We start from the raw sequence: 72,089 nt of genomic DNA, 5'->3' as shown, positions 1-72,089 counted from the left end.
TAAAATGTTAAATGAAAATTACATGTTATATTTTTTAGATGCAAAAACAATAAATAAAACAAAATAAAATATACACATGTGCACCAAGTGCTCTCGCATAATAGTGTTTGATTATAGAGCACTAATGATTAACTGAAACATCAAACATTGAAACATGTTGATGGCAAAATAATAAAAAGTTAAACAAAAATCAATCTAATTACTTGCCTAACAATGTCTAAGGTAATATCTTAAACTATTCCCATGCATGATTATACAATTCTAAGCTATTCTCCCATGCTGTCCAAAAAACAATGAGTAATTCATGGGACACTTGTCTTTCTCACGTATTCCTCATATTTGCTTATAACAGCTAACGTATTCAGCATGTTTTCTTAGGTTTTGTAATATGTACTTAATTCCGTTCTCAATATCATCTGTTTGTCTGTAGCTTTCACCACCATAGCTCTTATAACTGGTAAAAGACAGCAAAATACTACAGAAAATATAGTAAATCCAATTGCTGCACAAAATCCTATCTTAATTGGCCATGAAGTTCATGATACAAAGAAGTCCAGCCATGTTCCAATTTCTTTGTCTTAGCCATCATTGGCTGTTATTTCGTTTCTTAAGTTTCTCAATTTTTCCATAGCTTTTGTGAACGACCCATCAGGGGCAGTGTTCTTTGAAATGTATGTACAACAGTCCTCTCCAAACATTACGCATACGCCTCCTTTTTCTGCTAAAAGCCAATTCAGTGCTTATCTATTTTGCCAGGCCATTTAACTTGTTGGTGCCAAGCAGTGTTGGTCTTAAATTCTTATCCCCACATGTTCAAAAATAATCTGCTTTTCATATGGTAAAATGATTTGATTTGCTTATGTTTGATTCTCACAATTTGACATACCTATGATTTTTAAATTGTCAGTTATTGTGGCTGAGGCAAACCTGTTATTCAAATATCTTGCTGTTCGTTTTTCAGCAAACATTTCTGTATTAAGATGCCAAATCGTTACACAATTTCCTGGGAACATGCCCATCTGTGCCTCATTAGATTTACTTATTACTTATTTTATTCAACATTTATTTATCCAGAAATCATTTAATTGAAATTAAGAATCTTTTACAATCGCATGTGGTACACAAATGGTTAAGTTTCTTTTTCTGCAATTTGTCGCCAATATGATTGGTTTTGCTAGTTGTTTACCTCTATAAGGATAGCTAAGTATAGTTTAATATTATGACAACCGATTGTTTCGTATTCATTTATTATACACATATTTTATATGCATTATTCCAAATTGATCTAAAAATGATTTATTGTTTAAAGTCAAACGGCACTCAAATTTAGTGACCCAATCTATTATGCAAGACTATATTATACACTCTCAACAAATCGGATGATGATTCAATCAACATTTGGACACTTTTGCCTGACTGGACAGCAAATTCAAAGACAGCAGGTCTTGGAGCTGTGAGGCGAAAGAATAACGGATAGCACTCACTTTATCAACAAAAATGTAGTAAATTTCTCACAGAGCTCAGCTGACAGCTCCCTTAAAAACTGAAAATTTGGATTAATCACTGAATCTATTGTTAAAAATTAAAATCCTAGATCTATGAAAGCATAGAGATCAGGTCAAAAAAATATTTTATATTAGAAATTTGATAAAAAAGTCTTGACGTGAAACATGACGTGCCAATATTTAACAAACCCTTTATCACATAATGAATTAGATCAAATTTACTCACTGTAAAATGTGTCCATTTACCATATTAGATTAATCATAAATTGCAGTGGGTTATTGTCTTTCAACCTCTGTCAGTTCCCCACAGCATGTGTCAGTTTGGTGATGTCCACTTGACAGTTGTTAAGCTGATTGATAGTAAAGCTGACTCAGGAACAATTGGTCATGCAACCGTTCCAAAAATGTCCTTCATAAGAGCCTCTTAAATAACATAATGGCATTAGTCTCCCTGTTTAATACAGTGTCAAGTTTTTAATTTTGTTGGTTTACATATGATGGTTCATTAAAGAGAGAATTAGAAGGCGTACCTCTCAGATACATAATAGGTGTTTGATTATTATTTAGACCATAATGATTACTAAATATGGGCTGTGGAAATTATTTGTAAAAATAAAAACAAAATGTTCTCTTCCTTTGCCTATGTTTGTGTTCAAATCCAACCCATTATTATTAAAGGTACTCTTTAAATATCTAATTTTATCCTAATATATAGTAGTTATACTTCAAAGATCATACAACTAGATCAACTAATTCAAAGATCATTATCATTAGTGAAGCCCATAATTCATTTTAGACTTAATATTAATCATATTAAGCGTTATCCATTAATTATACTATAATCTTATGATAATAAATGTGAACCATCTTTCTTGTTGGCCACATATAAATGAAAAGGTTTCGAATAATCTAGATTTGCTTAGTGCTGGAGCCCACTGCAACTCTCTTTTTCTTAAATTCTCAGCTTCCTCTCGCTCTTCCTGTGTTGTAAAACACAGTGTACAATAAATTCTAAAAATTCTTTATGTGGTTTACAGTTCAGTCCTAATACGTCTTCCAGTTTGACTTTTAATGGCGGTGGCAGGGTGTCAATAATGGCATCTCTGAAGAGTGTTGCCATAACCGGGTCTTCTTCAGGGTTTTTCTCCAGCTCTTGTTTCCATCTTTTTCATTGTCGTTGCACGTAGATGGCTTGATTCCCTTTATCTGTCATCTGATCTCCCTTCAATGCTTTTGATCTATGCTGGTTGGTTATTCTCTTCTTAGGGCTTGCCACATGTCCTGTCTGTGTTAGTCAAAGAGCTCTGCTTCTGACTTTGGGGAGTCAATTGCTCGATTCAGTCTTAAGTCCTTCAGCAATTCATTTAGTTTAGATGCACCCAGGCATTTAGCTAGCAAAGCTTTAATGTGTCCCAGAGCTAGTAATTTCCCAGTCGTCTCTTCTTCCAGGACCCATATCCATCTTCCAGCTCCCTCATTTAGATCTGGTAATCGTGCGATCAATCCATCCAAGTCCAGTGTGGCCCAAGGCACATAATGTGGTTGTCGATTTTTTAACAAGATCTCTTTTGATTGGTTGTTTTAGCAAAGGTTGCTGATGCTGACTTTCTCAGTCTCCCTTCTCTGAGCCATGCTGGCTGTGGCTGTTTCTTATCAATGTCTTCTAAACAGATGTTTTCAGACATCCATTTGTATTCTCTCCTTGGGCAACCTTCTATTATTCTTGCTTCTTCCTGTTGTTTGGTCACCAGATGTCTCCCTCTGCTGGCGTCTGGTATTTCTTTTCTTCTATTCTGTCATGACGTTTCGTCAATGTAACTTGAGATACGTCTATTCTTCAGACTGGGCAGGGTTGCATTATCTTCCATGGACCCCCCTCCGACATGACATCTGGCACCTTGCTGTATCTTAGATTTTTTCTTCTCAGTGCTGTGGATGTTTTGTCCGGCTCTCGAGCTGTTTGTTCATATCTCTGTCTTCTAGCCGCCTCTAATTCTGCAGATACCCCAGCATAAATTGATTTATAGACGGGTGTAGCATTCCACTCTGCTTTCCCTCTCTGGTGGTACTCTGGTGTGATGAAAGAGTACTCCTGCCTACTCTCAGCGAATGTGTCTTTTAGAAGTTTATCATCCCTCGACTCCTCTCTTTCTCCCCCTTGGAGGTCCAGCTCTCATGTAAACTTAAATTCATTCTTTGACCAAAGGCATTTGATTATTCAGCTCATTTTCTTCCACAATCAATATCAACTGGCTCCTGGATAATTCATATGAGGGTGGACTCATAGCCTTCCTCAATTTTTCGCTTACTTTTTCCTCATCCTCTTTCAGGAGCTCCCTTGTTTTCTTCATGTTCTTTAAAAAATTAATTCCTTCCTTCCTAAACTTATTCAATTCATTGTTCCCTTCTTATCTTATCTTCTCTCTTCATGCTTTGTCCCTTGGTTTATGATTTCTTATCAACCCTTCCATTTCGTCACACACTGTCATATCAAACAATCCACTTTCTGGCCATGAAGTTCTTAATTTTTTTGTTCTTTCTGTACATTTCTTAGAAATTTCTCCAATCAGTTCTCTGCTCACAGGATATCTTGTTCCTAGTATCTCTACGGGTGTGGAGGCCATTCTCAATGTATTATCTTCACTTATTCTGTTATAGTGGGGCTCCTCTTTGTTGTATTGTGACCTATGGCCCTAGGTTTTCTGGTGTTATCTACACAATCAGCTTCTTCAGTGTAACGGCCTGAAACTGCAGTGGCTCTATTTCTCTCTGCTCGTTGGTTGTAAACAATATCTTACTTTCCCAATTCATGTATCTTGTTTCTGCATAAACCTGTATTTCTGGGTGACTAATTAATCTGTAGTTTCTCCCTCCACCTCTTTGATAACCTTGTTTTACTCCTTGCAATAAATAGGGTTCCACCAGGTTGTGGATTGGGATTTGTATGATCAATGAGACACACTGTAACGCAGTGTCTAGATTGCCAAAGCTATTAATTTAATGGAAGCAAACTCCTTTTAAGTAGTTTCTCAATATCCCTACTTTACAACACCTGCCTACTATACCTCTCCAATTCACATATGGCCACTCCAATTTGTTCAATTTGTTCTAAATTTGGAACTTCCACTAATTCGTTCAAGAAATATTTTTTCTTTTCTTCTGTCAGTGGCTTCTTAATGCCTGCTAAGTCCCTATAAAATGATTCTATCCAGAAGTGATCACTAACTCCCTTTGTCTCAGTCAATATTCTGGCTACTCTTACTCTCTCAAAATATGATTGTAAGGTTTCCTTATCCAGCAGTTCAATTCCTGCCATACGTCTTTAAAACATCAATAGAACATGGAAATGATTCACATTTCACAATCCAGCAATGCTTTTCACTTTTTACTCAATGTAAAACAGCTTTTCACTCAATGCAAAACAGTTTTTTCACAGCAGCACTCTGGTCTCATACGCTCACAGCACGCAGAATACCCACAAACTCCAGAGGCCCTTCTGCTGTCTAATAAATCACTCCTCAAAGATTCCAGCACACACACACTCAGGCCTTATGGTCTGAGATTTTGATTTTTTCTGGGTATATTCTACCCAGTGGTGTAGTCTAGCTTTTTGTAGTGAGTATACTGTGCTTTTTTCCCCTCCCAGCCTCATACGCACCCATCCCAGAGCAACACCTGATGGCACCACCAAACTCACTAATGCATAAAGTATGCATCTACATGTAATTGAGAGCATTATTAAAGACTGCTTATGTGTCATCAACATTCCAATTTATTATAAACAACAAAAGACAGTCAGCTGATAAAACCTGTGCTCCAGGTACCATAGTATCATCATTCTTAAAGGTATAGTTCACCCAAAAATGAAAATTGTTATAATTTCCTCACCCTCAAGTTGTCCCAAAACTGTATGAGTTTCTTTCTTCTGTTTAACGCAAAAGAAGATATTTTGAAAAATGTTTACAATAAGCTTTCGAGGATTGTTTAGTTGCGATTAGCAGTGAAGTTGGAGCTCGTAATATCGTGTCCGCTTCCAGGATGAATAAAGCGGTTGTAGTTCCCTTTCTGTCGGTCTCTCGACGTTGTGTCGAGAACGACAGATGGGGTTCGCCCTTGAGAACCAATCAACTCTGACTACTATAGAAAAGGCCAATGAAATTTGGCGAATGCAATTTGCATGCCGGGCTCCGCCCCCGGAAATCCGGTATAAAAGGAGGCCGGCGTGCAGCATTCACTTACCTTTTGTTCTTCAGAGCCATCGCTCATGAGTACAACTCAGGATTCAATCCTCTACAACTACACGCTGGTGCTACGACGTGTTACAGCGGATCGTCCCTTCCTGCAGCGACCTTCCCCTGGGCGTCTCGGCGGTTCCGGAGGTGTTAGAGATTTTTTCTAAAAGTCCTTTTCAGGACTGACTGAGCATTCTCCAGCGCGGCATGTCCCGCTGTTCTCTTGGGTGCGGCACCCTCATCGAGGAGGGGGATGGACACGATCGCTGCATTAGGTGTCTGGGCGTCCAGCACACTGAAGCAGCGTTCGTTGACACATCTGCCTGCACTGCGGGCAGATTGTCATTCAGAAGTTGCGGTCACGGGTGGCTGTCTTCCTACGGGAACCAGCCACCATTTCGTCTGCTACCCGGGCTGTGACATCTGTGGCTACGGCCCCGATGACCACCCACGTTAGCAGCGTTAGTGATACGGGGAACTCTGCGAACGTAAACCCGCCAGCCAAGTGCTCACGGGCCGATCGCACCCCGATTCGCTCTTCTGAACGTTCCCCAACCGGCGGTGGCATACCGTCCGGATCCTCACGCACACACTCGGAAACGATGTGTGACGTAGATGAGATGTCGCTCGCAGCATCGGAGGGAGACTGGCATCCGACTCTGCCGAATCCAAACTCCACCCCCAGCGGTCGAGTTCAGGAGGAAGCAGAAGTGATGTCATCCGTGCTAACCCGGGGATACGTGGTTCCCGAGGTCGGTGCGCGGTGCAAACCGCGCCCACCCCGGGTGCCATGTTTTTCCCGGAGGTGCATGAGGAGCTGTGTAAAACTTGGAACGCTCCACTCACGGACCGTTCCAGTGAAACCAGCTCCGGCTCCCTTACTTCCCTCGATGGTGAGGCAGCCAAGGACTGCGTCGAGATCCCCCGGGTGGAACGTCCGCCTGCGGTGCACCTGTGCCGCGGACGGCTACCACCTGGGGGGGGATCGACCACTCCTACCGTCCAAAGCACGTAAGACTTCGGCATCACTGGTGTCGAAAGCTTGCGAGGTTGCGGGCCAGGCTGCCTCCTCTCTCTATGCCTTGGCCATCCTGCAGGTCCGCCAGGCCAGGGCGTTGAGAGGGCTCCACGAGGGTAAGGCCGACCCGGGTATAATGCAGGATCTCCGTGCCACCGCTGACAGCGCTCTACGGGCGACTAAGGCGGCGGCACGGGCCCTGGGTCGGACGATGTCCACGGTAGTGGTCCAGGAGAGACACCCCCGGCTATACCTTGTGCAGAAGAGTGACAGCAAGGAAGTCCGCTTTCTTGATGCACTCATCTCGCAGGGTGGGTTGTTGGTAACACCGTCGAGGACTGCGCTCAGCAGTTTTTTGACGGCGAAGCAGACAGTGGCAATTAACCACATTTTTTTCACGCCGCGACTCGGCCGCCTACAGGCCTCCGAGATCTCACGTGACGTCTGCTTCCCTGCAACCCAGGACCCTTTCGACATCGGCTCCGGTTCCTGTGCCCCCACAGGCGGCACCCCGGAAGCAGAGGTCGAGGGGGAAACCTCCACCCCGTCAGCAACCTCCTCGCGAGAAGGGACACTGACGGGAAGACCCCAGGGAGAACAACATCGGGCCCGAACCTTCACAGCCACGGCTCTGATCGGTCGGTACGGGACGACTCCTGCCTCGTCACCAAAGCCGGGCCCTTGTTAGGGCTTGGCGCCCACTTACTCACTGAGTTTTCTGTTCTCCCCGGGTTTACTTGCAGCCGATCGCACACTCCACTGGACTGTGCTCGGCGAACCGACCTCACACCCTGGCGAGGCGTGAGGTCGTACACATACGACAGCCGTCACCACTCTCAAACCGACAGTGCGTGCCGTTGTCCCGCCAGGCAGGTAAGCAGGCGGAGCAAAAACCTTCCCTCCGGGGACTCCCCGCGACATGGTTAGCTCTGCCAGCCGACGAACCACCCCCCGTGGGAATGATGAAGCAGACCGTCCCCTTGGTCACCCTGTCACAGTCCCTGGGAGCTCGAGAGCTGCCCACACTGTCTCGCTGGCTAATGAGGGCGGTCCGTCTTGGTTACTCGATCCAGTTCGCCAGAGACTCACCCAAGTTTCGGGGCATCATCTCTCCCTCTGTCAGAGGCAGGGACGCCTCCGTACTTCGGGTAGAGGTCACCACCCTTCTGGCAAAACAGGCATCGAGTTCGTCCCTCAAAACCAAGATGTTCAGTGGGTCACCACCCGCACTTCATCGTTCCCAAGAAAGACGGCGGGTTGCCCCCAAAGGCTGCGTACCCTGAACAGAGCACCTTCACAAGCTGCCATTCAGGGTGCTCTCACAGAGGCGCGTCCTGACATCTATGAGGTGTCAGGATTGGTTCGTGGCAATCGACCTGAAGGACGCTTACTTTCATGTCTCGATCCTCCTCGACACCGGCCGTTCCCACGGTTCGCGTGCGAGAGGCGGGCATATCAGTACAGAGTCCTCCCTTTCGGTCTGTCCCTGACCGCCCTTTCTCCCTGAGAGGAGGAAGGCGAGCGGGTACTAAACTATCTCAGCGACTGGCCTATCTTGGCACACTCGCGAGATCTGTTATGTACACAAAGGGACCTGGTGCTCCGGCACCTAGGTCGATTGGGACTCCAGGTCAACCAAGAGAGGGGCAAGCTCTCCCCAGTGCAGAGCATCCTCTTTCTCGGTATGGAACTCAACTCTGTCACCATGTCGGCACACCTGTCCGCAGTTGTGCCCAACCAGTGTTGAACTGTCTGAAATGAACATTTTAGGCAGACAGCGGTCCCCCTGAAACAATTCAGAGGCTCCTGGGACACATGGCGTCCTCGCGGGCTAATACCCCTCGAGTTGATGCACATGACACCGCTCCAACACTGGTTTCAGAGTCGAGTTCCGAGGAGAGCGTGGCACACCGGCAGCAGGCGCATGGTGATGCCGCCCTGCTGCCGACGCACCATAACCCCTAGTCTTTATGACTTTTTCGACGGACTCAGGTCCCTCTGAGCAGGTTATGAGGCAGGTCGTGGTGACGACTGAAGTCTCCCTGCAGGGGTGCGGTGTAGTGTGCAACGGGCACGCAGGTGGGGTGTTGGACGAACCCCCGCCTGCGCTGGCATATCAATTGCCAAGAGTTGTGGGCTATGCTACTTGCACTGAGCAGGCTACGGCCTCTCGTGCGAGACATACACGTGCTGTTCCGAGGACAGCACTATAGCTGTAGCGAATACAGATCGTCAGGGTGGCGTTCGCACACAGCAGCTAAACACAACTTGCTCGACGCCTCCTCCGGTGGAGTCAACAGGTGACTCGTTCCCTGCAGGCCACACACCCCGGGCAAACTGAACTAGACAGCCGACGTGCTTTCTCGCCAGTTTATGCCTCGTGGAGAGTGGCGACTCCACCCCCGTGCAGTCCAGCTCATTTGGAGGCTGTTCGGGTAGGCCCAGGTAAAACCTGTTCACCTCCCGTAACACCACCATTTGCCCGCTTGATAGTCCCTGCCCTCGGCACGGATATCCTTGCGCACAGCTGGCCGCGGGATGGGCGGAAGCACACCTTCCCCCCCGGAGCCTTCTTGTACAGACTCTGTGCAAGGTCAGGGAGCAGGAGCACCAAGTGTTATTGGTCACACCACACCGGTCTAACCGCACTTGGCCTCAGAGCCGATGCTCTGGACAGCGACTCCCCCTGAACCATTCCCCTGACAGAGGACCTGCTCTCTCAGGGGAAGGACACGTTCTGGCATCCCAGATCAGACCTCTGGAACACCCATGTCTGGTCTCTAGACGGGACGAGAAGATCCTAAGATGGCTACTCCCCCTATACGGCTGAGACCATCACCCAGGCTAGGGCCCCATCTACTAGGCGGTTACACGCCTCTAGACGGTGCCTCTTCTCGTCCTGGTGTCTTTCTCAACGAGAAAGACCCACTGAGGTGCTTGATCAGGATTGTGTTCCCCTCCTCACGAGACTGGAGACTAACATCTCCCTTCCACACTGAAAGTGTATGTAGTCGCTATTGCCACTCATCACGACTCAGTCGGTGGAAAGTTTCTAGGGCAACACGACCTGGTCACCAGGTTCCTAAGCAGCGAGAGGGCGGAATCCGCCTCATCTCCGCTCCATACCCTCTTGGGACCCTAAGTGGTCCTGGGGAGCCTCAGGGCCCCCCAAAGAGCCCCTCGGAGGTTCCGATCTTCCTCATAGAGTAAGACGGCCCTCCTGACGGCGCTCACTTCCTTCAAGAGGGTAGGGGACCACAGAGCATCCTCCGTGTCCCTGGATTGCCTTAAACTCGGCCCTGGAAACTCTCACGTTATCTTGAGACCCAGGCCCGGGTGCGTGCCCAAGAAGTTCCCACTACTCCCTCCGGGGCCAAGTGGTGAACTTGCAGGCGCTCCCCATAGGGGAGGAAGACCCAACCCGATTAGTGTTGTGTCCAGTACGTACTGGACCGCACGCAGAGCTCTGAAGCTCTGACCAGCTCCGTGTCTGTTGGAGGACAGCAGAAGGGGAAGGCTGTCTCCAAACAGAGGCTGGCGCACTGGGTCGTGGACGCCGTTACGACGGCATTCCGATCTCAGAATCTCCCATGCCCATTGGCAGTGAGGGCTCACTCCACACGGAGTTTAGCCACCTCCTGGACACTGGCAGAAGCGCCTCTCTAGCAGACATCTGTAGAGCTGCGGGTTGGGCTATGCCCAAACACCTTCGCAAGGGTTAACAACCTTCGCGTAAACCCGGTGTCAGCCCACGTCCTGCGTGGCGACATGTAGGACTGGCATCCGGGGGGGCGTATGCCTGCGAAAGCACCTTTCCACCCTCTAACAGGTTGGGTCAGTGTGCTATTTACCTTTTCTTCTTACCCGAACACATCGCTAAGAAACTGGTACCTCACCAGCCTCCCTTCTTACCCAGACACTGGTTAAGAATAGGCATTCCATCCATCACCAAACAAGCACCCCCTGGGGGCTGGCTGGGCAGAGCAGCCTTCCCCCTTAGGCCGGGATACCATGTGAGCTATCACAGATAGCTCTAACCGGACCTAGTGCTACCGGACGTCTGTAACACCCCCTCCGTGGGCTGTTCCGTCTGATGTATCCTCATGAGAATGGTTCCCACTCCTGGTAACCCATGAGCTTCCCCAGGTGGGCCTCCACCTCGCGGTTAACTACTCAGTCCGCACGTTCCATGCGTTCTCCTCCAAGGACGAGACCATACCTATATCCACCATATTCCTCCCCACGGGTAGGAGGTGGCCTCTGTAGCGCTTCTCTGATTAAGAGTCGCGCTTACCCGGTGTAAACTGATCTGGACGGCCTCTCGCCTATAGAGAGCTAAGGCCCCGTCCGTGAAAGTTACCGGTCAGGGCTGTACCCATCTTTCTCCAAGAAAGCTCTGGAACCCCCCGACCACCACACTGGAAGGTTACAGTCTCACGAAAGCTTCGAGATGACACGCCCAGGCTTGTTACCGTCGCTTCGCTAGAGATTGTGACGCGATACAGCGTTGTGGCGTTTTCCATAGGCAACCCCATCTGTCGTTCTCGACACAACGTCGAGAGACCGACAGAAAGGGAACGTCTTGGTTACGTATGTAACCTCAGTTCCCTGATGGAGGGAACGAGACGTTGTGTCCCTTATGCCACGAACACGTATCGTATTCTGCTGCAGTTTGAGAGGTCTCAGGCTCTTCAGAACAAAGGTAAGTGAATGCTGCACGCCGGCCTCCTTTTATACCGGATTTCCGGGGGCGGAGCCCGGCATGCAAATTGCATTCGCCAAATTTCATTGGCCTTTTCTATAGTAGTCAGAGTTGATTGGTTCTCAAGGGCGAACCCCATCTGTCGTTCTCGACACAACGTCTCGTTCCCTCCATCAGGGAACTGAGGTTACATACGTAACCAAGACGTTTTCTTGAAAGAAGTTTCTTTTGTTCAGCATTTAGTCGAGTTTGGGTTGACCATAAGAGATACTTTTCTACCAGTTTTGCCGATGTCGAATCCTTCTAAGAAGGTTATACTTTCAAATGTACCTCCATTCATCACCAATGAGTCACTCGAGCGGTTGTTGGCACGCTATGGGAAATTAGTTGCGCCGATTAAAATGATTCCTCTTGGACTAAAAAATCCAGAATTAAAGCATGTATTGTCGTTTAGACGCCAGACTTTCATGATCTTGAATGCTGAAATTCAATCATTGAATACATCAGCGAAAACTAATCTGATGGGGAAAGACTATACCATTTACATCAGTTCTGAATCATTGAGGTGTTTTACGTGTGTGAAGTATGGTCATACATAACTGTCATGCCCAGAGAATAATGAGGCTGATAATAAAAATGTGACTGAACCTAATTCTTCAGTAGAATAACAACCTCTTGTGTTAACAGCAAATGAAAGTGACTGTAATGATGGTGACAGGATTGATCAGAATGTTGAAGCGCCTTCTATATCTACAGTCGAAGAGTCTGTCATTGATCACGTGACAAGTAAGCATGTTGATGACAGTAATCCTATGACTGAGAATACCGACATGAATGTTGTTCATGTGATTCAGAGTGAAGAGGGCATTAGTTGTATAGAGACTTATGAAATCTGTGAATCTAACAGACTTGTAGATGTCGCTGAAATAGCGGAGCCTGGGGGTGAATCAGTGGATTCGCAGGCATCAGGACTCTGTCTGTCACAGAGTGAAGAGGGACTGATGATGGAAGCAAGTGAAGCTCAGTCCATGGATTCTGAAAGTGAACTTTCTGACATAGCAGAGTCTCAAGAAAGACCTGCTGTAAATGATCAAAGTTTCAAATCAAAGCGTTCCTATACAATTAAGCAAATAAATGAATTTCTTGACAGTACCTTCAATCAAAGAAAACCAAAACTTGAAAGGTACTTTCCAGATCTCGAACTCTTTCTTGAATCTTGTGCAACTGTCATGAGAAAAGCAACCCTGGAAGAGCTTGATCAGCCCAAACGCTATAGACTTAAGAAATACATGAGCTTGGTTAAAAAGAAAATCAAGCACTTGATATAAAGAATAATTACAGAGACAAGATTGCAATGTTTGTCTTTATTTTTATTATGACATTTATAAATATTGGATCCTTTAATATCAATGGTTGTCGGCATACTGTGAAGAGATGTGCTCTGACTAATTATCTGCGAATGAAGAAAGCAGATGTTATCTTGCTTCAAGAGACTCATTCGGATGCTCAGAATCAGACACAATGGATGTGTGATTGGAAGGGGAATATTGTAATGAGTCATGGCAAGTGCTGGTGTTGCTATATTTTTTTCTCCATGTATAAATGATCAACCAGTTATGTATGAGATAGTACCTGGTCGACTTATAAGAGCTGATGTTAACAATAAGGTGTTAATAAGTTTTCCTTTTTTTTCTGTATACGCTCCAAATGTTGGTCGAGAGCGCATTATATATTTTAGAAAGTTGTCTGATGCTCTCTCACAGTGTCCTCAGGAGAATATTGTTGTAGTAGGAGGAGATTTTAACTGTACATTAGATCCTGGCATAGATAGAAACCATGAAGAACCTCATCCAAGTTCTGCTGAAACTTTAAAAAATATTATTAATTATCATGATTTTGTTGACTTATGGAGAGAGAATCATCCAGGGGTTAAACAATACAGCTGGTTAAAAACAAACTCAAATTCTCTGTCTGGAGCAAGACTTGACCGGTTTTATGTTACAAAAGATAATAGAGATAGATTTTATAACAGTTCAATAGTCCCCTCCTTTTTATCTGATCATCATTATATTTCTGTTGTTGTATCTGTACTGTCTTCTAAAAATCACAAATCACACTGGCACTTTAATAATAGATTATTACAGGATCACTCTTTTATTCACTCTTTTACCCTTTTCTGGCAATCTTGGAGAGAGGAGAAGCGTATTTTTCCTGTATTGAGTAAGCGGTGGGACATTGGCAAAGTGCAAATTAAGTTGTTTTGCCAGCAATATACTGCTTCTAATACTAGAGCCCTTAAAGAAAAAATGAAGTCACTGGAAGAAGACATCCATAGGCAAAGTCGTAATGGGGAATGTACAGACTCTATTGAGAGAAAGAAACTAATACTCAAGACACTGTTGGAGGAGCATGGAAAAACTGCTTTTTTAAGGTCAAGGTTTTCTCAGCTGAATGACATGGATACTCCCTCTGCATTTTTCATTGGTCTTGAAAAAAAACCAAGAGAACATAAAGTATTTTTCAAACTGAATCTGCCTGGGCGAGGAGTGACAACTGACCAACAGGAAATCCGTACTCATGCTCTTTCCTTTTATGAGGACCTCTACTGTACTGAAGAATGTGATGAAACAGCCATTGAAGAAGTTTTGTGTGACCTACCACAACTATCAGGAGAAGATTGTAAAGAGAATTTGATTTCCATTGATGAACTTTCTTCGGCCGTTCAGGAATTAAATCCTGGAAAGTCACCGGGATTAGAAGGGCTTTCATCTGAATTTTATCGTTCCTTTTGGAAACTGGTTGGAGAGGACTTTTATGCAGTTTTTCTTGAAAGTGTCAAACAAGGGACACTTCCATTGAGTTGCCGGAGGGCTATTTTAACATTGATCCCTAAAAATGGAGATCTTGCCTTACTTAAGAACTGGCGACCTGTCTCCTTAATTTGTGTCGATTTCAAGATTTTGCCTAAACAATGTCTAATAGACTTTAAAAATGCATGGGAAGTGTAATACACGAGGACCAGTCTTTTTGTGTCCCAAAACGCACAATTTTTGATAATCTCTTTTTGGTGAGAGATTTTATCACACTTGCAAAAAAACACAATTTGGATATTGGTTTTCTGTCCCTTGATCAAGAAAAAGCATTTGACAGGGTGGACCATCAGTATTTGTTTAAAACTTTGGAGGCTTTTGGTTTTGGTCCATATTTTGTTTCATTAGTCAGGTTGCTTTACAATAATATTTATAGTCTGTTAAGGATTAATGGGTCTTTAACTAGACCTTTTCCGGTTTCAAGGGGGATAAGACAAGGTTGTCCTTTGTCTGGGCTTCTGTATTCAATTGCTATTGAACCTCTGTTAGTTATGCTAAGAAAGGAGCTTAGTGGTATTGGTGTGACAGGATTCCCAGAAATAAGCCCAGTTAAATTTACTGCTTATGCGGATGATGTAACTGTCATAATCAAGAATAATGAGGATGTTACTAAACTTATTTCTTGTTTGAACAAGTTCCAGGAAGCGACATCTGCTAGAATAAACTGGGATAAATGTGAATCCTTTTTGTTGGGAGATTGGGAGGATTTAGGGGCACCTTGTTTACCAAATCAATGTCGATGGAATCGGGATGGATTTAAATTACTAGGAGTTTACTTTGGGACGGATAAATACTCTGAAAAGAACTAGGAGGGACTAGCAAAACCGAGTGATTGGTAGATTAAATAAATGGAAATGGCTTCTTCCACAACTTTCTTTTAGGGGTAGAGTTTTGATTATAAATAATCTGGCCGCCTCAATGCTATGGCATAGAGTAACCGTATTAAACCCCACTAAAGAATTGCTTACTACAATTCAAAAAGCTTTTGTAAAATTATTTTGGAATGGACATCATTGGCTCATTCCTGTGATTCTTTACCTTCCTGTGGCAGAAGGTGGTCAAGGATTAATACATATTGAATCTAAAATATCAGCAATGAGACTAAAAACATTGCAATGACTTTTGTATTGCTCTAATCCGCCACAGTGGATTGTAATTGGCACATCTATATTGGCAGATCTGGGCGGAATAGCTCTTGACAAACAGTTGGTTTTAGTTGAAAATCCATTTGAGGAAAAGGTACATAAATTTACATCCAATTTTTATACTTCAGTTATTAAATCCTGGAAATGGTTAAATTTGTTAAGAAGAGATGATGAGAACTATGGAATTTTAGAACCCTTGTTTTTTAATCCCATTTTAAAATTGTCATCCGACTTGTCCTGTTTCATCTCCATTTTTCTAAAGGCTGGTGTGAGTAAAATAATGGATTTAATTGATGTAACCTTGTCTCAGTGGCGTTCTGTGCAATCAATTGCTGCACAGGTTCAAATAAAATCTCTGAGAACTGTGGAGAATGTAATCAAACGTATCAAAGATGGTATTCCCTCTGTAATAATATCTAGCGTTGATACAGGCTTTGTAAATGGTTTTACATCTCCAAATTTCCCAGAATTAACGGTGATACCTAGAGTTGAAGGGGTTGGGAGTGAGTTAAATCTTACTACTTTATTGAAGGGATATGGAGAATAGGTTTTTCATGATATGGGGAAGAAAAATCTTTATTGTATCTGTGTCAAATCTGTACATGCTGGCCAATTGCAGGGGCGGACAGATACTAAATGGAGAGATAAGCTCTCTATATGTGAAGGGGTTTATCCATCTTGGAGAGTTCTTTATAAACCTCCTATATCAAAAAATGTGGTGATCTTCAGTGGCGAATTATTCATTGTGCTATAGCATCTAATAGTATTGTGTCAAAGTTCAATGAAATTGTGTTATTATGTCCTTTTTGTAACGCAAATGATACTGTTTTCCATATGTTTCTTGAATGTTCTAGTCTTGATTATTTGTTTGTAATACTTGGAAACTTGATTACAAAATTGGGCTTTGTTTTCGATAAATTTGTGTTCGTCTTAGGACATAAATATAGAAGATCATGGCAGCAACAATCTGTTCTTGCCAATTTTTTAAATGGTCAAGCAAAGTTGGGTATTTTGAAATCCCATCAATGCAAAAATGAAGGAAAGGATACTGATATGGTAGCCGTGTTTTAAATCATTGGTAGAATATAGAGTGAAAATTGAATATACATACTTACGACATATTGATAATGTTGAATTATTTGAATGGAGATGGTGTACGAGAGAAGCATTAGTGATTGTTAATGAACATGGAAGTTTAGTTTTTAATTGGTGAAGTATTTCGTTTGATTTTTTTGACAAATTATTTTTGAAGGATTCAAAATACACTACAGATTTGAGAAACAAAACAGATACACCCATTCCAGTTGACTTTCTGCAAATCATAGTTTTCCAGAAAATTCACAGATTTGAACATATATATTGAGTCAAAACTAAACACAAAATAAATAAAGATAGATAGATATGAACTCGAACATCAGGGAGCAGTACAGTTTACAGACAAATAGGCATGATTACCATGATTGAAATATCCAAAGTAGTCGATGGTGACATTCATTACAATTTTCCACAAATTCTTTCCATCTGTTCCAAAAAAGCTCCCCCATTTGCCTTTTTAATTTTAAAGAAAATGTAATACTTTTTATCCTATATATTTCAGTTACAATTGCTTTCCAATCTTCTATTGTGGGTGAAGTAGGTAGAAGCCATTTGTGCGTTATTGCCTTTTTATTGCAACCAGGAGTATTTTCCATATGTAGGAACAATTGGTTTTGTGTAAATCTAAGTTACCCATATAAAGAACACAAAATTGGAAAGGAATTTTGATCTTCAATGTCATGTCTAATGTTCTGTGTACGTATTTCAAAAATGTATGGATAACTGGACGCTCCCAGAATATTTGATAATGATTTGCTGTTTCTGAATTGTATAGTCTCCAACAACCTGATCCCTTTTTTCTGTAACTCTTTTGAGCTGGTGAATTAAAAAAACATATTACATTTCCAGGCAAACAGTCTCCATTAGTGGAAGCCTGTGGTTTCCCTTTGGATCATGTTTCCTTCTTTCTCCCTCTTAATTCTAACATAAGAGGTTGATCCTGGTCTATGGTTTTGAAGGTAATGATAAAGTTTAGAAACTACCTTATTAATGGCAGTGGCATAATATGCTGACAAAAGTTACTTAACAAAGTCATTTTGTTTCCTTTCTTATTCACTGTTGAGTTGAAGTGGTGTCTTATCTGGAAGTATCTGTATAAGTCATGATTAATTAACTCAAACCGGTTCTTAAAATCCTCAAAACATTTTTTATTTTTATTTTATTATACAAAATAGTATTGCTTGTGAAAGAGTAATAAGATGTGCCCCCTTTTTTGAACCATATCTTAAATGCTCTAGTATTTGGAATAAACTCTGTATCATAGGCATACCACCTCACTATTTTCAAACTGTCTTTCAGTTCTCATTTCTTTATTACCATTGCCCATATTTCCTAAGTAGTGTTAATCCATGCATGTTCTTTAATCATATGAGTCCGTATTAGGTTATCTACTGCTTGAATACTTCAGGGTAGAGAGACAATTCTATTTGTTTCGATCTAAAGATATAGTAGGATTGCACCAGCAAATCGCAGGTCTGAATGGGAGTCTTTTAGGGAGGGAAGAGCTAACCCGCCCTTTTATTTAGGTATCTGGAGTGTTTTATAACGAATTCCAGATTTTTTACCTTGCCAAATGAACCTTTTAATCTATTTGTCCCAATCTTTAAATTGTTCTTCTGGAATTTTTACTGGTAGTGTCTGAAAAATATATAAAAGCCTTGGGAGCATATTTCATTTAATAATATCCAGTCTCTCCCCTAGGTTTAAAAAAGGGATAACACTCCACCTCTGGATATCTTTTTGAAGCTTACTATTTAAATGTTGATAATTTTCTTCCATCAGAGTACCAACTTTTGCCAGACATATTCCCGAGTATTTTATTACTTCTGCAGTATAATTTATGCTTTATTTTGCCCTTATTTCTTCTGATGGAGAAAAATTGTAACAGATGACCTGTGTCTTTGGCACATTTTTGACACCCTGAAAATGTGCCAAATGTACCTAATGTAGACATAAGATTCTTAAATGATACTGCCGGGTCTCTAAAATATATCAAAACATCATCTGCAAATAACGCTATTTTATGTTCCTCTTCACCCATCATTATTCCATTTATATTATGATTCTGGCATATCCACTGACTAAGGGGTTCAATGTAAAGAGCGAATAGAAGGGGTGAGAGAGGGCACCCCTGTCTTGTGCCTCTCTCCAAATTACAAAAATTAGATAAACTACCATTAACTTTAATTCTTGTACGGGGTCTTGAATAGATTAACTTTATGGCTTTAACAATGTTTTCATGAAACCTCAAATTTTCTTAGTACATCATGACCATCTCACAGAATCAAAGACTTTTTCAGCGTCTAGGCTCACTATCATTACTGCAAGTTTGCACTCTTGAATATGTATCATTATATGCAATGTGCGTCTAACATTATCCTGTGTTTGTCTCTGTTGGATGAAACTTGTCTGATCATTTAGTATCAATTCCGGAAGTAAATTTTCAATTCTCCTGGTCAATATTGCAGAATATAATTTACAGTCCACATGCAGGACAGAAGCAGGTCTGTAGGAACCACAATCTTGTTTGTCTTTGTCTTCCTTTGGTATGGGAGATCTAATCACAACATTCCATGAAATGGTAATCTCTTTTCCTTTGAATGCAACATTACAGGCTGGAAGAAGAATAGGGACAAGCTGTTCCTTAAATTTCTTGTACCATTCCGCCATGTACTCATCTGTAACCGGTGATTTATTCTGTTTTAATTTACTAATCTCTTTTAGAAATTCTTCTGAAGTTATATGCTCAATTAAACTTTCATTTTGTTGTTCAGTTAGTTTAGGTAGCTTTATATAACTTAAAAATGACTTAATATCTATTCCTGGTCTATATATATTTTCTGTGCATAATTCCTTATAAAAAAATGTCTAATTGTTCATGAATTTCTTTTAACCTTTTTTTGTTTTAGGTTCTCTAAAATTATAAATTGTATTATCAACTTGTTGTTTACGGAGCCTATAAGCAAGACGTTTTATTGACTTGCTCCCAGCTTCAGAATAATGTGCTTTAAAAATGTATGATTCTTTTCAAGTTCTACATTATGTATCTCTGCTATTTCTTCCTATGCTTTTCGTTTCTCTTGTATTAGACCAGGTCTGTGAGCTTGTATACTCTTATGTACCCCTTCCAGCTCTTTCAGTTTAAGCTGTTATTTAGCAACTTCTCTTGTCTTAGTTTCTTGACTAATGCTGGTTCTGCAATTATTTTTCCTCTCAAAACTGCATTGCAAGCATCCCAAAAAACGGCGAAGGTACATCACCATTATCATTCTCTTCTACGCAATGTTTAATTTCAGTTTTCATTCGTTCTATAAATTGCCTGCTATTCAAGATACTAGAATTACTAGAACATAATGTATTTATTTTAATTTTATTTAGGCTTACTGAGCCCTATACTGGTGCATGATCAGACAGGTCCATTGATCCAATACTGCATTTTTTATCTTGTGTCTATCTTTTCTAAAAATGAACAAATAATCTATTGTCGAATAATTTGAGTGTGCATGTGAGTAATAAGTATAATCACGTTCTTTAGGATATAATCCCTCAAAAGATCGATAATTCCCACATCTCATAATAGTGCTGTAAATTTATTTTCTATAGAAGTAATTCAACTCAACTCAACTTTATTTATATAGCGCTTTTTACAATTTTCATTGTTACAAAGCAGCTGTACATGAGACACATTGAATACAAGTATGAATTCTAAAGCAGCCCCCCCCCCGGCCAGGCAGATAGTGCAAAACAATATGCAAACGGTGGTGAGGAACCTAAAACTCCCATTGAGAAAAAAACCCTCAGGGGAACCCAGGCCCAACCAGGGGATTCCAGTTCCCCTCTGGCAAAAGCTGCTGCCCCTGCACAAGCTTAACAGTGCTTGCACAACAAGGCTTAATAAAAATATAAAAATTAAGGATTTAAGATTATCATTAACAATCTAATAGCATTTGAAATGTTGTAGGAAAAACAAAGTTGTCGCGTCCTTTATCCAGCTCTATCCTCTTAGCTTTTGTCAGGTCACCGCTTCCCATTCTCAGCTCTGCCATCAGGTCTGGCCATAAACTGCATCCTGCGGTAACCTTGGAACAAAGAGACAAGACTGGCTGAGAGTAGAGTACTGTTCTGCACTCTTTGATGCAACAAGTACATCATTTGTTGTTGGATGTGTTCCTGGTTCCGGTTGATCTAAATAATGCAGCCTAAATCCTTTGAGGATTAATATTATGGATGTGTAGTGTATGCAAGATTAAAAAGATGAGTCTTTAGGTCTAGATTTAAAATGACAGATTGTGTCTGCTTCCCGGACCATGCAGGGAAGAATATTCCAAAGTTTAGGCGCTAGATAAGAAAAGGATCTACAACCTGCACTTGATTTTGAAATTCTAGGTATTACCAACTGACAGGCCGCCTGAGAGCGTAATGTACGTGGAGGTCTGTAATACAATAGAAGTTCATTCAAATACTGCGGCGCTAGACCATGTAGGGCTTTATAGGTAATAAGCAAGATCTTAAAGTTAATGCGATGCTTTATAGGTAACCAGTGCAAGGTTGACAGAACCGGGGTTATATGCTCATACTTTTTTGTACGTGTAAGAACTTGAGCTGCCGCGTTTTGAACCAGTTGCAGTTTTTGTAATAGGCCCGCAGGGCAACCACCTAGAAGTGCATTACAGTAATCTAGTCTTGATGTCATGAATGCATGAATTAATTTCTCTGCATCTGACAGTGACAGCATATGACGTAATTTGGATATATTCTTAAAATGGAAAAATGCAATTTTACAGGTGTTGGCGACATGGCTTTCAAATGACAGAGTACTGTCGAATACAACGCCAAGATTCTTAGCTGATGACGAGGATTTTATTTGGCATCCGTCAATCATTAAGCAGTATTCTTGGTTGTTACGCATAGCAGTTTTTGGTCCAATAAGTAACACTTCTGTTTTGTCCGAGTTTAGTAGTAAAAAATTGTTACTCATCCACATTTTTAAGTCAACTATGCAATCCTTTATTCGATGGAACTGCTGGGTTTCATGAGGCTTCGAGGAAATATAAAGTTGAGTATCATCAGCATAACAGTGAAAGCTAATTCCGTGTCGCTTTATTATATCTCCTAGAGGTAGCATGTATAATGCGAAGAGCAGAGGCCCCAAGACTGAGCAGTGTGGTACACCGTACTGGACTTGTGATTTGCGGGACACCTCATTGTTTATTGCTACAAATTGAAAACGGTCGGATATATAAGACTTAAACCATTTTAATGCTATTCCGTTAATGCCGACGTAATTTTCGAGTCTATGTAGAAGTATGCTATGGTCAATGGTGTCAAATGCAGCACTGTGGTCTAGCAGCACCAATAATGAAATACAGCCACGGTCAGATGCTAAAAGCAGATAATTTGTAACTCTGATCAAAGCAGTCTCTGTACTGTGACATGCTCGAAATCCAGACTGGAATTCATCATTAATGTCATTCCTTTGGAGGAAGGAGCATAATTGAGTTGAAACTACTTTTTCCAGAACTTTAGATATAAAAGGTAAATTCGATATAGGCCTGTAATTCCCTAGTTCTTTAGGGTCAAGTTTTTTTTTTTTTTAAAAGAGACCTTATAACAGCCACCTTAAATGCTTTAGGCACATGTCCTAATGTCAGAGATGAGTTAATAATACTGAGAAGAGTATAAGATGTGAGATGGTGGTCTGGTGGTTTAAACCACTGAACTGGTAAATCAAAGGTTGCTGATTCGATCCCAGCAGCCACCACCAGTGTGTCCTTGAGCAAGACACTTTACTCCATGTTGCTCCAGGGGGATTGTCCCTGTAATAAGTGCACTGTAAATCGCTTTGGATGAAAGCGTCTGCCAAATGACTAAATTAAATTAAAATTAAAATTAAATTAAATTAAGAGGATCTATAATTTCTGGGAGCATTTCTTTCAGTAGTTTTGTAGGTATAGGGTCTAGCATGCATGTTGTTGATTTAGATGATCTAATGATTTTAGACAGTTCATCGTGATCTACTGTAGAAAATAATTGCAATTTCTCCTTAGGGGTGCTGTAGTTAGTTTGTTCAGCGGATTTCACTACAGGTTGCATTGTTATAATTTTTCTCTTATATCTTGGATTTTACTCGTGAAGTAGTTCATAAATTCATCACTGTTATGCTGATAATCAGAATCTGACGTCGATGACGACTTATTTTTTATTATTTTAGCCACGGTGTTAAATAAAAACCTAGGGTTGTGATGGTTTTCTTCTATTAGTAATGAAAAGTAGGCGGATCTAGACGTTTTTATGGCATTCCTGTAATTTCGAGTACTATCCTTCCATGCTATAAGAAATACCTCTAAATTAGTTTTCTTAAAGTTGCGCTCCATTTTCCGGGATGCTTTTTTTACAGTCTGAGTGTGTTCATTATACCACGGTGTTGGGCTGCTATTTTTAATTTAAACGCAGAGGAGCAACTGTGTCTAATATTTCCGAGAAAGTAGAGTTTAAATTTTCAATAGTAGTGTCAAAATCGTCAACGTTTTTACTCATGCTAGATATTTTAGACCATTCAGGCAGATTATCGAGAAACGCATCTTTGGTAGTTGATGTAATCGTTCTACCATATTTGTAACAATAAGTTTGATTTGCAGCCGTAGGCCATTGAAGCAAACATAATATCAGATAATGATCCGAAATGTCTTCACTCTGCTGAACGATTTTAACATCGTCCACATTTATACCATAAGAAAGTATTAAATCTAAAGTATGATTACGAAGGTGAGTGGGTCCTGACACCCACCTGGCATCTGTATCATTGTCTACATGGATATTAAAGTAACCGACGACAAGGACTCTATCTGCGGCCAGTACTAGTTCTGATAAGAACCCACCAAAATCTTTAATAAAATCTGTGTGGTGCCCTGGAGGCCTATATACAATAGCTAGAATCAATTTTAAAAATGTTTTGTCCTTAGTATTAGGTGTCGATACATGAAGTACCATGACTTCAAAAGAATTGTATTTAAAATTAGACTTCTGAGAGGTGATAAAATAATTATTGTAAAGTGCAGCGACACCTCCCCCTCTACCTTTTAGACGAGGCTCGTGTTTATAATAATAATCTTGGGGAACGGATTCATTTAGAGTAATGTAATCATCTGGCTTTAGCCATGTTTCTGTCAAGCAAAGCATGTCTATTTTATGATCGGTTATCAAATCGTTAACAAAAAGTGCTTTATTTGAGAGAGATCTAATATTAAGCAATCCGAGTCGTAACAGTTGATTATCTGTATTTTTTTTCATGTTTGATTTGTTTAACGTTTATTAAATTACTGTCAAGAGGTTTACGCAATATCTTATGTTTGCTAATCCAGGGGACAGACACAGTCTCTATTTTATGTTGTTTGTAAAAAGGGATTATTACATGTTGTATATTTTGTGTATTCTGTAACGCGAGACGGCAAGCAGACAGTTGGTTAAGCCATTCTGTCTCCTTCCTGACCTGGGCCCTAGGTAGTCAGACTTTAGCATTATTAAGATTTTTTGTCTAATTTCTAGAGAGGAGGGAAACCCCATCCCAGGAGGGATGGAGACCATCTCGTTTCAGCAGGTCAGGTCTGCCCTCAAAACTCTTCCAGTTATTTATAAAATCTATATTATTCTGCAGGCACCACTCAGACAACCAGCCATTTAGTGATGATAATCTGCTATAAATCTCATCACCACGGTAAGCAGTGAGGGGGCAAGAGAATATTACAGTGTCTGACATCTTGTTTGCGAGCTCACACACCTCTTTAATATTATCTTTAGTGATCTCCGATTGACGGAGTCTAACATCATTTGTGCCGACGTGAATAACAATCTTACTGAATTTACGATTAGTTTTAGCCAGCACATTTAAATTTGACTTGATGTCAGGCGCTCTGGCTCCCGGTAAACATTTGACTATGGTGGCTGGTGCCTCTATGTTAACGTTCCGGACAATAGAATCACCGATCACTAGGGCACTTTCAGCAGGTTTCTCAGTCGGTGCGTCACTGAGTGGGGCAAACCTGTTCGAGACTTTAATCGGAACGGTTGAGTGATGTTTTGTCCTGCGACTATGCCGTCTCACCGTCACAAAGTTTCCCAGCTGCAGGGGATTTTCAACCGGAACCGAGCTGTGTGCGCTAACATTGCTCGCATACGAAGTGTTTTCTACAGTCCTAACACTCTTACTATCCTCAAATAAAGATTGGATGCGAGACTCTAATCCTTAGATCTTCTCCGTCAGCCTAACAACTTCCCTGCATTTATCACATGTAAAACCCTCGCCGCTGACAGAGAAGGCTAAACTAAACATATGACATGAGGTGCAAGTAACAACAATAGGAATAGAAGCCATAACTCACCGGGTATGAAGTGCAATCCTAACTTACCAAGGTTGCTTGATGAGTCTTAGTATATACACTTAAAAAGAGAAACAGTTAGCACACAAGACAAATAGGGGGAGATGATATTCCACAATGTAAACAGAAGGCAAGCTAACACGCTAATATGCTAGCGGCGTTACGCTTCAATTAATATAGATTTAGAAAATAAAGTTATAAATAATTCGGCAACGACAATAATAGGCAACTATAGTAAAATACACTAATATTAATACCAGGAACAAATGTGAGGTGAAGCAAGTGTCAGAGGATACAAACTAGCCGCCGGCAGCGATGCAATCAGGAACCGGGGACCATAAACTGAGATACTGAGAGATAATTATTGTATTAAGAATTATGTTGAAGTCTCCGCCACAAATAAGTGTTCCGTATATCTCCGTTGAGATTATATTTAGCATTTTTTTATAGACCTTAAACTTACTACCAGGGGGGACATAAACATTCAGGAATGTAATTGGATCCCCATCAATTTGTTCTTTAATTAAAACATAACGCCCTTCTTTAACTCTGATTTCAGCCTGATGGTCATATCTAAGATTGTAAGATGTTAAAATTTCCACTGCCCTCCATTCACCAGATCGATGTGAAGATGAAAATACAAGTTTAAATCCGTTTCGAGCCAATTTAGCATGTTCAGTCTGATTTAAGTGGGTCTCTTGCGAGAAAAATACTTGTACCTTTTCTTTTTTAAATATTGATACAATTTTTGTTCTTTTAATAGAATTGTGGACTCCATTTATATTATATGTTACTGATTTAAATATATGCTTTAAGTGACCCATATACTATGTTATGCTTGCATTTTCATGCTCAGAAACAAAGCTGAAAGTACATTTTCCCTGTAAATTAACAAAACTCCCAAACCTAGAACATTGTATAAGAAAAAACAGAAACAAGAAAAAAGGATTAACTTCCACCAATAAGATCTCCAATCATAAGGCCCTCACTGACACATTATCGTAGAGTGACACCTTATGTTTCGGTGGTGAGATCTCCCAACATTTAATTAAACTTTAATTAAGATCTCAGGAAACTGGCTATTTTTACTACTCTTATACTTGTATTAGTGATGTTTATAATAAACAATTGAACAGTTATGAATAAACACGAAACCTTTCCTGCGATACTGCTGTTCCGATATTATCCAGTCATCGAACCTATCTGCCTGCTCTACCTATCTCACATACTCTGGCATTGCATTAGCGCTCACTTGGGCTTGTCCCCTTTTCGCTGTCCATGCTTGGCTCTGAAGGTGGTCATGTGCCGTCTGTTGTGGTCGAACAACTCTCTCCATCTCCTTTGTCAATTCCTCAGCCGAACTATAAAGCACTGTCTTGCCTTCGTAGAATACCCTGAGTTTCAGTGGGTATGGAGTCTGGAATCTGATCTTTTTTCCCTTCAAACTGCCATTTGACCGTATTCCTTTCACTTCTTTAAGACGTCGGGAGGATAATCGGGGTCATATGTTATTCTCGCATTTTACCATTTCAGCCCACCTTTTTTCCACACCTGCCCCAGAATGTCTTTTTTAGTTTTGAATCTCAGAAATTTGGCAATAACTGAACGAGGTCTTGTACTGTGTCACAGGTCGGGGCAGACCACCAGTACTCTAGCCCCGGACACCAGTACCACCTTGAGGAGACCCCGGAGTTCCCAAAAAGCAGACAGACAACAATGTTAAAAATGAACAAATTGAATTTTTATTAATTTAGTTTAAAACTGAGCACTCTAAAAACTTATTGGTTGCTTATGTAACCTCAGTTCCCTGATGGAGGGAACGAGACGTTGTGTCGAGAACAACAGATGGGGTTCGCCCTTGAGAACCAATCAACTCTGACTACTATAGAAAAGGTCAATGAAATTTGGCGAATGAAATTTGCATGCCAGGCTCCGCCCCCGGATATCCGGTATAAAAGGAAGCCGGCGTGCAACATTAATTTACCTCTTGTTCTGAAGAGCCTGAGAGCCTCTCATGACTGCAGAAGAATATGATACGTGTTTGTGGCATAAGGGACACAACATCTTGTTCACTCCATCAGGGAACTGAGGTTACATACGTAACCAAGACGTTCCCTTTCTTTCGGTCTCTCAACGTTGTGTCGAGAACAACAGATGGGGTTGCCCATGGAAAACGCCACAACGCTGTATCGCATCACAATCTCAGCGAAGCGACGGTAAAAAGGGCGTGTCAGCTCGAAGCTTCGTGAAACTGTAACCTTCCGGTGTGGTGGTCGGGGGGTCCCAGAGCATTCTTGGAGAAAGATGGGTACAGCCCTGACCGGTAACCTTTCACGGACGGGGCCTTGGCTCTCTACTGGCGAGAGGCCGTCCGGCTCGGGTTTACACCAGGTGAGCGCAACTCTTAATCAGAGAAGCGCTGCAGAGGCCACCTCCTACCCGTGGGGAGGAATATGGTGGATATAAGTATGGTCTCGTCCTTGGAGGAGAACGCATGGAACGTGCGGACTGGGTAGTTAACCGCGAGGTGGAGGTTCACCTGGGGAAGCTCATGGGTTACCATGTGTGAGAACCATTGTCATGAGGGTATAGCAGACGGAACAGCCCACGGGGGGGGTGTTACTGCGTCTGATAGCACCAGGCCGGTTAGAACTATCTGTGATAGGTCATATGGTGTCCCGGCCTAAGGGGGAAGGCTGCTCTGCCCAGCCAACCCCCAGGGGGGGCTTGCTTTGTGATGGATGGAATGCCTGTTCTTAACCAGTGTCTGGTGAGGTACCAATTTTCTTAGCCATGTGTTTGGGTAAGAAGAAAAGGTAGATAGCACACTGACCCAACCTCTTGGAGGGTGGGAAGGTGTTTTCGCAGGCATACGCCCCCCCGGATGCCAGTCCTACATGTCGCCACGCAGGACGTGGGCTGACACTGGGTACAGCGAAGGTTGTTAACCCTTGCGAAGGTGTTTGGGCGTAGCCCAACCCGCAGCTCTACAGATGTCTGCTAGAGAGGCGCTTCTGGCCAGTGCCCAGGGGGCTATACACTGTGTGGAGTGAGCCTTCAGTGGGCATGGGAGATTCTGAGATTGGAATGCCGTCATAACGGCATCCACAACCTCTGCTTGGAGACAGCCTTCCCCTTCTGCTGTCCTCCAATACAGACAAGGAGCTGGTCAGAGCTACTGAAGCTCTGCGTGCGGTCCAGGACACAACATGGATGGGGTTAGGTCTTCCTCCCCAATGGGGAGCGCCTGCAAGTTCACCACTTGGTCCCGAAAGGGAGTAGTGGGAACTTTGGGCACGTATCCGGGCCTGGGTCTCAGGATAACGTGAGAGTTACAAGGGCCGAATTTTAGGCAATCCGGAGACAAAGAGAATGCTCGGAGGTCCCCTACCCTCTTGAGCGCCAACAGGGGGGCCGTCTTACTCAGGTGAGGAAGATCGGAACCTCCGAAGGGCTCTTGGACCCACGTTAGGGTCCAAGAGGGTATGGAGTGGAGATGAGGCGGATTCCGCCCTCTCGCGCTCCTTAGGAACCTGGTGACCAGGTCGTGTTGCCCTAGAAACTTTCCATCAACTGAGTCGTGATGAGTGGCGATAGCGACTACATACACTTTCAGTGTGGAGGGGAGATGTCACAAGCTGCCGTTCAGGGTGCTCACGCAGAGGCGCATCCTGACATCTATCAGGTATCACAGAAGTCTATCACAGAACATCTTGGTTTTGAGGGACGAACTCGATACCTATTTTGCCAGAAGGGAGACAGTGTGGGCAGCTCTCGACCTCCCAGGGACTGTGACAGGGTGACCAAGGGGACGGTCTGCTTCATCATTCCCACGGGGGTGGTTCGTCGGCTGGCGGAGCTAACCATCTGTCGCGGGGAGTCCCCGGAGGGAAGGTTGGCTCCGCCTTTTTACCTGCCTGTCGGGACAACAACATGCACTGTCGGTTTGAGAGTGGTGACAGCTGTCGTATGTATACGACCTCTAACCTGGCCAGGGTGTGAGGTCGGTTCGCCGAGCACAGTCCAGTGGAGTGTGCGATCGGTTGCAAGTACACCCGGGGAGAACGGAAAAAAAACTCTGCGAGTAAGTGGGCACCAGGCCCTAAAAAGGTTGTTCTCCCTGGGGTCTTCCCGTCAGTGTCCCTTCTCGCGAGAACAAAAGAACACTCCTGAAGAACAAAAGGTAAATGAATGCTGCACGCCGGCTTCCCTTTATATCGGATATCTGAGGGGCGGAGCCCGGCATGCAAATTTCATTAGCCAAATTTCATTGGCCTTTTCTATAGTAGTCAGAGTTGATTGGTTCTCAAGGGCGAACCCCATCTGTCATTCTCGACACAACGTCGGGAGAACAACAGAAAGGGAACTAATCTTCTTTCCGGCTTCTCTCTTCCAGGCCAGCCAGGGCAGGTGGACGACGGGCTTCTTGCCCGTACTTCTCCTGAGGCCGGCCCAACACAACGGTAAGTATACAAGGGGAGGGGGGCTTCCTTTTACAGGTCGTCAACGGTGAATACGCAGGGCAGACTTTCCTCGGAAGGCGTATAACAGCTGATGTGCTAAGGGGACTTTCCTTGCGGGTTGGCAACGGTAAGTATGCAAAACAGACTTTCTTTGGCAGATGTATGGCAGCTGATATCCTCAGGGAACTTTCCTTACAGGTTGGCACAGGTGAGTATACAAAGCAGACCTTCTTCCACCGATCAGCAACGGTGAGTATACAGAACCACTTCCCTTGGCAGGTGTAGAGTAGCAGATATGCTGAGAGAACTTCCCTTACAGGTCAGCAGCCGTAAGTATACAGTGCGGACTTCCCTTGGCAGGTAGGTAGCGACCTGTAGGCTGGAGGGGGGGTTTCTCAGAAAGGGCTTTCCTGTGAGAGCAACAATAGGTATGTGAATGAAACTTTGCTTCTTCAGCAAGCAACAATGGGTACCAAAAGGCTTTCCTGTGTACACAAACAGTGGTAGATATACAGACAGGTTTTCCAACATGGGCAAACAGCGGTAGACACAAAAGGCTTCCTTATATAAGCAACAATGGACATCCAGACAGGGCTTTCTTCATAAGCACACATTAATGGATGCAGAAGAGACGTTCCTATGCAAGTAGTAATGGTAAGTATGCAGACATGGGCAAACAGCAGTAGACACAAAGGGCTTCCTTATATAAGCAACAATGAAGATCCAGACAGGGCTTTCTTATAATAGCTATTTCCAGGTCATTAGTGGGGAATTTCAGCTCTACAAGTAGACGTACTCACGGTCACAGGCACGGACATGGGCAAGGCAGGTGCTCCACACACTCCAATAATAGTCAGACCAATCCGCAGCAATACACATATGTAACTATCCACAACACACAAACTGAAATCCAAGTACTCACATCAACGTGAGGGCTTATACTCCGCCGCTTTGACCGAGACCCGTCTCCTGGAGTCAAAGTGTCTGATAGTAGTAAGGAGATAGAAACCACATTGACAGTACTTCACTTCCACATGCAAATCTGCCCGCCGGCCGCGCTAGCTCCTCTTCTCTCGTACAGCCAAAACACGATGAAGCTCTGATAAATAGGGCAATGCTCCTGTCGGCCTTTCGCTTTCACATCGCCAGGGAAAACACAGCAGAGGGGAGTATTCTCATTCGTGGTGGCATCCGTTCACATCCGTTTTCGTTTTCACAGCATTTATTCCTCTTCAACCAAATTGAATGGTCTGGTCCTTTTACCCTTCTTGAACTCACTCTTCTTGTGTCCGCCCGCCAAGCCGCTGCCTCTTCCTCCAACCGGAACGGAAATGAGGGCTCCACAAAAGCAACAACAACAACGACAACCCTCTTCCTTCCTTCAATATCCCTTTTAAAGCCCATCCTTCTCTGTTGAGTCCCAATCAGCCATCGCCACGTTTAACTGGCACACCTGACGCTTGTTTGCTTGTTGAATCTCCGGCCGAGGGATCCGAACTGGCTGGATGTTTCATATAAATCGGTCCGGCAGGAAACCGCCCTCACAAAAATAGTTCCGCTTCCCAGTTCTCCTATTGTCACCCCATGACAACTGTCCGTGGGTTTTGGCATCAAAGCTGTATGAGCTCTCTGAATGTGGAGGTCCATCGATTGGCCGAGGCTCAGCCCTTCTTTCAGTAATTCTTCAACAAACTTGATTGTTGATAAGCCATTTTCGCTTCCCTCGGGAACACCATAAAAACAAATATTTTCCCGCCTTGGCCTGCCTTCCTGATACGTAAACTTCGCTTCGAGTTGAGCCTGCTGTTTCAGTATTTCAGACAACACCTCATCAGTCTGCTGCATATGGTCCTCGATGTCTGCGATTCGACCCTCAGCTTCATCTATCGTCTTGTTTGTGTTTTTCAGGTCTTCTTTTTCCTTCCTGAATTTTCTCAGCTAGACAACTCTTTTCTAGGCTAGTTTCGCCAACTGCGTTAACATTTCGGCACGCGGTTGGCTCTGCTTCATCAGTTTCTTCACCAGGCTTTTCGGTAACACTTTATAATAACTGCACGCTATGAATCATTAGTTAAGCATCAGTACATAGTTAATTAATAATTTATGAAGCATTGACCCCACATTAATAGACATTAGTAAGCAGTTTATAAATACAGCTATCTTGATTTATAAGCATGTATATAATATGCTTAATAATCAAATTTTCATACTTTATTAAGGATGAATTCATCATTTCTAAATTAAGGATTACATTACTTACAAACCAGTTAGTTAGGAGTTGTCACTGGTTCATGAGATCATTTAGAAAGTGTAAGTAAATGATTAATAAACTCTTTGAATGCACATTTATACATCTTATTATTCTGACATATAGTAACAGTTACTTAATTTGTTAATAAATGCTTTTTTAACACACATTCCTGTTGTAATTCATGATTAATTAATGTAGTTATAAAACATTTACTAGTTGTCAGTTAACTATATTTTGTGAACTCATCTAAAGTGAGGACTATGTATGCCTTGTAAAGCATTTACAAATGAGAGTTAAAGGCTCAGTTATCTTCTAAACAGAAATAGGAAAAACACAACACAGAGGGATACAGAACATGGAAATATTTATTTCAAGATGCAAAAGAAATTAAACTGTACAACTGTACATTTTAATGAATATAAAACGATTTAATATAAAATAAAAAATAAACCTCTGCAAAATTAAAATTGTACAACCGAACATATAAATTAACATTAAATGAATTGATATAAAATGAAAAATAAACTTCTGAAAAAAAGAAGTTTCAGAAGTGATATGCAACTCTCATTTGTAAATGCTTTACAAGGCATACATAGTCCTCACTTTAGATGAGTTCACAAAAATAGTTAACTGACAACTAGTAAATGTTTTATAACTACCTTAATTAATCATGAATTACAGTAGGAATGTGTGTTAAAAAGCATTTATTAACAAATTAAGTAACTGTTACTATATGTGAGAATAATAAGATGTATAAATGTGCATTCAAAGAGTTTATTAATCATTTACTTACACTTTCTAAATGATCTCATGAACCACTGACAACTCCTAACTAACTGGTTTGTAAGTAATGTAATCCTTAATTTAGAAATAATAAAGTATGAAAATTTGATTATTAAGCATATTATATACATGCTTATAAATCAAGAACAAAGCATTTATAGCTGTATTTATAAACTGCTTACTAATGTCTATTAATGTGGGGCCAATGCTTCATAAATGATTAATTAACTATATACTGATGCTTAACTAATGATTCATAGCGTGCAGTTATTATAAAGTGTTACCGGCTTTTCTTGGTGCCCTGGGGCTTTCTTTAGTTTCGCCCTTGTTTCCATACCATACCTTGTAGTGTTCTATGAAATGTTGTTAAATATTTAAATATTTAGGGGCTTTTAGAACTATTTGTCAGGAGAGCCTTTTAGTCACGCAGCCATCAGTGTTCGCACGCTACCGGAAGCCGCGTTTAAATATTCAGGGCAAGTAACGACTGTGGTACCTTTGATGCTGCAGTGATAGCTGCCCACTGCTTCTGCCAGATGACCTTGTAACAATGCGTCACACACCCAGGCTGATCAACCTGCGGTGGGGCTCCCTTGGCTGAGGGTGTCTTGTGATAAAGAGCCGAAACACCCAGATGCACAACTGACGATGTGTTGCATTGATGGGAACCGTACAAAAGGCATTTTTAGAAGCACCTCACCACAAGGACTCAGAATAATGTTATGCAATTTGGACACACAACTCATGCGATGTCCCTCTGATAATTGCAAGAAAAGGTTAGTATGCTATGTATTTCTATAATCATTTATCCCCCAATAACAGAGGATGGCTTGACATTGCTAGTGCCATGCTCTAACCACTGAGCCACAGGAAAGCTATCATAATTTAATGGAAACGCAGTCATTCAGCGACATTGTTTTAATCAACATTCAGAAAACATTGCTTAAATTTTGTGGAAATCTGAAATGGAAACCTTGGTAGTGATCCTCCTATTCTTTTCGATAGGTTTAACACCACTGTGGCTATCACGGTGTTAAATGGAGCTTTGCAAGGCTGACTGTGTGCAGTAAAGGAGACGCTATTGGACCAACCGCTAGTTGTGACCAGTCTTACTGAATTAGTCATACAACAATTAAAGCTTACGGAATCCAACGATTCGACATGTAAGGACTATGATTCAGAAGTAGTAAAGATATGCAGGCGACTGCTTTAAAGTCCCAGTGAAATTAAAAATGAAAATTCTTATTTTTTCATGAAATGTTGCAGCTATTATGGTAAATAGCTTCTCAATGTGGTTAATTTTCTTTTTAAAATTAAGGTACCCCTGAAATGACTATCCATCTCAAATGACGTAAACTAGACTGCTTGGCCGGCGCAATTGTTAACTCCTCCCCAACAATTGTCAGTCTGGTGGCAATCTCATTTAAAATTGTTTTTTACACTTCCAATCAATTTGCAGTGAAACACACAAGCCACGGGCACTCATTCTCTCCTTTGAATTCCTTTTTCCTCGGAAATTTGTCAGAATACGGATGTAAAAACAATAGCAGCTTCCGGTTCACAGGGACTGATGCACACTTAAAATCAAATAGAAATTGATGGTAGTTTTAACAAACAATGCTGCATATTAAAGTTGATTCATGTTATTACACTTCGAAAACTTTAAAACTAAGTATAAATGCAGCATCTTGCACATACATAAATGCAGACATGCATTTTCTGAGAGCTGTTCAATGCAGCTGTTGAACAAGACGCCTACCGTGAACTGTATGAGGATGGAGTAACAATGTATATTAAACAACCTAAACAACCCTAAATCCTGAAAAAGAGCTGAGGACAGCAAGTTTCTCTATGCGCTGAAATACGGCAGGCGAGTAAGCCTAGCATGATTAAGCAAGTCACGAAGAGAATATAACATTCTTAAATCGTAACTAAACAGGAGCGTGTGAATGCCAGCGGCATCAGCTGCGAACACAAAAAGGGGACCTTCAGACAACGATTGACGACGTACACATAAATCCTGAATGGTCCTGCTCTCACTGAGGTGCCATATGTCCCAGGAGCATCTTGAAATACTTTAGCAGAAATGTTGGTTTCAGCTTAAATAATTTTAAACATGCCCAGTGTCATAAACTGTCTCGCCCCTGCCTACCTCCTGTGTTTTCCTGTGCCAGTTTCCCACTTGGATTCCAATTCCCATAATCCTCCATGCTCCCACAGCAGTTCCTCGTCTGTTATCACCGCACATGACAGTCAGGCCCATCAATAGGACACTATATATACTCTGCCTGTTTCATGTTCCATTGTCTCGTCTCAAATGTAACTAGCTGTACTTCTATAGGATTGTTGCCATTTGTTAGTTATTCTTAAATATATTACGTGTTGGATATCCAAGTGGGTTTGTGGATGCAGTGTTCCGTTTCACCCAGTAAGTGAGGGTTTCAGCACTAGGTTTAAGATCGGGTCCTGAGGAGTGCAGGTGTACTTGTCCCTTTCACACTAACCTTATTTTAACCTAATTTACTGTATGTTGCATATTTATACAGTATATGTACTTATGTCTATAAATGTGCCCGTACATTATATGTTCATAACAAACATTAATATTTACATTAACAGTAGTCTTAAAAGTTAAACGTATGTCTTTTCACCTTTGTAATATTAAATATGGAAAAAAGGTGAACAATTTGCAGTGCACCTTAAGTCTGAAGAAAACAGTGCACAAGATGCACGACACTCTTATAAGGTGTCTGGTTTCATATTGTTTTGTCTAAACTTAGATTGTTATCTCTGTTCATAGGAAACCACACACATCTACACCTGGAAGTCAGTTGAGTGATAAGCAAAATGAGTATTCAAAGAAATGCAGGATCCCATGTCTTGCTGGTACATGTCTGCTTCTGTAGAAATTCCTCAAAAATCTTTTCGGAACATCCACCTTTTTTGCATTAGACACAAACAAAAGTCGATCCTGTTTACAATAGTAAAATAGTTACATTCTATTTGCAATTATCTACAGGCCTCCCTAATACTCTACAGTCTTTGATGATGAATTCTCAGAACTCTTATCAGCTATTTAATCTGAATTTGACTATTTTGTTATTGTATGGAGATTTAAAAAAAAAATGTATTGTTGTATTACAACAATACAAATTTACTTTTATCTGTTTTAAACACTTTTGATCTGACCCAGCATGTGCACGGTCCTACACATAATTTTGGACACACTCTTGATCTGCTCATTAGCAAAGGTCTAAACATTTAATCCACCTTTATTACGGATGTGGCACTGTCTGATCATTTCTGGATATTCTTTGAAACATTGATCTTTCTAGAATCTAGACCTGTCTCTGTGAAAAAGAGGTATATAAATGAAAACACCACTGAGCTATTTATGAATGTTATGTCTTTGTCACCAACCTGCTCCTTAACACCTCCAAGACAAAGGAGATCATCGTGGACTTCAGGAAGGCGAAAGGAGGCACACACGACCCCATCCACATTAACGGGATGGCTGTTGAACGTGTTTCCAGTTTTAAGTTCCTGGGGACCCACATTTCGGAGGACCTGTCCTGGACCACCAACACCTCATGCCTGGTCAAGAAGGCTCACCAGCGTCTCTTCTTTCTGAGGACACTGAAGAAGAACTAACTGTCTTCAACTATCCTGGTGAACTTCTATCGCTGCACGATAGAGAGCATCCTAACCAACTGTGTCACAGTCTGGTACGGGAACTGTTCTGTTGCTGAGCGCAAGGCACTGCAGCGGGTGGTGAAAACAGCCCAGCGCATCACAGGAACTACACTCCCTTCCATTGAGGACATCCAGAAGAAACGCTGTCTGCGTCGAGCTCGCAGCATTCTCAAGGACTCCTCTCACCCCGCTCATAGACTGTTTACTCTCCTGCCTTCCGGTAGGCGCTTCAGGTGCCTCCGGACAAGAACCAGCAGACTTGGAAACAGCTTTTTTCCCAGAGCTGTTTCCTTATTGAACTCTGCCCCCCACTGATTTCACTACCCCTCATAACTTTAACTGTAATGATGCTATTACATTGCTTACATTGCACTACAGGGCTGCCATGCATGACTGAACTGTACCCACCAGTACTTCATGTATCTGCTCTACCGGACTGTTTACACACAAACAGCATCATTTGCACTCTATACTGCTCACTTGCACACCAGGAATATTACACTGAATGCTCATTTGCACTAATGGACTACTTTCATAACTGCATTAACTCATCTACTGCACTGTAACCTTAATAACTGCATTAACTCATCTACTGCACTGTAACTCATCTATTACATTATTGCATCTATCGCATAACTAACTGCATCTACTCATGTATTGCACCGTACCTTTAATAACCACATTAACTCATCTACTGCACTGTAACTTTAATAGCTAATGTCTGTAACTAATGCACACTCAAGTCACTTGCACTATTGTATAGTCTATATTGTTATCTGCTCATAACCATAAATTGTCATATTTTCATAGTACATGCCCATCGTAAATTATTTTCCTAATATTGTATTCTGTATTTATTCACACTGTATACCTGCACTTGCTAATTGCACTTCTGGTTAGACCTAAACTACATTTCGTTACACTGTACTTGTATATGTGTAATGACAATAAAGTTGAATCTAATCTAATCTAAAAAAAATATCTGCACACTCTGTTGATGCTCTCGTTGATAGCTTTAAAGCAAAAGTTAATTGATGACATTGCTCCAGTAAAGGTCAGTATGGTTACCGGCAGGCATAAAGCACTCTGGAGAAACACACCAGCAGTACAAAGCATGTAAGGAACATACAGAAAAACTTAGTTCATTTTAACATCTATAAAGACAGCCTGTGTGCTTTCAATGTTAAAATTAGACAAAGTTATACATACTTTTTTCTCTAACATTATTAATTGAAACATAAACAACGGTCACAGTTTTGCAGCTAGAGAGCCTAACAAATCCCCCATGTCGAGATCCTGGCGAAGTGCTGTCTGATGGCAAAACGCATTGGGCCTCCTTTATGAAACGAGCACAAAACTTGAAACTTTTCAATATGGAGCGGTTGCTTCGAGCAAATCTCCTCACAGGTCTCAGTTTATGTATGCAAGTTTTGGGATAGTGTGTTGGTCTGTGTATGCTTTACCCTTTTGATAACAGAAAAAGAATAATGACAAATAAAAATATTTGTTTTTTCATCCGTTAAGTATAACAAATGTGAAAATAGATTTCTATGCGATTTCTTATTTTCATTGCATTGTAATGGACAAAACGTTACTCTGTTTAATTTTGATACTTTAGTTACTCTTATTCTGGTGATTTCATAGTGTGATGTGTTTTGGTCATATGTAGTAGGCTACCTGTAAGGTGCAGCTTGAGGGCGCTACCGCCTAGAGGTAACGTTATTTAAGCTTGATCACAATAGAGTAAGTGAGTTTGTTTGGTAGAGGGAAACCATTTGGTTGAACTTTTGCTACCATCCTGTTCTTTGAAAGTCTTTGGTTGAGAACTCATTGAGTTGCTGCTCATCTGTGAGTACGGTTTGATTTATTTACCTTATGACATGTTTGTTTATGAAGTTACTGATATCAGTCATTGCTTTCTTTGTAGCAAGGACTTTATATCTGCCTTTGTCTCCATTTGTTGTATTGTTCATGATTAGTTCTTTGTGTACAATTGATTGGAGGCATCGTAAGTCACTGCTGGATACGAGGCGAATCATCAACGATGCCTGTTTGGATACTAGCGTGTGTGGATTCTTCCGACAGAGCACAAAGTGCAAAGCGCAAAACCAAAAGCTAATCACGCTGAGGATTTAATAACATTGCATTGTACTCAAATACCTACGAACATAGTCTCATCACTCTTCAGTTCTTGGACTTCAGCTGATCAAGGAATCATGGAGGCCCAATGAGTTTGCGACTTTTTTCCTTGAGAAGATCAATAATATCAGAATGACAATCAGCGCAGCACCATGTGGCACTCAGGTCAGTCAGACCTCTTCACAACAACCTCAGAAATTTGTCACTTTCTCAGATTTTCAGACAATGATCATAAAACCTTGGAAGAAACAGTACAACATCTTGAAGCATCATCTTGCAACCTTGACACACTCCCCGCATCCTTTTTCAAAATAGTATTTGTAGTGAAGTAGGCGGGACGAGACCGTGAGTCGAGGCCGGTGAGTAAGTGAAAACGAGCATCAGCTGTACGTGCACCGGTCTCGTATCAAGGAGGAGATCAGGAGCATAATAGGACGGGCGACCGGACTGTCAGAGAGAGGACCAGGCCTGGCTTTTAGTTGTGGTTTGTGTTATTCGCCGGCAGTCATCTGTGAGGGGCTGCCGGCTGTCTTTCTACTTTGTTGTTCTACTTTGTACAGTGGTGCCGAAACCCGGGAGGAAGGAGAGACAATCTGTCAGAGAGTCCTCACCGCCGAGTGGCCACACGGTGCCGGAGAGTTCGGGCAGCGTGGACGAAGGTCGAGCCGTCCACCGAGCGCCCACGGCCAACGCAAAGGAGAGTATCCCAGCTGGTTGAGGACCGAGTGGCAGCATGTCGGGGAACCGGACTATAGTTTTTTTTGCTTTTTCCTCTCTCCCCTGTAGGATCTTACCCAGGCAAAAGGGGACCATTTGTCACCTCATAACACCTCCTGACCTCTCAGTAGGGGTCGACTCCCCCGTGATTAGAGATCCGGGTGTCGAAACAGAGAAAACCATTGTGGGACATCGTAAAACTGTTGATTTCTCAAAAGGGCCTAACCGGCATCAGAAGATTTGGGTGTTGTGTGTAATAAAGAGGACCATCGACGGTCGTTAATTACCATGACCTTTCAGTGGGACCCAAATCGGTGCCAGCAAGTCTGACCCAACTGTCTTCCTGTAACACATTCGTCAATTGACCAGGATAAATCCCAACAAACACTAGTGGACTTCAAAGATCTTCGAACAGGGAGGATGGGGTCTTGTTACTATAGATGGACACCAGATGTGTTAAACAGGAATGAGGGCAAATGGTCAGACTAGTTTGAATGTTCCCTCTTTTTCTTTAACCACACAAGAATAGTTTAAAACGGGTTTAAACCAACATTTTCACATTGTATCTTTGTCCCCATGTTAATCGGCCTCGCCTCTAATCTCAAAAACATGTGTGTTTAAGTGTATTCTCTTTATATTGTGTTCTTATACAAACTTCAGGTCAATGTACTTATAATCATGGCTTGTTTTATATCCAAATGTTTCCCTTTTCATTCCTTAAAAGATGGTGTACACCATAGAAATGTGTTGTACACTATACTCAATATATCATATTTCATGAATTAATACAGCCCAGATTATAAGTGACCCTCAATGCAAATGAGCTAATGTCCAGAACAAAGAACCCTGGATTCCCCTCCAAAATCGACTCATCACATTGGATAACCCAGTTCTGAGGGCGTGAATCTGTTTAGGTTTAAATCATCTCTGAAAGAAGCAAACAGCGCTCAGTTTCTTCCGTGTTCGCGCGCTCCTGTTCGAACCACCTCCTGAGTCCTGCCTCTTTTCGGAGACAGATTCTCTTCGGCAAAATTACTTCGGCAAAGTTCGCTTCTGACTTCATCCGCCAATCCGGCTACCCGAGAGAAGCCGAAGGATCGAAACCATTAAGACTTTGAGAACCACCTTCCACGGGCACAAAACCTTGTCCAGGCACACTCGAAGGAGACCAATGCAAGTATTAGAAATTATTCTATACAGCTGCGTTTAAGCGTAACCCCTTTTTAAGGAGATTTGTCTGATGGTTCATGCAGATGTGAATAGCCGTTTTGTAATACTGCCATTCTTAACTTTGTCTATTTCTTACTTTTCTTTACTGCATTTATGTTTCATGTTTTGTTTGTTAGCATTTGTTATTTGGTTAGCCAGTCGGTTTGTTTTCCCTTTAGTATAGTAAATAAACCCGCATTGTGTTATCTAAGGTTGAACTGTTGCTGTGTCTTTTTATTACATATTAACGTCACTTAAACTGCTTGATTTCGTTATAATATCTGGAGCGGTACTGTACTACGCTACAGTAAGATTGTTATGTTTCCAAGGCCAGGAAATAATATTTCTTAGATTTGATCAACGATCTGCTGATCACTCGCTGGACGAGTGAATCTAGTGTTGTCGCTATTATCAGGTCTGCCGAATCCGATAAAGTGTATAAAATAGGTATAATTAATCATCATTAATTATACGTCTTTTACTGTGATCAAACTCATAGTTTCCCCGAAATACACTACACCCCTCTCCCTGTTTTCTCGTCTCGTCGGTGCATACCACCAGGGGAAAGGTACACTGAGACTGGGCGACCCCCCCCCCCCCGAGGGAGGGCGCTAGCACAGTCTCGGGGATACCCCCCGGCCTGTGAGGGGCGATGGGGGTATGTAGTGAAGCAGGTGGAATGACACAGGTCTCTTTTCCCGGGGGAGATCGGGAGCATAAGAGGACGAGCGACCGGACCGTCAGAGAAAGAGTACCAGGCCTGGCTTTTAGTTGTGGTTTGTGTTATTCGCCGGCAGTCGTCCGTGAGGGGCTGCCGGCTGTTTATGTACTGTGTTATTCGCCGGCAGTCGTCCATGAGGGGCTGCCGGCTTTCTTCTTACTTAGTTTTTATTTTATTACCAATCCAATCATCATCACCAACTGGTTAAAGGAGACCCCGCCCACCTGGAACACAATAATGTCTTCTCAGGAGAACAGAGAGAGAGCAAAATACAAACAACAAACAATTTACAGATGCATAGACTTTCACACTAATAGGTCACACTAATTTCACACTAATTCTCCAACATCTACGAGAATACAGTCTCTACCTCAAGTTCGAGAAGTGCGAGAAGTACCATCCAGTTTCTCGGTTACCTGATCACCCATAACAGAGTAGTGATGGACCAGAAAAGGTGGAAGCCGCGAAGACCTGGCCATGACCATTCATGGCATGAGAGCTCCAACACTTCTTAGGCTTTGCTAATTTCTACTCAACTCAACTCAACTTTATTTATATAGCGCTTTTTACAATTTTCATTGTTACAAAGCAGCTGTACATGAGACACATTGAATACAAGTATGAATTCTAAAGTAACCCCCCGGCCATGCAGATAGTGCAAAACAATATGCAAACGGTGGTGAGGAACCCAAAACTCGCATCGAGAAAAAAACCCTCAGGGGAACCCAGGCCCAACCAGGAGATTCCAGTTCCCCTCTGGCAAAAGCTGCTGCCTCTGCACAAGCTCAACAGTGCTTGCACAGCAAGGCTTAATAAAAATATAAAAATTAAGGATTTAAGATTATCATTAACAATCTAATAGCATTTGAAATGTTGTAGGAAAAACAAAGTTGTCGCGTCCTTCATCCAGCTCTATCCTCTTAGCTCTTGTCAGGTCACCGCATCCCATTCTCAGCTCTGCCATCAGGTCTGGGCATGAACTGCATCCTGCGGTAACCTTGGAACAAAGAGACAAGACTGGCTGAGAGTAGAGTACTGTTCTGCACTCTTTGATGCAATAAGTACATCATTTGTTGTTGGATGTGCTCCTGGTGCCGGTTGATCTAAATAATGCAGCCTAAATCAATTAATATAATTTCTACCGAAGATTCATTTCCAAGTTCAGTCTCATCTCAGCCTCTCTCACGTCATTGATCACCAATCATTCTGAAGTGCTCTCCAGGAACCATGAAGCTCTCTCTACTTTTGATCGACTCAAAGATTCCTTCTGTTCGGCACCCACTATGTGCCTTCCGGATCCCGATCTACCCTTTACTGTGGAAATGGATGCCTCTACAGTTGGAGTGGGCGCTTTACTCTCCCAGCGTCAGGGAAATCCACCACACCTCCACCCTTGTGCATTCTTATCCCGCAAGATGTCCATGGCGGAGCGTAACTACGACATAAGCAACCGGGAACTTTTGGCAATCAAGTTGGCCCTGGAAGAATGGCGTCATTCGTTAGAGGGAGCTAAGCATTTTTTTACTGTCAGCGCCGACCATCGCAACCTACAATATCGTAGAGAAGCCAAACGTCTTAGTCCCTGTCAAGCTCGTTGAGCATTGTATTTCACGAGATTCAGTTTCAAGGTAACATACCGACCAGGGTCCAAAAACATCAAAGCCGACGCCCTCTCCAAACATTTCAACGGTAGGATGAATGAAACTGAACCCGAAAGCATCCTCAAGCCGTCTGTGTTTCTGAACCCCATCGTGTGGGACAGTGATGAGGAGATCACTGCTGGTGATCAACACCCTCCGCCGAGAATTCCTGAAGGGAAGAAGTTTGTACCTCCTCATCTTCGCAACTCTCTCATAGACTCTGCACATTCTGTTCCAGGATCAGGACACCCAGGCAGCTCCTAAACCCTCCTCACTTACCGTTACTGGTGGCCCAGGATATCTCAGGCTGTCTCCCAGTATGTTCATAGATGTTCAGCCTGTGCCATGTCAAAAACCACAGGAAAGTCATGCCACTACCCATTCCCCATATGCCTTGGTCCCATCAAGCTATTGATTTCCTCATAGACTTACCTCTGTCGGACACGTTCATCTGCATTCTGCATTCTCAAAAGCCTTCAAATTCATCCCTTTAACCAAATTTCCTACAGCCTTTGAAACCGTGTTGTGCCTTTTTAACCATATATTCCGTACCTATGGAATTCCAGAAGACATTGTGTCATACAGAGGCCCCCAATTCACATCCCGAGTTTGGAAAGCCTTCATGCAACACCTCAACATCACCATCAGTTTAACCTCAGGCTATCGCCCCCAGTTCAACGGCCAGGCTGAACAGAAAATCCAGGACCATGGAAAATACCTGAGATCCTATTGCTGTAACCATCAGCATAGCGGGCACAGTTTCCTCCCCTGGGCCGAGTATGCACTGAATTCCGTCCATCAGTCTTCCACCGGTTTGACCCCCTTCCAGTGCATACTCGGCTTTCAACCCTCCATGTTTCCCTGGTCGGAGACCCCTCTACGGTGCCAGCGGTGGACCACTGGTTCCAGGAAAGTGAGAGGATGTGGGATTTGGCTCACCATCACCTTCAGCAGGCAGTCCGCAGGCAAAAGCTCCATGCTGACACCCGACGATCCATCCCCTCCCAGTGCCATCACGGACAGTTGGTTTGGCTGTCCACCCGGGACCTGTGCCCGTGGCTGCCTTGCATGAAATTATGCCCTAAACTCTTTGGACCTTTCCAATTCTGCAACAGATTAGCCCGGTCACCTGTCGTCTTCAGTTACCCCCTCACTACAAAATCTCCCCATCATTTCATGTTTCACTTCTCCGATCATTGAGGCTCAGCATATTTACCGGGTGGATTCGATCCTCAACTCTAGACGCGAGTAGGACATCTCGAATATCTGGTGGGCTGGGAGGGGTATGGACCTTAAAAGCAATTCTGGGTACCACGAGAGGACATTCTAGACCATGATCTGTTGAGTGAGTTCCACGACTTACACCCGGACCGTCCAGCATCCCGATCCCAGGGGTCGTCTTCGCAGTCGTGAGGTATCCGCTGGAGCGGATACCACACCATCTCTCTTTCCCAACGTTTCACATTCCCCGACTATTGATTCACTGGAATCCATTACCCATAATGCATCACATCACAGCAGTTAGCTTGATTGTTCCGCCACCTGTCATCCATTACATATACAATATTTAAATGCACACCTCACTTGTTGTTTTGTAAGATCTTGTTGTCTCACTGTTGGATTATCATTGTGTTTGCTATCCTGTTGCTATTGTTTTTTGGAAGTTGTACCTTGCGTTGTCAAGCGGATTATATCTTCCTTTTTTGGAAGCTTTTTTACCTTTTTTTACCTGTTTGGAAAACATCTCTCAGTGAACAAGGATTTAGTAGTGACTAAGTAGTGATTTCTCTGGGTGAATCCATTACAAGCAGCACATAACATTTAGAATATGAAGAGCCTATGGTTGCATATTGGACAAATCCACTATTCTTATCCACTTCAAACGCACTTTGAAAAGGAAATCCGGTGCGAACGTCACTACTGCAAGCAGTAGGTGTCTGATTTGACTGCTCCTTTTTTGACTCCTATAGTTTGTTCAGGTGTGGCATACGCCATCTCCGGTCTTCCCTGTTCCCAGCCTCTCGTTTCCTCATTATTGATTTTAATTGATTTCATGCCCCGCACCTGTTCCCCTCTATTTGGTTCCCTATTTAAGACCCTTGTGTTTTCTGTCTTGTGCTAGTTCATTTTGGCTTGTTCGTTTTGCTATTTGTTCTGTGTAAAAGACATTGTGTCTACCTTGCTCCTCAGTCAAATCTAAATCTAGTCCAGTCTGTTACAGTATATGTCATGTCAAGTGTTTTATTAGGTTAGTCAGTGTAGTTTGTTGTTTCTGTCAATACTGTTTGTTAATATATCCCTATTTGTTAATACCCGCTTCTGTCTGCACCTGGGTTCTTTATCCATGCAATCCCTGACAGATTAATGTATGTGTTTGCAAAAACAATTTATACAGTTGTTTGTCAGGTCTCTGGTCTAGCGTCTGTGGGGTTTGTTTTACTTATGTCTTGTTAGGGTTGTCGGGCAAGTGGGTTTTGTTATTCCTAGTTTGTCACTTATTCAGTGTCTGCGTTTCACCCACTTCCCTCGTTACCTTGTTTACTCCTTCATCATTAGTTTATACTCTTCACCTGGATTTTCCCGCTCTTTCTCCAGCTGTTCCTTGTTTTCTTCCGGCTCACTTTCACTTATATTCCCTGTGTCTTCTCTTGTCTGATGTCAGTCCGTTAGGTTTAAATCACCTGTGGGTTGTCCAGTCCAGTCCAGTCCAGTCTTGCGATTAATATCGTCTTGTCCAGGCTCCAGAGCTGTTAGTTTGCAACCGGAATTTACCCTTGTTTTACTCTCTGCTTACTCAAGTATCTACGACTGCCATAATTTCTTCTCAAGGGATCTTGCTGCTACATCCAGCTGCCTGGGGAACCCACTGGTTTGCTGCACATGTGATTGCCATCCTGACATCTTACTTCTGGTTCTTAACCGGCTGTTGGTTGTGGGGAATGAGGCTACGGACTTCGACTGTCAATCATACGGGAGTACCAGGGTTGTGCTCGTCATCTTCTGCTCGAGGTAGTTACATCAGTTTTGTCTCAAGCCAGTTGCTGGAAGGAATCAAACCAGTTGAACCGTCATCATCAAGCGGATTCTTCCTTGACTCTCGCTGGAAGGAATCAAACCAGTTGAACCGTCATCATCAAGCAGATTCTTCCTAGGCTCTTGCTGGAAGGAATCGCACCAGTCGAACCGTCCTCAAGGGGATACTCCCTTGGCCCTCCCTGGGCCGAATTACGTGTCTTGATCTGCTTTCAGCAGGTGGAATTATCCTTGGCCCTCACGCGGCAGAATTACCTTGTTTTTACCTGTCTGCAGCAGGTGGACTTTTTCCTTGGCCCTTTCTGGGCGGATTCGTTTTGTTTTTGTGAGTTAAGTCTCTGACAATTTTTTTTTTTTCCATGCTGATATATGCACCTCTCGGCGCAGTCCACTGAACCTCCCGGCCGAGCGCTCGAGTCTTTATTGACTTTTGCTGCCTTGACGTTCTGATCATCTGTCTTTGTGTCTATGATTTCCTGTACAAGCCTTTTTGTGCTGGGTTGAATAAAACCAACCTTCTCCTGCATCTTACTCTTGAGTCGTTCATAAACATTGTTAAATAATGGCAAAAATAACTGCATATCATTTTTTTCTTTAAAGACACGTATTTTATGGAAATGTGTCAAACAGATTAAGTGTGAAAAGGAATTTTATGTAATGTATATGTTCAATGAATTTCATAAGGAGATGGCTACATGAATGGATAGAAAAAGTTGTACTTACCAGGGACAAAATGATAGAGATAAATAGAGATAAAGGTCTGGTTGGAAACCAGTTAAACCGGTAACTTTCATTTCAAACCTTGTAAATAAACTGTAAGAAAAGACGGACTTCTCAAAACATATCAACACCTCAGAAGTATTTTAAGACCTTAGATCATAAAGTTGGAAAGGAATGAAAAAATGGTACATGTTTTCAAATACACGTTTGAAAGCAAACAGTCAATGAGAGTGTACAAAAAATTACATCTGACAAAATCGTTTGCAGAGGCTTAGCAAACCAATATGAATGGGAAATTAAAATCACTTTGAATTGTATGTGAAGAACATATTAAATAACACTTTAGGAATAAAAGTACAAACCAACAAGTAAACCAGAACCGAATGAATAAAAGCGACTATTGAAGCATGTTTTGCATGTCAGAAATAGCTACCACAGAGTGAGCAACTTCCCTAAAGGGATATTGCCTCAGATGACTGTTTTCTACTGGTTATGGCTTTCCTGCGGCAGGAAATCACATATGGTGTTAAGTTAGTCCTCACAGAGCTGCAAGTAGAAATATCTTCCTATAACCAAAGTGTAAGGCAGCTGGAAAAGTGCTAAGAAGTAAAGTTGTTTGTGATGCTAGGACATAAAACAATAAAACCCCATTTGTTGCTAGATCCTGAGGAATGATATCCTTACCTCCCATCAGGGGTTGATGTCCATGAACTGAACCCCACTTCTTATCACACATCTCTTCTCCCCTTCATGCCATGATCATTGAAAAGTGCTTACACATTCCATATTGTGTTTATAATATTTTTTCCTGTTATGAAGATTTGAACATCATTCTAACAACGTTCAATAAAGGAAGGAAGGAGGCGGGAACCGGCGAACATTTAAAGTACTTTAATCAACAACAAAAAAAAACCATAACACGGAAGTTGACTGCCGGCCACAATAACATAAATACTAACGTAAAAGATATGTCCGGGCCAGGTCCTCTTTCGTCAGCAGTCCTGTCGCTCGTCCTCTTATGCTCCAGATTTCCTCCGTGAGATTCCTCTGTGAGATCCCTCCTCTAGTTCCTTCAAACCTAACAAAGAGTGTATAAGAGCTTTTTTAACTTAAGAACATTACCTGCACTTCTCTAAGAGGATTGGCTTTCTCAGTAAATCCTGTTCACGGATAGATTCAGATTCCATTTGATGATCTTGTCAGCCACAAGTTAAACTTAATTTCACAATGGCCATTGTATTCATGATTCTTTCACAATGACCATTATATTAATGATTCTTTGTTACATTTGAGTATAAAAGGAGGATTGGCAAAAGACTGATAAACTTTGTGGTTTTATTTTATTCTTATACTATGTTGATAATCTTTGCTTATTAAATTAGGATTTTCTGTACCATTCTATGAATTTTAAATAATATTGTAAAATTGAAATTGCTGTGGAGAAGCAGAACAAGAGATTCCTAAAACCACACCATTGGATCTTGTCGTTGGGCCAGTGGGTGGTCTTTTACAAAGTCCAGTATAAGGAGCGAAAATGGCAGAAACATGAAAACAGACATGTTGAGAGTAACAGGTGAGAACAAAACGTTGACTTAACATATACTGCAAATGTTACACACAGGGTTCGAACAACCAACCTCAAAGTCTAAGGTGGGTTTAACAATTTGCAGCTCCCAACTGCACAATCAAGTGCTGTCTAAAGCTATAGCAGCACACAGCGGCAAGAGCAACAACTGGCAGATATAGACAGACATGAGAAACCAATAGGTTATGAAGAGAAAGTCTGAATGAAATCAAATCTACAAATAGCACATGCTACCGAAGGGGTTTGAACCCCCAAACACAAAGTCCCAAGGCCTGTGTTTAAAGAGTTGCACCACTTAGCTAGACACATGAGTACTGTCTGGAGCTAAAGCAGCACAGAGAAACAAGAGCAAAAACACATCCTCAGAGTATCAAAGCATGTGGATCAACAAATTGCAATACTAAGCCACACACTCAAGTCCTGCCTGGAGCTACAGCAGCAAAGAGCCACATGGGTGCAGAGCAACAAGAGCAAAAACCACAGAAACGGAACGTACGTGAAAACAATCAGGTTGATAAGCACTGGTGAGAATAAAATCAAACGGTAGTACTTGAAGGTAAATGTAACAATCCCACCAAACAGGATTCGTACCCACATCCTCAGGTTATCAAACCATGTGGATCAACAAATTGCAATACTAAGCCACACACTCAAGTGCTGTCTGGAGCTACAGCAGCACAGAGCCACATGGCTGCAGACATTTTTTTCTGTAACCTAACTCCAACGAAAACGTTACAAATTACTTATTAAAACATGTATTTTGTATTCTGTAGTGAAATACTTTTTAAAAGTTACCTTCCCAGCCCTGTTCATACAAATTCATAATCACCAGAAATGATTAATTTGGGTTAACAGAATTATTCTGTGGAATAATCTCAGTAATTCTCTTTGTGTTCTGCAAACATTACTCTGCTGTACATTCATGATGAAAACTTCCCATTCGACCTCATCCCAGTGGGGGTCTATTGGATTGGATTTGTAACAACTGGAAGTTGAAATGACAAAACCAATTTTAAATATATTTCTGTTTAATTTATCAGTTTCAATTAAAAAAATAAATCCTGACAGTTGCCACAAGCTGTTGGTAAATGAAGTCCGTAAATCTATTTAAGTTAATTACAACAAACAATACACCTTAGAATTATTTTATAATCTTAAGAAAAATGAAAATTAAGGTTCTATAAAAGAGTTGACTTTCCCCGTCTTTCCACTCTTTTCTTATTCGGTATTTCATTTGACTGTTTATCTCTTGTTATCTGATGAATCTCAGTGAAGCGCTGCATTTCTGAATAGGCCTTAATGAAGTCACAACGGGCTCACATTGCTCAAATATTTTCATATTATTCTGAAGAATTTGCATTTGTTTGAAACTACTGGAACGTTCTCTGGCAAAAACTAGACGTCACCTTGATCAAGGGATGTTTATTGCGGGCTGTCGTCGGCTACAACATATGCCGTTCACACCCTGGCTATTTCAGAGAACCTCGCTTGAACCAAAATGGTTTTGTACAACATTTTAAACATGTTACACTACTTTCTGTGCCTCTTCTGGCATCTCTGCTCCACACCATTACAATAGAAAGCTAAACCATTGACTCAAAACTGGATGATGTTCACGTTGTTTACGCCAATTTCTCAACCCAAGCCCCTTTTCTTTGAAATGATGCAGATTTAAAGCAGATCATGGCTACATACACAATACACTGACTGGCAACCACATGGTTGGCTTATTAGATAATTACTCTTTTAACAGGGAACACATTATTGCTATACAGTGTAGATCACAGTTATGATCAGACCATATCAATACACAGTCACTAACGCAAATGTCTGCATACATTTTACATGTAACACATCTCTCCTGTGCTTTTAAAACTGGTCGGGATAACATTTTAGGATTGGGTAATAAAGTAAATACGGTTTCCGGGTTTAAAAGCTGACTCATCTACATCAATCATAGTGATGATTTTAAACAAAATTATGATACGTAGCATGATATGGTTTTGTTTTATGTTTTAACAAAATTGAACGTCAAACGTAGTCTCCATTTACGGTAAAATCCTGAATAAAGGGTTGTACTGTACAAAATTCATCTTAATAAATGACTGTGTCCACCCACATCTGAATATTTATTTTCCACCCCCATTTCTCATGTGAGCAGTACATGTGAATAGTCCTGAAAGGAGAAAACTCAGTTTCACTTGCGCCGGACTGTTCGAGGATCAACATGAGGATCCTTTTTGTCACTTTTTTCCAGTTGCTGGTGATCCAAGGTGTATGTGTTTTTATCCTCCAGCATTCTCTGTAATTTTTAAATAGAATGTGAAATTGGCCCAGTAACCTGTTATTTTTGGTTTGAGTTTAAACAAATCTAAAAGACTATTTTACACTTGTTTAAGTTTTATTGTCACTTCGTTCATTGCAGTTTGCCTGGTCCATGCATACCTGGGCTGATATGGGAAGGATTAGACAGAAACGTGCTTGGATCATTGATTCTTTTTCTATCGAAGAAGAAAATCCTGGACCGTTTCCTTATACACTCGGAAGGGTGAGTCGCAATCTAAGAGTGACTGCATTCAGCTAGAGATTTTCACAAATTTCTTTCATTCGTAAAAATTACAAATTATTCTAAAGTGCTGGACATAATGACAACCCTTTTTAAAAAGAAGTATACTTGAAGTTAATTTGTGTATTAAGTATACTAATATCAATGGACTAGCAGTATGCTTTAATGTGAACTATTTGAATACAGCTTGGGACTAAATTGGCCCACTTTTTAGTTTATAAAAGTATACTTTTAATTGTACTTTAAGGGTAACAGTAAAGAACTTTAGAGTACACAACAAGTTAACAATTAGGTTATCATTTGTACTACAACTATACTCCCAGTAAACTATTAGTAAAGTAGGTGTACTGGTAGTATACTAGTTCGAAACTTTTAGCACATTTTTAGTCTATTAAAGTGCACTTTGAAGTTTACTCGCAGTGAACGATTAGTTAATAAGTTTTTATACTGCAAGTGTACTTGTAGGTTATCTTTAGGTGTACTGTTTTAAGTATGTTTGTAACCTTTCTTTAGGTCACCTTGCAGCTATAATGATAGTTAACTAGATCAATATTTGTACTACATTTGTAAGTACAATTCAAAGTTTATTCTTAGTAAACTACTACTAGCTGGTATTTTTATGATACTATTTAGATATAATTTTTGAACTTAACATACTTGTAATATAACTCTTACTGTACATGTACAGGTGACTTAAATACATTAATTACATTTATATATTATTGTTCACCTCTCTAGGGAAATATTTGGAAAAACATACGTTTTAGATTTTGAAGAAAGCTAAACCAACAAAAAAGTAAATCATTTTTTCTTTAATTCAAATGTATTTGTAGCACAATTTAAATATTTCACAGCTTTACGACAACCCTCCAGATGGCGGAAAGTTAGCAAAAACAAAGCACACCCATATAATAATAAGTGTAATATTATAATTCATATAATAAGTATATTCATAAAATAAGTAGCGACAGAAGTATAGAACACAAAGTTATGTAACAGACATTATAAAAAGACAACTTTTCTATATGCTAAATACAAAAAATAATGACCAAAGAGAGTCAAAACATTGATTTGTGGTCACATTTAATAACTTAACACAATATTTCTTACAAGCATATATATTTTGACATATAAAAGACACAATCACAGTTCCATAAAAAGAAAAACCATTCTACAATCATTCTAACATTACAAATATAAACAAGTGTACATGCCATTTAAAGAATCAGAAGCATATTATTTTTCGTACAAGTAATAGAGGAATAAACGGTCTTAAATTGGAATATTGTTTATTAAATTATAAGAGACAATATTAAATAGTATGATAAACCATACAACAAAATATATTCTTCTTTCATAAATATATTTTAGCATTTGATAGGCATTACATTTCAGAATAAATAAAAGCTTGTTCTGATCTTAAGAGTCTGATGTACATGTAAAACCAAACGTCATGTAATGTTAATCATATATTCACCTCGTCAGACTGACACAAACTTGCAGTTGCAGTACCAGGATTCTTCAAAAATGGTCCTATCATTTGACGACCACGTTACAAGCTGTGCGTCGCCAATTTTGCTACATACCTGCAAAAAGTAAATAGCAAAAGGTGTTTTTGGATGAAAATGGCATAATGGTCAACTCAAAGAAAGTAGACACAAGTATAAGTATAAGCCAAGTTTACTTATGAGTCTAGGACAAATATCCTTAAACGTTTCACTCAATGAAATCAAGTATACTCAAGAGAACATTTAAGTATAATTTTGAGAAGTACATAAAGTGAATTTCTAAGAAGTACATAAGAAGACTGAAAGTATCCTTTCTATTTTAAGTTTATAAGAAGTTTACTTAAAGCACACTTGAATAAACTTCTTTCTGATAATGGAATAATATGCATATGTGTATTTCTCAATGTGTGCGCTATTTGTATTGTGTTTCAGATTGAACTTGAAAGGAACTATTGGGAACTTGTTAATTTCGAACTCTTTGATTTGGGTTCGCTGGAAAATATCCTCATCATTGATAACAATACAGGTGCAATTTCTGTAAGTGAAAAAGTGGATTACGAAGCTATTGGAAACCATAATTACAACGTATGTGCAATGTATTCATCACATCATTACAATAAAAATAATCTAAATGACATTCATTTAAATACACTGCAATTTATGACTATGTATTGAGTTTCATCTGACCCAACTACAGCTCCATTTTAAAGCGATGAAAAAAGGCCAGAAAGAAGTTTTCGCTAGTCTCGGTGTTGAGATCAAGATATTGGACATAAATGACAACCCTCCTATATTTGATAAGTCAAAATATGAAATTTCTGTGGAAGAGTCACATGCCCAAGGTAATTATTTCTAGACATCACAACATAAAAGCAGAGAAATACTAACCCCAAATATGAAATGTTGACTGTTCACACTCATCACATTCATTGTTTTGCCTTCCCTCCAGAATTAAAAACGTAATATCTTCTCAAGAAACACGAGCCTATAAAACCGAGCAAAGATAGAGCATTAGTCATATTGGTCATTTTAATAAACATTTAAGATTCTTCAGAAAGTGTAAAAGAATAAATAATACGTTACATTTTAATAAAATATTGTGTTTGACTGAACACAATCATAACATCATGTTTGAACACAAGCTTATAATGACAGAAAGTTGACATGATCTACTCATATAACACATTTTCATTAAGGTGAAAAGGTTCTGGTGGTGTTGGCATCTGATAAAGACGATTCAAAAACACCAAATGGAACTTTCTCCTTCACAATCAAGTCTGTCACACCAAAAACAGACAATGTTGAGTTTTATATCCAACAAAACAATCAAATTGGGACAATTTACTTTAAAGGGTGCTTGGACTACGAGGTATGAGTTTTATTTGGTCATTCACGGGAAAAATATGATCATAAACTTTAATGTCTAATTTAACACACTGCAGTAGTGAACCGTGATTTTGAGACTTGGCCCAGAGCGCACGACAACACCCCCCCCCAAACACACACCACCTTACACCTTACAGTGAGATAATTACCTTAATGTGCTTTCCTTTAGAAGTGAGAATACATCATTATACCATCACACTTACCACATGATCCATTAGTAATGCTACTCCAAACGCAAAATAACATAAAATACAAATCCTTATTACACATGTGCAATATGATCGGCGTGTCGTGTGTATTTGCTCTTCAACGGAATAATGGATCACATGACAGACACTGTCTCGTAGTATGATCGTAAAACACACACAGACGAACGTTCACAATGTAAACTAGCAGTCATTAAAAAGTTTGATGATCAAATTACTTGATAAAAAAGTCTTTTTTATGGGAGAGCAGCTTCCCCTGAGACCACAGGAGGATCTGACGTGCCAACTTGTATAGTTGCCGTGACCGCAGACCCCCCTGGTGATTTATGTATGAGACCACAGCTGTGTTGTCTGTCCTGACAAGCACATGTTGGCCTCTGAGTTGTGGGAGAAAGTGTGTCAACGCCAGAGACACTGCCATCATCTCTAGGCAATTTATGTGCCAAGATCGAAACTGGCTCTCCCATCGGTTTTGGCCCTATTGGCCTTCCATAACAGCTCCCCAACCTGTGAGTGAAGCATCGGTTGTCAGTGCAACGCGCCGACAACTGCTTCCCAACACTGGTCCTTGGGAAACGAACCAGGGTTCTTTCCACATTTTCAGTGTGTGCAGGCATCTGCGTGTCACCTTGATAATGCGCAACTGGTTGCCCCTCGGGGAAAACCCTTTGGTTTTGAGCCACCACTGTAGAGGTCTCATATACAGCAGGCCGACAGGAATTATGTTGGACGCAGCTGCCATGAGGCCCAACAACCTCTGAAAAAGCTTTACCGTCAGTGATTGGCCTAGCTTTATTCTGCAAACGGCTGACAGGATTGCAACAATACGAGCAGGCGCGAGCCGCGCCTGCATCGTGATGGAATCCCATTCCACTCCTAAAAAAGTGGTTCTCTGTACTGGAGAAAGCACACTTTTCTTGGTATTCAGCCTCAACCCTAGTTCTTTCATATGTGCGAGAACGACATCTCAATGTTGAACCGCCAGATGTTCCGATTTTGCTAGAATGAGCCAATCCTCTATGTAATTTAACACTCGAATGCCCTTCATGCGCAGCGCCGCTAGGGCTGCATCCACGCACTTCGTGAACGTGCGTGGAGACAGAGCCAGGCCGAACGGGAGAACACGATATTGATAAGTGGTAAAAAGTGGTAAAAGTCCACAGGCTGCACAGTCAGCTCCCTCGAGCGCTGACTGTGCATGCTCCGCTCCCAGACAGACTACACAGAGATCATGCGTATCATTGCTCGTGATAAAACGCGAACAAGGAGGAGCACAATGTCTGAAACTTTTCTCTGACATGTTAGCAAATTGGCATACCAAACACACTTCTTCACAAACACACTCACGCTGCTTTTAAACTAGGAACACACACACTACACACAGAGCCGTTGCTGAGAAGAAAAGAGCTGAAGTTGACTTTTCGGATGTCGTTTTATACCTCCTGGTCCATACATCATCCATGACGTGTCGTTTCACTACTGGACGATGTTGACACACGTGCTCAGAGCTGGTCACGCTGAGGCATTCCCCAAAGCGTTGGCATGGCGACGCAGTGCGAGTTCCCTCGAAAGGGAACGGCTGTCTTTTATTGAAAATAGTATTTTGAAATATTTAAATATATTTTTTTTACGATAGTTTATGTAATCACAGAGGGTATTATGCATACCTGCTTATTCCAAATGTGCACCTTATCACTGAAAATTTTGTAATTTCCTCTTAACAAACATAAACCAGACTTTTTATACAGCCCATGTTCTTTTTATAAAACACCAATTGATATAAAACATTAATTTCTTTTAACCTGAAATATTTCAGAAAGCTCAAAAATATACAATTCTGGTTGAAGCAAAGGATCATGGAGAAAAGAAAAAGCTCTCAAGCACAAGTACAGTAACAGTCAATATTTCTGACAATAACAACCACATTCCAGAGTTCTCCGGCCATACAGTGAGTTTCTCTATTTATTATGAGATTGTATGAAATATTGTTGCAGGGGAGACTTAAATTTGTGTTTCCTACACTGTAAAAACAACTAGCAGGATTTATTTTATTTTTTGTTTTTATTTTTTATTTATGCAAGCTAATACATATTTTTTGTTAATTCTTTTTCACACATTTTTTTTAAGTAACCTTTCCTTAAAATCACAAACTTTGTTTGTTTTACTTTGCACACAGAACACAAAAATATGTAAATCCTAAAATATGTTTTTGTGAACGGTCAATTTCGACTTTCTGAATTTCGGCAAAATACAAACTACAAGGAAGAACCGAATTCAAAAAAAACTTTTATTAGTAAATAAATACAAAAAAAGTTGTTATAATAACATGCCTTGTTCAGTTTCTTTGCTTGCTATCCAGAATCAAAAGGGTTGTGATGTTGAACTGTGACATCCCTAAAGGACAGTTCAGAAATTACTCTAACCTGCAGTTAAAACACCCTGCAAGACCATGCTGTGCAAATCTCAATATTATGATATGAATAACATATAAAAAGTATAATGACTTCTGCAGGGCAGTGGGAAAGTAAAGGAACGAGTCACTGGAACTGAAGTTTTGAGACTTCAAGTAAAAGACAAAGACAGCCGTGGCTCAAAACCCTGGAAAGCTAAATACACAATCCATGGAGACAGGAAGCATATATTTAAAATAGAAACAGACCCAACTACAAATGAAGGGATTTTAACTGTTGTTAAGGTAAACTGACAGTTTAAGCAAATCCGACACATCAGCTTTAAATGTCTAGAATGTACTTTGACAATGTTTCTGCATTATATTCTCTTGCTGTTACTTTCTGCACAGCCAATGGACTATGAGGAGCAAACTTATCACAATTTGTCCATCAGCGTGCAGAATGAGGCTCCTTACTTTTCATGTACAATTAAAAAGCGACCACAAGACTCTATGTGGGAACTCATCAGATTTTTTGAAACTGCTGAAACAAGTGATACAAACCTCTATAAGTCCATCCCAGTGACCATTTATGTTGAAGATGTCAATGAACCTCCAGTATTTATTCCAAATGTTATGGATGTGTTGGCAATGGAGAACACAGATGCTGGAACTTATTTAACAACAGTTACTGCTGTAGATTTAGATGAAGTCCATGGAAACACAATAAAGTAAGTAAAGCTAAAGTTATATGACACAAATAGCACTGTACTTGACAAGATACATAATCATATATTAAGTACGGTCTATCTCCTTCTCTCAGATATATTAAAGGGGGCGATGTTGCTGGTTGGATAACTGTTGATAAACATACTGGAAACGTATCCACAGTCAAAATTCTGGACAGAGAATCACAATCTGTGACAAACAGTGTATATGAAGCAATCTTGTATGCAGTGGATAATGGTATGAAAAACATACTGCACAATTATTTTGTATATAAATTTATTCTGAAGTTTATTCAGTTATGGAATCTATTTTAAATGTATGTAAAATAGACATACAGGGTCAAAATAAACACTTGCCAAATTTATTTGAAAACTGTCTTAGGTGATAAAGTTAAAGAATTACTGTCAGATTAAGGGTCCATATATCAATATTGAACATGACTTTGACTGGATGTAAGGTACTTTTACACCATGTTTGAAATGTGTTAATCACATAAATATCATAAAGAAAATCCTTGTAGAACTAAATTTAAAGCAGTTTATTGAAATATAAAAAATACATAATTTTCTTTGTAACAAGACACGCAAAATCAGTGAGGTTCAAAGTTACCAATGCCACTACAGCCCACGGCAACAGTATCGCTTGAGACAAAAGCAAAACACATATATTTGAAAATCTCTCTGAAAAATGAAGAATATTCGTAAATATTCTTGAAGAGCAATAATTATTTGTTTCAGCTAAAGAAAGGAATACATCTCAGACATATACTGTACTGGACATCTCAGTTTTGACCTTTCAGTAAGATACTCCTTTAAGTATTTTCAGCAACTGATGTGCCAGTGAAATACCATAAAATAACAGTTTTTATTATGTAAAATTACTTTTTTTACTGTATTGTAAGTGAAAATCTATCAAAGAAACAGGTTTTTTAAAGTGTAATTATTGCAAGAGTGGCAAACAAAAACAGTTACATTAAACGAATTACAGCAAAAATCTATTTTGGCACTCCTCATGTTGTCAAACATACATTATCACACCATTTAATATACTGTAGGCTACATGTAAAGTTTCTCACAGAAGTGAGAACACCGCTCACGGTTTTTAAAATATTTTATTGTATCTTTTCATGTGACAACACTGAAGAAATTACACTTTGCTCCAATGTAAAGTAGTGAGTATACGGCTTGTATAACAGTTAAGATTTGATGTCCCCTCAAAATAAATGAACACACTGCCAATCATGCCTAAAACGCTGGCAACAAAAGTGAGTACACTCCTGAGTGAAAATGTCCGAATTGGGTCCAAGGTGTCAATATTTAGTTTACCCACCATTATTTTCAGCACTACCTTAACCCTATTGGCCATGGAGTTCACCAGAGCTTCACAGGTTGCCCCCGGAGTCCTCTTCCACTCATCCATTATAAAATCACAGAGCTGGTGGATGTTAGAGACATTACACTTCTCCAGCTTCCATTTGCCCCACAGATGCTCAATAGGGTTTAGGTCTGGAGACATCATTGGCCAGTCCATCACTTTTACCCACAGCTTATTTGAGGGTTGTTATCATGTTGGAATACTGCTCTGTGGCCCAGTCTCCGAAGGAAAGGATCATGCTCTGCTTCCGTATGTCACAGTACATGTTGGGATTCATGGTCCCCTCAATGAACTGTAGCTCCCCAGTGCCGGCAGCACTCATGCAGCCCCAGACCATGACACTCCCACACCATGCTTGACTGAAGGCAAGACACACTTGTCTTTGTACTCCTAACCTAGTTGCTGCCACACACGCTTGAAACCATCTGAACCAAATACGTTTATCTTGGTCTCGTCAGACCACAGGGCATGGTTCCAGTATTCCATATCCTTAGTCTGCTTGTCTTCAGGTTGGACGACAGCCATGTAGACCAATTTGATGCAGTGTGCGGCGTATGGTCTGACCACTGACAGGCTGACACCCACAACTTCAACATCTGCAGCAATGTATGTAGCACTCATACATTTATTTCCCAAACGCAACCTCTGGATATGATGCTGAGCATGTGCACTCAATTTCTTTGGTCGAACATGGAGAGGCCTGTTCTGAGTAGGACCATTCTTGTTGAACCGCTGTATGGTCTTGGCCACCGTGCTGCAGGTCAGTTTCAGGGTCCTGACAACCTTCTTGTAGTCTAGGCCATCTTTATTTAGAGCAACAATTCTTTTTCTCAGATCCTCAGAGAGTTATTTGCCATGAGGTGCCATGTTGAACTTCTAGTGACCAGTGTAGAGACCTTGTAATACTAACAAATCAGATGACACCTGGGAGGAAAAATGGCTGATTGGGCCCAATTTGGACATTTTCACTTAGGGGTGTACTCACTTTGGTTGCAAGAGGTTTTAACATTAATGAACGTGTGTTGAGTGATTTTGAGGGAACAGCAAATGTACACTGTTATACAAGCTGTACACTAACTACTTTACATTCTAGCAAAGTTTCATTTCTTCTGCGTTGTCAGATGAAAATATAGAATAAATTATTTACGAAAATGTGAGGGGTGTACTCACTTCTGTGAGATACTATATTTCAGTCCATTGTGCATGTGATTGATAGGTTCACCACCACTGACCGGCACAGGCACTGTGCGTATTTACCTACAAGACCAAAATGATAATGTGCCAATGTTGACTTTGCGTCATGTGCACATGTGCTTGGACAAAGAGCCCACAACAGTCAACATCTCAGCTGTAGATCTGGACCTTCCTCCATATAGTTCACCTTTCTACTACGAGTTGTTGGGTGATGTTGTGGGGAAATGGAGGATTGATCCAACTCATGGTAATCCCACTACATCGACTGCATTAATTTACACTGATGATGACAATATCCAGAATGTACCAATTTGGGAAATAATAGAAATTCACTGAAGGCACTCTAGTTGAGAAGGGACATTGGGGGTGGCAGGGGTTGTTTTTGTAATAATAATAGTAAAATGGTTCCATTTTTCCTCCATGCATGGCCATGTTTTTATTTCAATTGCATTTTTGACCAGCATGCATCACCATTTGTGTTAATTTTTTAAATTTCTGTATTATTGATAAATTACAATGATCTTTTGTTTTATCTCTCTTTCTCTATTTAAAGGTACAACTGTGAATCTTTATAAAGAAAGCAATATATATTCAGGTCATCATTCTCTCCAGATGAGAATTTCAGACCAGCAGGGACTTTTTGCCATCCATAATCTGTCAGTCACTGTGTGCAACTGTTCTAGACATTCCAAATGCCAAAGTACGGTGCCAAGCTTTCGGATGGGCATTTGGGGCACATGCGTCGTTCTCCTTGCAGTTCTTTTACTTACAGGTAGGTGGAGTGAAACTAGCTAAAAGTTACAAAGTTACTTGCTCAACTACAGTCATTAGAGAAGAGAATATCACCTTTGAATTCTATGGCTTTATGTATCAGGACATGACCTAGTCCTCAGCAGGTCTTCAATTATGCAACCTTATTAATTTGAACAAAACGGGAGAAGCCATGTGTGAAAACACAGTACTATGATTCAAAGAACAACATTTAGCTGCAATAATGTAAAGTAATTGTTTTATGTATAACTTTCAGTTTGTCACATTGTTTTTGTCATCTTAATTGTTTAATTTTTAGTCTTACTCTGGTAGATTTGCTGTTGTGCTTGTGAGCATTGTCTTGTAGCATTACTCAATTTCAAGCAAACTATAGCTGTGAACAGATGGCGTCAATTATGAAAATAATGTGATAAATGTTGGTAACAAAACACTGTTGGTACCAATTTACCTTGGAAATTGGAAATCATTGGAAATACATACCTCTGCCTACATTTCTGTATGACCCGAAATACACAGCTAAAGGTAAAAATTGTTGCATATTTCAGCTGGAATCTAACCTACACTAGAGGTGCTTGTTTTTTCTCATCTGATGCACTGCAAAAAATGACTTTCTTACTTAGACTTTTTTTCTTGTTTTCCAGTGAAAATGTCTAAACATTCTTAAATCAAGATGCATTTTCTTGATGAGTAAATTGACCTAAGAAAATAAGTCTTGTTTTTGGTAAAAAAATATGAAATTTCACACAAATTCACTGAAATTTCAGATTTTTTACTAAAAACAAGACTTATTTTCTTAGGTCAAATTACTCATCAAGAAAATGCATCTTGATTTAAGAATGTTTAGACATTTTCACTGGAAAACAAGAAAAAAAGTCTTAGTAAGAAAGTAATTTTTTGCAGTGTGTGGGTTAATTTAAAGTTATGAAGCAGACATATGCACAAAATAAAAAAGTTTGAGCACCTATCCCCACTCCATTCGTACCCTAAACCTACCCACTTCCCAACCCAGGAGTGAGATTTAGAGCCAATTCAGAGGGTGGGGGTTATTAGGAGGCCATGATTGGCTAGGGGAAGTGGAGAGAATCTGGCCAGGACACCAGGGTTACACCCGTGTTCTTTACAAGAAGTGCCATGGGATCTTAAATGACAACAGGGAGTCAGGACCTCGGTCTTATCTGAGGGGTGCTGCTTTTTACAGTATAGTGTCCCCATCACTATACTGGGGCATTATGACCCATAGAGACCACAGGGTGAGCACCCCCTGCTGGTCTCTCTAACACCTCTTGCAGCAACAACCTAGCTTTCACAGGAGGTCTCCCATCCAGGTACAGACCAGGCGCAGCCCTGCTTAGTTTCAGTGGGCAACCAGTCTTGGGCTACATGGTGATTTGGCTGTTAAAAATGCTATAAAAGCATTCATACAGGTCGCGTTGCATTCTAAGTTTTCTAACGCCATACGATATTGTTGTGTGTGAGCACAACAGGTTTTAATCAACAACAATTGTGCTTAAGGAATGCACACAGTCGAGAGTTTGCCCTGAACAGCTTCATTCTGTCAACCTTAAATTGCTATTGTTTAAATAAATGACTACATTGGTTGTGACAGAAATGCTTCCTTTAACTACAGCAATGCTCCTAATGGCCCTGCTATGCAGCACTGGGAAATTAACTATTCATATAAATGACGACGGCTCTAGTTATTTGATGACATCCAATACTGAACACAAAGGAACAGACTGTGAGGTAATTTCCCCACAAACCTATAACAACATTGAGATTTTACATTGTATTTAAATTGAACACGCATTTCTGTACTTACAATTTCTTCACATTTCAAGCTGTGAGTTAAAAAACATATTAATTTGTCAGATTAAATAATGTTGGAATGTTGTACAGAAATGCTAAATCAAGTGGCTTTCAAATGTTTGAGACCACACTGAAATCTTCTGACACACAAAAAACAATATACAGAAAAATATATTTTTATTTTTACCACTGATTGGTCAAACTGCTCCGAGCTAACATAGCCAACCAATTGGTAACTAGATATTTGAAAGATTTAAAACAAATACAAAATACCATATTATAATGTAATCGTTTGTATAACGTCTCCCATTTTCACTTTGCACTCTTATAAATGTAAGGTTGTTTCCAGTGGTTGAAAAAGTACTGGAAATGTGTACTTAAGTACAAGTTACATTGTTGAAATTGTACTCAATTACAAGTAAAGGTACTTGTGTTAAAAAAGTAAAAAATAATCTTCTCTAAAATACTCAGAGTACTAGTTACTCGTTACTTTTTAGGAAGTGTTATTTAAAGAATTAAGAATAATTATTAATAATCAAATTTGGAGATTTAGGCTATAAAGAAAATAGCTATTTTTAACAAAACACAACTGGATACAACTCATACAAAATAACCATTCAATGTGTTCTGTCTGTCTGTGTATCATGAGCTCAGTTTTCCAGTTAAAACCATTAATGCACTTCCAATACTGTTCAATCATGTGTACTAGGCCCCATTATGCAGACATAAGTAAATAAGAGGCCCAAATTCTGCATGCAAAAAAATCAAACTTAGGTGTCCCATGTACGGAACAGGTGACATAGTTAGTTAGAGGCAACATAAAATTTTGGCTTCTATCGATGTAATGACGTCTTATTTAAGCAAATCGATCGAGCAGTGCAAGAAACTGAACGTTATTTAAAACATTATAAAAAACCATTAATACTGGTAATGCAAAATTTGTGAAACTGCTTCGCATGCGTTCCAATCACATATGTGCCCTACTCACTTATAAGAGCACTCAGATGGAGAGAGATGGACAACTTTATCTCATGTTTATCCGTTTGGATGAAACTTGACAAACGGAGTGATACAGGAACTCAATATTTATCCATATATCGGATGAGCCTAGAAATTGTGTTCCTTTCCCGCAGTGACATTCAAGTGCACAAAACCACCATTTGAAAGGCTCCCTGCCTGCCGCACACGTTCGTCCTCCTCCAAGATTTAACTATATTGGCGGTAGATGTCTTGAAATCTGTGTGACACAAGTTTTCTAAGAGCAATTTGAGTGGACGCGACTTTTTTCTCCTTAGCAAATCACATGGAACTTAAACATATAAAGTAGCGACGACAATGCGAGGAAAAATAGCGCAGTAAAGTCGCGGTCACACTTGATTTTTCCATCCATTGTCTTCCATCCATAGGCATGCGAAAGTGATAGACGGGAAACGCAAGCCTGTATGGAAATATTTAGCATTTTGCTGTGTAGCAAATTTAAATTTTGTTGAACTCTGACCTGCGAATTCGGTTCACGTGAGTGCGTGAGCCCAACAGGAGATCTAAACGTCATAGCGTGGCCTCTCAGTACAATAAATTCCAAAATGGAGGAATCGCTTATTGTAGCAGGGTAGCATCATCCCATTTTGAACAACAGAACTTTAAAAGATTACAAAAACCAAATAAAAAGAGAAGCGGCTTGGTTTGCGGTGGCAATATAAACAGGAGCGGATGGTAAAGTTTAAACAGTGAAACATGTAATTTTATGTGATTGTGCGTGTATGTACTTGATCAACTGTAGTGACTGTATGTGCCATTTTCGCAGCCCCATCCGAACAAATTTCGCATATTCAAGTGTGACCGCCGCATAAAAGTACCAATGAAGCACTAAAAATGTACTCAGTAAAAGCATTAAAACGTTTTTAAACTACTTAAAAAAAGTACAATTCCTGAAAAAAAACACTCAACTACAGTAATTTGAGTATTTGTAATCCGTTACTTTCCACCACTGGTTATTTAAACCCGGCAAGCATTGCTTCAAAAACGGACAAATCTAACCGCTGGGTTAAATCAAACCAGCATTTTAGGTTGAATCAGCCGAGCATAGGTTAATTTACATCACAAAGGTTGGGTTTGTCTATTTTTGACCCAACGCTGGGTTGAATTAAACCAACATTTTGTGTGTTTTGTGACATTTCTGCAAAATTGTATCAAGCAGCCCAAATTCTAAATCTTTATTTAGATAATTTCACATCGGATGCAACAGTAGTGAGTGTTAAGTTGGTTTAAAAAGCATAGACAGTTTCTCTGGTGGTGTGGCACCCAAAATCCTTTCATTTGCACAAGCATGGCTTGTGTGAGTGCACAGGATGGTTTGCAAATTAGATATACAAATTCATGCAAAAAGTCAGTCAGTTTATTAAAGCACACAGGGAATAACAGGGATCTTCAGGTAGTTGATATTTATGTCAGACTTCATGATAACAAGCAAAATGAAAAAACGTGTGTGTATATATATATATATATATATATTTATATATTATTCAAATAAAATACAAATAAAATAAAATACATAGTACTTTTATGACATTACTCTCATTTGTTATGAGAATATATATATAAGTGGTCACACACTTTGGATCCCTAGCTAAAGATACATAGTATGTCATTTACGGTTGGCATTAATACAATTAACCTTTTAAAAAAATCTAAATCTGATAACGATGATTATTAAATGTTCAAAAGAGATTTCCAGGAAAACAGGCTGATGCACGGGTTCAGAATTCAGTTTACTCTGACCAGCTGTCTCGGAAATCAGTATTTAGAGTAAGTATTTGATCTATTTCACTTAAATAACTGTTGATTTTGTAAAGTTTTTTGATGTTATAATTTGTCTTTTAGAATTCCTCAACGCGTTCATTCAGGGAGATAAAAAAAACTCAGGTAAGAAAATCAACAGTAAAGAGTTGTTCTGTTTCTTTCTTCCTGATCACCAGAGGTAGTGCTAAGCACTGGTGGATAATCACTGCGCCAGTTAGAAAAGTCGAAAATACAAGTCATGACAGAGACTAAGATGCAAGAACAGTAGCCGGCTTTACACCAACTTTCAAATTTTGTCCAAACACATTTTTCTTCCCAATGATGGACATGGTCAAGGGATTCCGTGTCTAAAGATGCTTTGACTTATCCGTGTTTGCATAGCAGTATTCTACCATTATCTAAAAGACAGTTTTACCAAATTGAGTTAGATCCTAACTAATCTGTAAGCTTTACTCAACAGGGCTTAGCACAGAATGCACTCTAATGGACATGAAACTTCTTCAATCTTAACAACCCTTTATGTCACTAGGACAAACTGAAATGAAGTGAATGTTTGTGACTCTCACCCTCAAAGCGCTACAGAGGTGGATGACCTTTTCAATGAATGCATGATTTAAATTTTCATGAAAATAAATTATCCCTTCAGAATATTTTCTACTTCAATTGGGTCTGTAAATGTATCTGTTTATCTCAAGTTGACATTTTATCTACTTTGCAGATGGCAGTGGCTTATTTAGGTCTTGACAAATCGGATAATAAGCCTGTTCATACTAATGTGTGATTCAAACCTTTTACAATGCAACTGATTGCAAGACTGTAACAAAACCCAATATTTCTGCCAAGGTGTATGAGAGTGAGCGTTAGTTACTTACCCGGGATAGTAATACAGTGGCAAACTTAATAAGATGGTTTTCCTGGGATCACATGCAATGCAGGATCGCAAGCACCCTGGTATGTGGGGATAATGTTAGAAAAATAGCTCATTCCAATGCCTGTGATGGGAATTTGTGTCTGTGTGTAGACTACAGGTGCTCATTCACACTGGGGCTCTAGGAATAAATACCGATCCCTTTGTTTGCCTGGTACAGAGGCAAACCATAGTTAACGATCGCACACCAAACAGAGAGATGAAGGGGAATATAAAGGGGTGAGGCTAATGGGGCACCGGGTGAAAACAATGAACGGTTACAAGGAGGTCATTGGCAGTGGAGGGCGGGCACACACACTGACGGAGAACATGTCCTTAACATTCATACACAAACAACAACAGCGACGAGACAGACAGGTGCTGGACCCGGGACCTGACAACGTACTCTATGTTTATATATTTGGAAAATGGGCACTTGGAGTTTAGCCGTTAACTTAACATAATGGGTGTGAATTTGTTTAGCTGTGGCAACCTCCCACTATTGTTTTGCTAATGAACAAGGGCAAACACTGGTTAGTTTTGCTTTAAACATCTTAAATAATTTGTCCTTAGGCTAAAAAAATCTTTCATTTCACATTAATTTTTATGTAAAATATGTTACAGACATTTCATGAAGACCCTAATATATTATACCAACTTGTTGAAAGTGCTCATACGATGACTCATTCCAGCCGCCATAGCTGACATGCCAAGTAGTGATTAGCACTGCCTCTAGTGGTCATCAGGAAATAACAGAACCTCAGTTACATATATACTGTAACTACTGTATCATTTTTCACATCAGATTTTCACTCCAGTTAAAAAAGCATTTTCCTAGATTATCATGTCATTTTTCTTTCATCTAGGGATCAAAATGTATATCTTCATCTTCTTACAACAGTTTATCCATCAAGAGGCAAAGCCTTTTCACTCTCATAAACCAGGTGATTTTTGTATTACTTTCGAAATGTATGCTACCATAAACCTTTACTTCATATTGGGTTTTAATTATAAGAAAAGGCTGTGAATGGTGGATAATGTTTTACATTTTCACATTTTTCCTCGTATTCTTCTTCTGCAGCGACTGCTTGATCTTCAAAACAGTGATCAGGCACATGATGCTTATAAACCGCACTGTTACGCACATGAAGGAGAATTTATTGCCAAAGCTGATCTGGATGCAATCTCCATCGCCGAGATGGACTTTCTTCCAGAAATGCTTAATAATCTGGACTACAAATTCAGAGATCTAGCCTCAATTTGCAGACCTGACTTGATCACAAAAAAGGATAATTTATATCAGAAAGTATAACAAGTGTTCTGAGTATGAGACAGAACTGGTATCAAAATAAAAAGAGTAACATATAGTGAATGATTAGGGTTGGTGGGAAAATTATATTTTACTGTGGTGACAGATTATAAATGGATTTTATAGGATTGTCTGTTTGTGTATTGATTTAAATTTTCAACAGCATTACTTACTAATCCATAACCAATTTCTAATGATTAGGATATCATGCATCGATAATGTTACATGAAATCGAAAAAAAAAACAAATTGAGATTTGTGAAACCTGTGTGCTGCCATTTTGTGATGATCTAGTGATGTGTTTTGTTTACATCCAAACGTGATTTAACAGGATCAATATATTAATGGTTTATTACAATAAATACTTCGCAAAACTGCAATTGAAACAGTTTTTTGGCATTTACAGGTCAACTGCTACACATAAAAGACACAAGATGATTCTTTAAAAGTGACTGATATAGCTCTCTTGGGGATGATGGAGCAGGTTTTAAAAGAGGTCCAAATCTTCGCACAACTAAAAAAAACAGGTTGATTAGTTTACATGGAAATACTGAATCTGAAACATTTCTTCTGTGAAATCGTGTTCTGTAACCTCTTATGTGGCCGCTCACAGGTATTCTCCCAGGGGATTTTCTTGCCATTAATTTAATTCAAAGAGGAGCTGTCTTCGAGCAAAAACTACACTTCAATTACATAACATCAGTTAATGGAATGGTGCAATGGTTAATGGTTATTTTTCATTTAGAAAATACTGCAAAAGTGAATGGATGGAAATGAAAACCAGGCTAGAGAACCTACATTTGCAAAAGTATTGCTTTCATTCATATCTAGATAAATAACATCTAATTTCTAAATAAATAAATAAATGAATGAATGCAGTCTCCCGGTGAGCAGGCCAACACTGCCCTGCTGTGGCGAGGAACCCAAACTCCAATGATTGATTAATGGAGAAAAAACCTCGGGAGAAACCAGGCTCAACCGGGAGGGCCAGATCCCCTCTGACGTGTCATAGCTGCACTCAGACTGCTGACGTGTGGTTTAGGTTTAGCATTTAATACCAAATATTGTAACTTCAGCATTAATAAGACAAATAGTCCGTCTTTGCTCTTGGTTGGGGATGTAGTGGTCTGAGCTAGGATGGTCCGATGGTCATATTTCTCTTGGCAACTGGTGGAATTGCCTTAGATGGAGCTGGGATGGTCAGTCAGTCTGCAGCTGTATCTGGTGTAATCTCAAATTGGGGATGGGCATCTGTCGGTCGCCTGGACATGGTGGAACTTCTTCCTACCTCGGGATGGGCATCCCGAGGCAGAGGCGGAAAGAGAATAAAGAGAATAATTAGCGTAGCTGCTGTTCATTAACTATGCATTAAGTGAAAGCTTGGCTGAAAAGATGTGTCTTTAATCTAGATTTAAACTGGGAGAGTGTGTCTGACCCTCGTATAGTATCAGGAAGGCTATTCCAGAGTTTAGGTGCTACGCATGAGAAAGCTCGTCCACCTTTGGTGGATTTTGTTATTCTAGGTGTTATCAAAAGTCCTAAGTTTTGAGATGTCAGCGAGCGTGATGGGTTGTAACGTGATAAAAGCTTGGTTAAGTAAGTAGGTGCTAAACCGTTCAGGGCTTTGTAAGTAATTAAAATAATTTTAAAATCAATGCGATACTTAATGGGTAGCCAGTGAAGCGATGATAAAACTGGGGTTATGTGATCGTATTTTCTTGACCTAGTAAGAACTCTGGCAGCTGCATTCTGAACTAACTGTAGTTTGTTTATCGATGATACAGGACAACCACTAAGTAGAGCATTACAATAGTCAAGCCGTGAGGTCACAAATGCATGAATAAGCTTTTCTGCGTCTGCAACACAAACTATTTCGTAATTTGGCAACATTTCTAAGGTGGAAGAAGGCTGTTTTTGTGATATTTGAGATGTGATTTTTAAATGACAGGTTGCCGTCTAATATAACGCCTAGGTCTTTAACTGTATTTGTTGGAGTAACAGTGCAGCTTTCAATTTGCAGGCTGTAATCGGAGATATTCTGTTTACTTGATTTTGGTGCTATAAGTAATATTTCTGTTTTGCTAGAGTTTAAAAGAAGGAAATTACTAGTCATCCAATGTTTTATGTCCTCGATGCACTCTGCCAGTTTGGATAGCTTAAAGGAATCATCTGGTCTTGATGAGATATATAGCTGAGTATCATCTGCATAACAGTGGAAGCTAATTCCATGTTTTCTAATAATGTTGCCGAGGGGCAGCATGTATATGGAGAAAAGCAAGAGTCCTAAAACCGATCCCTGAGGTAATCCATAATTGACTTGCGTAAGATTTGACGATTTCCCATTTAAATGGACGTATTGATATCGGTCTGTTAAGTAAGATCTGAACCATTGCAGTGCCTGTCCCTGAATACTGATATAATGGTGTAAACGATCTAGTAGTATTTTATGGTCTACAGTATTGAAAGCAGCACTAAGGTCAAGCAGGACTAAGAGTGAGATGTTTCCTTTATCTGAAGCAATAAGAAGGTCATTTGTAATTCTAACGAGCGCAGTTTCAGTGCTGTGATGCGGTCTAAAGCCAGACTGAAACTTTTCGTGCATGTCATTATTTTGTAGGAAGGTACACAGTTGAGTTGACACTACTTTTTCTAGTATTTTAGACAAGTACGGGAGATTTGAAATCGGTCTATAGCTTCCAAGTTCATTTGGGTCTAAGTTTGGTTTTTTGATAAGAGGCTTAATTACAGCCAGCTTAAAGGGTCCTGGGACATGTCCTAGATTAATAGACGAGTTGATTATGTTACAAATGGGCATTTTCAATGAAATTTTCAATGAATGCATGATTTAAATTTTCATGAAAATAAATTATCCCTTCAGAATATTTTCTACTTCAATTGGGTCTGTAAATGTATCTGTTTATCTCAAGTTGACATTTTATCTACTTTGCAGATGGCAGTGGCTTATTTAGGTCTTGACAAATCGGATAATAAGCCTGTTCATACTAATGTGTGATTCAAACCTTTTACAATGCAACTGATTGCAAGACTGTAACAAAACCCAATATTTCTGCCAAGGTGTATGAGAGTGAGCGTTAGTTACTTACCCGGGATAGTAATACAGTGGCAAACTTAATACCAACAGATTGGGGATGGGCATCTGTCGGTCGCCTGGACATGGTGGAACTTCTTCCTACCTCGGGATGGGCATCCCGAGGCAGAGGCGGAAAGAGAATAAAGAGAATAATTAGCGTAGCTGCTGTTCATTAACTATGCATTAAGTGAAAGCTTGGCTGAAAAGATGTGTCTTTAATCTAGATTTAAACTGGGAGAGTGTGTCTGACCCTCGTATAGTATCAGGAAGGCTATTCCAGAGTTTAGGTGCTACGTATGAGAAAGCTCGTCCACCTTTGGTGGATTTTGTTATTCTAGGTGTTATCAAAAGTCCTAAGTTTTGAGATGTCAGCGAGCGTGATGGGTTGTAACGTGATAAAAGCTTGGTTAAGTAAGTAGGTGCTAAACCGTTCAGGGCTTTGTAAGTAATTAAAATAATTTTAAAATCAATGCGATACTTAATGGGTAGCCAGTGAAGCGATGATAAAACTGGGGTTATGTGATCGTATTTTCTTGACCTAGTAAGAACTCTGGCAGCTGCATTCTGAACTAACTGTAGTTTGTTTATCGATGATACAGGACAACCACTAAGTAGAGCATTACAATAGTCAAGCCGTGAGGTCACAAATGCATGAATAAGCTTTTCTGCGTCTGCAACACAAACTATTTCGTAATTTGGCAACATTTCTAAGGTGGAAGAAGGCTGTTTTTGTGATATTTGAGATGTGATTTTTAAATGACAGGTTGCCGTCTAATATAACGCCTAGGTCTTTAACTGTATTTGTTGGAGTAACAGTGCAGCTTTCAATTTGCAGGCTGTAATCGGAGATATTCTGTTTACTTGATTTTGGTGCTATAAGTAATATTTCTGTTTTGCTAGAGTTTAAAAGAAGGAAATTACTAGTCATCCAATGTTTTATGTCCTCGATGCACTCTGCCAGTTTGGATAGCTTAAAGGAATCATCTGGTCTTGATGAGATATATAGCTGAGTATCATCTGCATAACAGTGGAAGCTAATTCCATGTTTTCTAATAATGTTGCCGAGGGGCAGCATGTATATGGAGAAAAGCAAGAGTCCTAAAACCGATCCCTGAGGTAATCCATAATTGACTTGCGTAAGATTTGACGATTTCCCATTTAAATGGACGTATTGATATCGGTCTGTTAAGTAAGATCTGAACCATTGCAGTGCCTGTCCCTGAATACTGATATAATGGTGTAAACGATCTAGTAGTATTTTATGGTCTACAGTATTGAAAGCAGCACTAAGGTCAAGCAGGACTAAGAGTGAGATGTTTCCTTTATCTGAAGCAATAAGAAGGTCATTTGTAATTCTAACGAGCGCAGTTTCAGTGCTGTGATGCGGTCTAAAGCCAGACTGAAACTTTTCGTGCATGTCATTATTTTGTAGGAAGGTACACAGTTGAGTTGACACTACTTTTTCTAGTATTTTAGACAAGTACGGGAGATTTGAAATCGGTCTATAGCTTCCAAGTTCATTTGGGTCTAAGTTTGGTTTTTTGATAAGAGGCTTAATTACAGCCAGCTTAAAGGGTCCTGGGACATGTCCTAGATTAATAGACGAGTTGATTATGTTACAAATGGGCTCAATTACAGCAGGTAGTAACTCCTTTAATAAAGTAGTCGGAATGGGGTCTAATAAGCATGTCGTCGGTTTGGATGTTGCAATAATTTTAATTAAATCTTCCTGATTTATTGGAGAAAAACACTCTAGCTTTTCTTTTTGGGTGACGGTTGAAACTAATTCTTCCGACAAACTTGGAGGTTTGGTTTTAGCTATGTTGTCTCGTATTATTTCGATTTTCTCGGTAAAAAATTTCATGAATTCATTGCTACCAAGGTGCGGCGGAATACCCAGGTCAGGTGGAGTCTGTTTTTTTGTTAATTTAGCAATTGTACTACATAAAAACCTTGGATTGTTTTTGTTATTTTCTATGAGGTTACGGAAGTGCTTGGCTTTTGCTGCTTTTAGTGCCTTTTTGTAACAGCTTGCACTCTCTTTCCATGCAATTTTAAAGACCTCTAATTGGGTTTGTTTCCATTTTCGCTCCAGTTTACGCGTTTCTCTTTTTAGGGCGCGAGTGGTGTTATTATACCATGGTGCTATGTTCTTTTCA

General features: G+C 40.5%; 1 protein-coding gene across 1 annotated transcript; it reads left to right on the top strand.

The window, feature by feature from the left end:
• Positions 1-50,086: 50,086 nt before the first annotated feature.
• On the top strand, positions 50,087-67,187 carry LOC130408857 (cadherin-like protein 26). The gene is made up of 16 exons (XM_056732317.1): positions 50,087-50,171; positions 50,322-50,444; positions 52,403-52,555; positions 52,668-52,812; positions 53,167-53,339; positions 55,379-55,510; positions 56,075-56,257; positions 56,363-56,682; positions 56,775-56,917; positions 59,271-59,495; positions 59,802-60,020; positions 61,647-61,762; positions 64,550-64,630; positions 64,706-64,747; positions 66,398-66,475; positions 66,613-67,187. The coding sequence occupies exons 1-16, from the start codon at positions 50,124-50,126 to the stop codon at positions 66,841-66,843; spliced, it is 2,412 nt and encodes an 803-aa protein (XP_056588295.1). The 5' UTR covers positions 50,087-50,123; the 3' UTR covers positions 66,844-67,187.
• The last annotated feature ends 4,902 nt before the right edge of the window (positions 67,188-72,089 follow it).

The sequence above is a fragment of the Triplophysa dalaica genome, chromosome 20 (genome assembly GCF_015846415.1).
Source record: "Triplophysa dalaica isolate WHDGS20190420 chromosome 20, ASM1584641v1, whole genome shotgun sequence".
Taxonomy (NCBI): Eukaryota; Metazoa; Chordata; class Actinopteri; order Cypriniformes; family Nemacheilidae; genus Triplophysa; species Triplophysa dalaica.
Note: the sequence above shows the minus strand (reverse complement) of the source record. Positions and strands in the feature narration are given on the sequence as shown.

Coding starts and splice junctions, on each gene's coding strand:
- LOC130408857 (XM_056732317.1), top strand. CDS start 50,124: ATGAGGATCCTTTTTGTCACTTTTTTCCAGTTGCTGGTGATCCAAGGT. Junction 59,496..59,801: donor GAGGATTGATCCAACTCATG/GTAATCCCACTA, acceptor CTCTATTTAAAG/GTACAACTGTGAATCTTTAT. Junction 66,476..66,612: donor TTTTCACTCTCATAAACCAG/GTGATTTTTGTA, acceptor CTTCTTCTGCAG/CGACTGCTTGATCTTCAAAA.